General features: G+C 46.4%; 2 protein-coding genes across 9 annotated transcripts; one reads left to right on the top strand and one right to left on the bottom strand.

The window, feature by feature from the left end:
* Window positions 1-11,947: 11,947 nt before the first annotated feature.
* On the bottom strand, window positions 11,948-20,048 carry LOC148219975 (thioredoxin-like protein 1). Its single transcript, XM_088156958.1, has 9 exons — window positions 19,988-20,048; window positions 19,182-19,504; window positions 17,892-17,988; window positions 17,456-17,629; window positions 16,660-16,782; window positions 15,816-15,885; window positions 14,646-14,818; window positions 14,298-14,402; window positions 11,948-12,183 (listed from the first exon to the last, which is right to left on the bottom strand). The coding sequence occupies exons 2-9, from the start codon at window positions 19,277-19,279 to the stop codon at window positions 12,154-12,156; spliced, it is 870 nt and encodes a 289-aa protein (XP_088013084.1). The 5' UTR covers window positions 19,280-19,504; window positions 19,988-20,048; the 3' UTR covers window positions 11,948-12,153.
* Window positions 20,049-24,917: 4,869 nt separating this feature from the next.
* On the top strand, window positions 24,918-57,723 carry LOC106863660 (WD repeat-containing protein 7). 8 transcript variants are annotated; one of them, XM_088156950.1, is made up of 28 exons: window positions 24,918-25,088; window positions 25,762-25,868; window positions 26,556-26,634; window positions 26,762-26,936; window positions 27,452-27,528; window positions 28,261-28,380; window positions 28,691-28,836; window positions 29,219-29,321; window positions 29,432-29,573; window positions 30,622-30,861; window positions 31,151-31,371; window positions 31,852-32,047; window positions 32,937-33,151; window positions 34,245-35,002; window positions 35,124-35,212; window positions 36,260-36,340; window positions 36,878-36,996; window positions 37,965-38,088; window positions 39,305-39,418; window positions 43,001-43,261; window positions 46,520-46,706; window positions 49,357-49,474; window positions 49,691-49,840; window positions 50,566-50,648; window positions 52,406-52,547; window positions 55,132-55,236; window positions 56,126-56,329; window positions 56,497-57,723. In XM_088156950.1, exons 1-27 carry the CDS (start codon window positions 24,933-24,935, stop codon window positions 56,327-56,329), a joined length of 4,512 nt encoding a protein of 1,503 aa, XP_088013076.1. In that variant the 5' UTR covers window positions 24,918-24,932; the 3' UTR covers window positions 56,497-57,723. The 8 variants fall into 8 exon arrangements, with proteins under 8 accessions (XP_088013076.1, XP_088013078.1, XP_088013077.1 ...); XM_088156952.1 differs by having other exon boundaries at window positions 52,406-52,505; XM_088156951.1 differs by having other exon boundaries at window positions 43,040-43,261.
* Window positions 57,724-60,948: the final 3,225 nt, after the last annotated feature.

Genomic DNA, 60,948 nt, shown 5'->3' on the forward strand with positions numbered 1-60,948 from the left:
CGGGACAAGAGAAGCAGGGATAGAAGTAGGCAACATTCCTTCTCTTCTCCCTTCCACAGCCTTCCTCCTTTAGATTAATGCAGAGCAGAGTGCTGAGTGAGGTTCTTCTGAGAAACAGTTGCTGAGTGATGGGGGCGTGAGCTCCAAAAAGCTTTGAAAGTGCCTTTTTGAAATTTTGAATAGGGGGATGCGAGTAATGCCAGCACAAATCGAAAAGCAACAGACTGAAAGCAAAGTTGTGTCTTGTGACAGCTCAAAGACTTGTGTTAATGACACATCCAGGTGTGGAGCATCTCCTTTGGGAAATGTCCGGCGTTTTGCTTTGTATTTCAAATCAAACGCAGAGATAGTAATGCCAAAAAAAAAAATCTTGAAAAAGTTGTCGCCACTGTGGTTAGGTCTCCAAGTAAAGGTGCTGATAGCATGCTGACCTCGGTGGACAAAGAGTGCAGTGGCAATGACAGAATGAGGGAGGAGTGTGTGTCCTTGGGAGAGGCATTCGAATTTTGTACTCGTGGCTGAGCAAGCAGCACGTGGGTGTTAACGTGATCCGTGGGAGAGCTTTGTAGCAGGAGTTCCTGAGCCTCTCCCAAAGGAAGTGCAGCAGTTCTGAGTGCCTGAGGGCCTCCAGCATCCCTGCAGCTAAAGGGGAGAGGCTTGTTTTTCATTTTTATCAGCAAAATGGGGCGTTGGAGTTGGCTTTAGTTATATCGCAAATTCTTGTTACTTTTATTAAATACAATTCAAGAAGTGACTTCGTTCTTTTTTTCCTTTTTTTTTTTTTTTACTGCCCTGGCTCAGATGTCCCTGGCCCTGCCTCTGCTGAGAAGATGTGTTGAACAGGTTATTTCAGTTGTTTTCATGTCGGAAAATGAAACAATCCAGGTGCTGGAAAGCTAGGAAAATCATTATCCTTCTGTTTGCTGAATTGGATTTCCTTCAAATGCTCCTCTTAAGAGAAATTGCTGTGAGAACTTACGAGGCACTGCTTGTAGAACAGACGTTCCTAATTCTGGCAATGTAGTGCTTGGCTGCTGCATTAGCACAAGTTTTCTGTGGCAGAAGAATATCTTCCTGTGCTCTTGATGTGTAGAGTACTTACATGCCAGACTTGGCTTCATAGCTCTGTTTTCTCCTTTCATAGCCTTTTAAGAACTGCATAAATACAACGTTTTTTTAAACCAGGTGTGCCAGATTTTTCAGCACCGAGAATTAAGTGATGATTTCAGCTCAAGTATGAGAGCTAAAAGCATAAAGCTAATGAATAAGAAGGGAAATGGTTAATCCTGAAGAACTGCTAACTTAATTTAAAAATTCTATTGAATGAGCTATACGGATTCTTATTTTATGTCACACAGTAGATACTTAAAAGAACAGGTACTGAACTCTAGATGGCCCCCTAAAATTATAAGAGCAAGGAGCCAATTTCCAACATGGTCCTGTCTGTTTCTTCATAGTTTTGTTTTGCAAGTTTCCTTTGGTGTCTTTTGTTGATTCCTGCCCAGCCTTCAGAATTTTGCCTTGGCCGTTTTGTGTCTATTATTGGAGGCTCCTTCTTCTTGCTGTCAGATACCCTAAGGTGTCAAAGACTTATAAAAGCTCTTGAAAATAGCTTTTGTGTTGTGTTTGGGGAACTTTAAGATGAAAACATTTACAAATTAGCTACCTATTTTTTTCCTCTGTTGCTACCTACCTTCAAAGGCAAATGAAGTGTTGGTGCTAAATTGCACTGCAGCCTTTCAGGCATGATCTGGTGAATGGTTCATAGAAACTCAAGATTTGTGGGGTTCTTATGCATATATGCTGAAAACCAGGATGTGCCTTTTCAGAAATCTATTGACACTGGGGTTTCTTTGTTTGTGTTTGGTTTGTTTGGGTTTTTGCTCACGCGTCTTCGCCTGTTCCAGGTGCTGACAGAACAGCTGGAGGTATTAGGATTAGCTGAGAAGCCTCAGCGAGTTCCTCGCTTTCAGGAAGTTTTCTGATGCACGTGGTCTGTGAATGGTGATTCTGTCAGGAAAATTGATGCTGGAACTGGAGCCCTTGGAGGAAAAGCAAAGGTAAGGTACCTCTTCTGCAATGCTTTGGCAGTGTTCCATAAGGGTTTGATTGAATTCTGCCATGAATATAGCAACGATGAGATTTTCTTTAAAAACCTGCTCTTTGTAACCCTAAAACAATCCCAAACAAAACCCAGCCAACCAAAAAAATTAACTTAAAATGGTTGGTTGTGCTGCAAACCAGGTCACGTTCCGGTACATGCCTTCCTAGCCCTGCTTCTGCCTCCCACATAACACCACTGTGTATGCAAGGATAAGGCTCAAATCTTCCATTTCTTTAGAACATAGCTCAGAAGAATGAATATTCGAATCAGCTTTAGTTTCGTGGAGTATTTTTGCTTTTCTCCCTGTATGTTTTGAGTACTCTGAGTACGTCTTTTAAAATGTAGTTTTTAAGTTGCATTCTCATTTCTCAAATGAAAAGTTTGACGCCTGAAATGGTTCCATTTCTTATTTGTCAGTTTGATTCTTCAAAGCCCGAGAATACTTAGAAGTAAAAATACAGAAACTGTGCATAGGAGAAAATCGTTTTAACCTTGAGTGTGTTAATACCCATTTCTATACTGAAAACCAGTTCTTTTTCAAGTATTATAATACTGTTCCATCTAACTCCTTGGCTGCTCTTTCTTTTGCTCTCTCGGGGTTCCTTTCAGTGAATTGCCTGACGTGTGGATGGTGAGTGTGGTTTTTGGGATCATCAGCTGTAGCTTGTCTGCCAGGAAGGGAGTGCATCCTATCACAATCCCATTGCAATCAGGTGCTCCCTGCAGCTCATCCCCGTTGTCTGCCAAAGTCCCTTGGCCTTGCCTAAAGAGCACCTTCTGTCTCTGTGTCCAGTGCAGTTCACAGAGCTGAATCCTGGGCTGCTTTTGTTCAGCTTTTGCCTCCTTGCCACACGCATTTAAGGGCCTTTCGTGGACAATGCAAGCTGTGAACTCGGGAGTGTTTTTTAATAGCAGCACGATCCCTCGCAGCATCCCTGATGGATCACAGCCTGTATTTCCTGTACCTGCAGCAGTGTGTGTTCACAGACAGCTCACAGGCAAGGCCCACGCGGCAGCACGAGTGATCAGAGAGGTTTTGGTGTGCCCAGACGAGCAGAGCCAGGTTTGGGATGGAGCCCAGACTGCACTCTGTGGCAGTGGCATTGTCGCTGAGGTGTGTGTGGCCCTGGCTACATGTGCATCAGCAGCACATGTTCCTTGGCTCCTGTTCAGCCCAGCTGGCTGGGCACTGTTCCTGCAGACTGCAGCTCAGTCAGTGCCCAGTGTGCAGAGATTTCCTTGTTGATACGTGTGAAAGGTGATGGTTTCCTTTGAGAGTCACGGGTGAGATGAAAGAGCAGAAGATATTTATAAACCATGGATTTGTTTCCTTCATGTATGATTTCTCTGGGTATAGTTTTGAACGAATTGCTGCTGGTTTTCAGTCGGTGTCTTAGGCACACGGGTGCTGTGTCTCCAAGGCTGCTTTCCCCTGAGAGCTTAACTTGGGCTGTGCACGTCCATTGCAAAGATCTCACTGCCAAGTGCTCTGAAACGTTTGCTATCAAAGTCATCTCTTCTCCAATGTTTTTGCAGCATCTGTGAAAGTACTGAAGAGCACGTGTGAGAACTTGTAGAAGTCTGCAAAACCAAAACCAGTGCCGTGGAACGTCAGTGGGAGGAAGCAGTCTGGAAGTATTGCCTTCAGAAATCAAACCCTCACTGACTGGCTTCTGGATGCACCAAAGTCAGCCGGGATCCACGAATTCCATGATAGTAAGATTTGTGTTTTGTCATTACTTTTTCTTGAAAACTCTGGTTTTTCTAAGTAGATCACAAACATTGGAAAAGGTATCACAGAAGCGTAGAACTGTGTAGGAAGGGACTGTAAAGATCCAGTGCCACCCCCTGCCATGGCAGGGACCCCTTCCACTGTCCCAGGCTGCTCCAAACCCCAGTGTCCCACCTGGCCTTGGGCACTGCCAGGGATCCAGGGGCAGCCACAGCTGCTCTGGGCACCCTGTGCCAGCCCTGCCCACCCTCACAGGGAAGAATTTCTTTCTTAAAAGTAATAGATACGTATATATATATATATATATATATATATATATATATATATATATATATATGAGGTCTTGATTCTTAAGCGAATTAGCTTCTTCACTGTGTTCTTCAGTTCTTGTGTCTTGTATTGCTGGGAACAGCAAATCCTGTGGAAATCTTTCCAAAAGCATGTGTTGTTGGTGTGCTGTTATGTTACAGGCTGTGATCTGTGTAAAGGAAGGATTCCTTCCATGCTGTTAGTTTTCACTGCCACTGCATGTATTGCACAGATAGATTACTGTGGAGTTAGGATCTTTCACTCCTAGCAGACTGGGTTATGGAAATGTATTTTTCCCAGCGGTGGGTGATAGCAGAGATAAGTGTGTGTGCAGTCCTAGCACCACATTCCCAGTGTCCATTGTTTTCTCTGCCTGCTTTGCATGTTTGCTGGCGTTAGGGAAGGTTGAACTCGTTGGGGAAGAGCTCCTAAAGCCTATCGTGCTCCTAAAGCCTTTGTGCAGACTTTTGTCTTTTGGATAGCAAGTGTCAGCTTGTCATCCCCTAATTTCACCCTAGGTGTAGTTAATGGAGTTAACTAGAATGTATGTCAGTTGTCTCCATCAGTCAGAAATGATGGATATTTCACAGCTAAAAACCGAATTTGTGAACCTGGAAGGAGTACTTGTGTCGCTCTCTTGTTTTTAACTCCAGTGTGTGCTGCTGTTTGACAGGGAAGGATGCTCTTTTCCCATGACTTATTTTTTGGTGTGGGGACTTCAGTCATCGAATAGATTTGCCCAATGAAGAGGTGAAGGACCTACCACAACAACAGAACTGGGATGCCCTCATAGCAGGAGACCAGCTTATCAATCAAAACAGATGTGGACAGGTATGTTTAAACGTCACCATACTTGAGAATACTTGGAGTTTTTTACTGGTTTTAGCAGTTCTGGGATGTTCCTGTAAATCTGTATCCTCAGCCTGGAGTTTTCTAATTACAAGTTACTCTTGTTGTCAGATGTAACTATTTAAAAGGAATATTTGTAACGTTTGGTAATGGTACTCTGGAGTGAGACTGGAATAGTTCTAATGCTGTTACTGTGGGGAAAAGGAGTGGTCCAAACGGCAGCTTTTTTATTTGCAAGGAAAACGCCATATAACCAAGTCTGAAGAAAGGTCGATTTTTTTAGATTTGTAGGGTTTCTCGTTGTCTCTTGGCAGCTCTGTGGGAGAAGGCAGGTATGGTAAAAGGAGAGACAGTCTTCCATTGTTGGTTCTGCCAGCACTTGGATCACAGGCAGTGCCTTGTCTGATTTACAGTTCCCTTCCCTTCCCTTGCTGCTGCTATCTTGTGCACCAGAACAGCAGGCAAAACTCGGGATATTTTTAGTCTTTTTTTAACAGCTGCTTCCTAAAGAAAGCAAGCTGTACATTCACATGGGCAGCCAGCATTGCTTGTCTGTTCAGTGGATCAAAACACGATGTGTAGAGGTTTTGGAGCCACGTCCAGCAGTTGTAAAGCTGGAGAGCTGTGTGGGAACTGGCAGAATCTGGCAAGGACTCCTGGCTGGGGGAGCAGGGGTAGCACTGCACTGTTGGGGTGATATTCCATGGTTTAGGAGCTGTGGCTGGGTACCAGCCCTGCCCCTGGGGGAGCTCCACCTCTGTACCTGCTGCTCAGCAAAGGTGTTCACGCAGCAACTTGCTGCATGAAAGTGGGCTAGAAAATAATTCCTGAGGACAAGCAAATGGATTGGTAAGGTCCAAGTTAGATTTCTCTTTTATAGATGCCCATAGAAGGCTGAACTCCAGACTAGAGCTGAGTTAGCTAAAGGCTTTTATCTTGTGTCCAGCACAAAGAGCACACAGTGCAGCAGAGTCTTTAGGAAATCCATCCAAATAAGGGACTCTGCTTTTCCTGTACTTCTCCTTCCTGTTTCCACCTGGGCTGGAAGGATGGGCATGGCCTGTCTTTATCATACGAAAGAGATGTTACTAAAATTTGTCCAGAAGTTCTAATTATAATTATTACTTCTTTTCTGACAGAAGACACTCTCATTTTACCTTTCCCACGTTGTTTTCAGGTGCTGCCCGGGATGGACATCTGTGGTCTCAGACAGTGAGGAAGGGGAGCTTTTGCCTCACCTGCACAGTTCAGGTGGATGGGACAGAATTGGTGTGGCCTGACAAGGCAGGAACAGCTGTTTGTGTTCTGGAGTGCCTTGAAAGCTTTCTCCATCAGGTTTGGAAGGGGTTTCTCTTTGGGATTTCTTGTGATGCAGCACCACGGGTATCCCTTTGTGCCAAGTCCAGTGCTAAAGGATTGAAGAACTGACAAGTGGGGTCTGGGATGAAAAGGGTTCTGTTAAAAATAAGCAAAGAATGCAATAAGAAAAATGAGCAGCCTTTTAATGTCTGAAATTGCCAGCGTTTTTATTCCTAACTAAGGGCACTCTGAATTGGTGTCACCTGTCATGGATTAAAACCCCATAATGAGCAATCAGAGCTGAAGTGTGAAAGCTGAGATCCTTTGATTGCTGCAGTCGACTTAATTTTCTTTCCCTCCTCTCTTCCAGGACAGGAAGAATCACGACACTGCTGCCATCTTTGCCAAGAGCTGTGGTGTTTGATCAGCCAAAGCCCAGAGGCTTCAGCACCAGAGGTCTGAGCCTGGAGGGCTCCTGGTGCTGCCCGTGCTGTGGGGTGAGTCAGAGGATGCAGGGTTCCTCTTTGCCTCCCTGCTGGGGTTAACTGCCACGGGAATGTGGGATCTGGGTGAAACTCCAGCTCTCCTGGTGTTCAGGGGAGCAAGGTCTGAGGGGCTGCATTCCATTCACTGCAAAAACTTGCCAAGGCTGGAGGGACTGGGGTGCTGACTGCTCCGAGGAAAGGGTACTTATTAATACTGTGTCAGATTTCCCTCGGTGACCGTCAGGCCTGAACGGCTGTGAGTTTGTGCTCTTCTCCCTGGGGAATTGGAAATAATTTCAGTATGGAATTAGAAATTGTAGAAAAATCCAGCTAACTTTCTCACCTCTGTTATCCCAGTTATCCTAAGTTATCCCAGTTTTTCCCAGCTAGGAACTGCACAGAAGTCAGGCAGGGGAAGTGACATCAGGGAACAGCTATAAATTCAGAAGTCCCGGCAAGGGGCAGGAAAGGGGAAAGGTTTCAGGAAGCATTTTTGTGGTCTAATTAAAAATAATTTCTGATTGCCCAGTGAGAAGAACACAAACTCACAGCCATTCAGGCCTGACAGTCCCCTGCAGCAAGAGCTCAGCACACATCCACAGAGGCACGTCCAGCATCTGAAAGGAAAAAAAAAAAAACCACAGAAGAAAAAGGTGAATTTTTTTTTTTTTTTCTTCCAAGTTATTTCAAGTTCTTAAAGCTCCTGGCCTCCCCCTGCCCTGCATTCCCAGCCAGCTGAGACACACAGAAACACCAAGGAACGTTGCTGGCAGTGAGCAGGAGACACGGAGACCTCTGTGCACTCCGGGCCACAAAAGCAGCCTCAGCTTCAGCAGCTGCCATCATTTTGGTAATACTCATCTGCAGGAAACGTCCTATTTACTTCAGAGTCAGGTTTTAGGAATCCTCTCAACCCCAATGTATCCTGTAACCTGGAAGTAAAGAGGAAAACTCTCAGCTAAATTTTTTTTACCGCTGCACAGCTTTTTTGAGTTACAAAGCAAGGGGAGGGGGGAGCATCTCACCTGCGGCTGTTGGAGAAGCAGCCTGAGTGGAACTCAGTGCCTGGCCCCACCCACGGTGCTTCAGCCCCGCTCGTTCCACAGGGAGCCCCACGGTTGAGCCAGGCGCTGCTCTCCGCTGAAAGCTGCGGGGGCTTCGCACACCCGCGGCACGAGGGCACCGAGAGCGGCGAGATTTGGGGCTCTAGGGTCGGTACGGCGTTCCTGGTGCCCCGGGCGGTTCCAGCGGCGATCCAGCGGCTGCACGCGGAGATTCGGCCGCTGTTCTCCTGGGTACGGTTACCGACAGAGCCCCGGTCCCCTGCGGCCGCAGCGGGATCGCGCCCGGACCCCAAACGGAGCAGGAGCGGCAGCGCCGGGCTCGGCCCCAGCACCCGTTCAGGGGAGAGGCTCCCGCTGCCCGCGGCGACGCCGGTGCCGGCCCGGTCCCGCGAACCGCACCCGGGAGAGGCTCCCGCTGCCCGCGGCGACGCCGGTGCCGGCCCGGTCCCGCGAACCGCACCCGGGAGAGGCTCCCGCTGCCCGCGGCGACGCCGGTGCCGGCCCGGTCCCGCGAACCGCACCCGGGAGAGGCTCCCGCTGCCCGCGGCGACGCCGGTGCCGGCCCGGTCCCGCGAACCGCACCCGGGAGAGGCTCCCGCTGCCCGCGGCGACGCCGGTGCCGGCCCGGTCCCGCGAACCGCACCCGGGAGAGGCTCCCGCTGCCCGCGGCGACGCCGGTGCCGGCCCGGTCCCGCGAACCGCACCCGGGAGAGGCTCCCGCTGCCCGCGGCGACGCCGGTGCCGGCCCGGTCCCGCGAACCGCACCCGGGAGAGGCTCCCGCTGCCCGCGGCGACGCCGGTGCCGGCCCGGTCCCGCGAACCGCACCCGGCCGGCCCGGGGAGAGGCGGCACCGCTCGGAGCCCCCAGCGGACACCGACAAAGACCCAGAACTGAGCCCTGGACGTACCTGAGCTCCTGAGGCTCCGCGCAGCACTGGGAGCAGCCCCCGCGATGGTCCCGCCGCATCCCAAGAGAGACATCCAGGAACGGAGCGGGGCGCGAGGGGCCCGGCCGCACTTGAAGGCCGCGGGCGGGGCGGGGCTCTGGGGGCGGGGCCTGTGTGGCGGCAGAGCGCATGCGCGGGGCGGGGCCCGCACAGGTGTGCGTGGCGGTAGAGCGCATGCGCGGGGCGGGGCCCGCACAGGTGTGCGTGGCGGTAGAGCGCATGCGCGGGGCGGGGCCCGCACAGGTGTGCGTGGCGGCAGAGCGCATGCGCGGGGCGGGGCCTGCAGAGGCCGGTGGGGCCGCTGAGCGCATGCGCGGGTTAGGGGGGGGTGGGGGGGGATGGGGGGGTGTGGGGGGGGGGAAGCGGGGCCTGGGTGGGGGGGGGAAGGGGGGGGGGTAGGGGGGGGGATAAGGTTCCGAGATTCTTTATAAGGGGGGGAAGGGGAGGGGGGTAAGGGGGGGGATAGGGGGGGGGGTGTGGGGGGGGGGGAAGGGGGGGGAAGGGGGGGGGGAAGGGGGGCCTGGGTGGGGGGGGAAGGGGGGGGGGGTAGGGGGGGGGGGGTAGGGGGGGGATAAGGTTCCGAGATTCTTTATAAGGGGGGGAAGGGGAGGGGGGTAAGGGGGGGGATAGGGGGGGGGGGGTGTGGGGGGGGGGGAAGGGGGGGGAAAGGGGGGGGGGGAAGGGGGGCCTGGGTGGGGGGGGAAGGGGGGGGGGGTAGGGGGGGGGGGTAGGGGGGGGGATAAGGTTCCGAGATTCTTTATAAGGGGGGGAAGGGGAGGGGGGTAAGGGGGGGGATAGGGGGGGGGGGTGTGGGGGGGGGGGGAAGGGGGGGGAAAGGGGGGGGGGGAAGGGGGGGGTGGGTTCCGCGATTTTTTATAAAGGGTAGAAGGTCTGGCGCTTCTTTTGTGTGTTCACGCTGCAGAGTGACGCACTAACACTGATCTCCCCTGTGCTATTTTTTTTGCGGCTTTTCCCAGCGTATGGATACGGGCCGTGGGCTCGGCGGCGCCGCGGGCGTGAGGGAGCTGGCGGGCGCCGATCGGCAGCAGCATGTCCGCCTTTCTCTGCCGGGGGTCTCACCGTGCCGCTCTCTTGAGCGTTGCCGCAGTCCCACCAGGCAGGGTCCCGTCATGCGGTCCCTTCTGCCGTCCTGAGAGGGGCACCCTGCAGTACCGGTCTGTGTCCACAAGGTGGCAGCCCTGCCATGGCGTTGGCTCGGGGGGGGGCGGCTGCAGTTCCGCTCTGTCCCCACAAGGTGGCAGCCCTGCCATGGCGTTGGCTCGGGGGGGGGCGGCTGCAGTTCCGCTCTGTCCCCACAAGGTGGCAGCCCTGCCGCACAGCCCAGCCCGGGACTCGCCACCCTTCACAAAATCCTCCCAAGTGAATACCCCAAAACAACCCCGACCAAAACTAAAAAAGCCCTGCCTCCAACCAAATGAAAACAAAAAAACCCCTCTTTAGATATAAAAAAAATTTATTTTTTGAATATTTAATTTTTATTCATATTTGTAATCTATACATATATTTTAAACTTAACTTCTATTACACCATATATAATATTATTTTTGTTATTGTATACATATCTTTATATTAGCAATATTTATTTCTATTTGATGTATATCTATATGTGTATTTGTATATTTCTATTTTTTACTATTATTTATTTAAAAGCCCTGGCTCTAACCAAATAAAAACAAAAACTCCCTTTATTTTAAATAACGTTTAAATATATTTTTCTATTTATAGTTTTCATATTTATATCTGTAATTTATATTTATATATCTATTTTATGTATATAGTATATATATACTACATATACTATTTATATTAAAAACTACATCTATACTTAGATATGCATATATGTTAATAATTTTATGTCTGTATATATTTCTCTATTTTTTGTTTATATTATTTATAAAAAACCCCTTGCCTCCAACCAAATGAAAACCCGTAAAACATTCATTTTAAACTATACTAAAATATTTTTATATTTTTATTTTCATGTTTATAGTTTACATATATTCTTATATTTGCATTATTTATATTATATACTAGATATTTCTTATATTTGTTTATATTTTTATTTTTCTATTATATTATTAACCGGGGCTGGGCTCTGACCCCCCCCCCCCCCCCCCATGGGTGACACATATTATACTTTAAATAAAATCAAAATAATATAATAAAATAATTACGTCTTAAAATAATAAAAATAAATAGATACATTAAATATTTTTAAATGGTTTTTTATTAAAAATTATATTTAGAATATTAAAATATTCAGATGCAAAGGCAGAAGTGCCAGGGGGACGAGTGAAGCAAAGCAGCCCGGAGTTTGTATGACAAGTGATTTATTTCTGTGTCACTGCACGGGTGACAGCGCCCAGGACACAGCAGGGACCCTGAGCAGGGCAAGCTCTCGGCTCCTGCCCGCAGCAGCCTGGGAAAACAAAGCCCAGAAAAAAGGCATTCCTACACAATTCCCACTTTTGCTTGGAAAAAGATCTCAATTTTAGCAGGAAACTCACTTGGGATGAACATCCAAACGTGCCAAGGCAGATTGTGTGCAAGGGCAGCAATTAGGGCAGGATTGAAGTTTCAATGGGATTTATGTCATTAAATATGCAGTAAACTGAACTTTCCAAAGAGATTAATGATGGCAGTGAAACACTTAGCAGGTTTTCCTGGGAACTGACAGAATTCTGTGGATCGATGCCTGATTTACCAACATGAATTTGGTCAATTTCTTTGGAAATGGGCCCTAATAGTACAAAAATTCCAATTAGGATGGAAAATTAACATTTGTAATAAATATCCCCTTACTAAAATCAGAGAGAGGAAAGCCATCCAATAAAAGGAAGGAACAAATTCCAAATCCCAGCTTGCCTGGAAAACAAGGAATTTCTGACACACAACTTCTGGACTAGGCAGGAATTTGGAGGAAATTCATGGCATGAGGATTTCAAATCTGCCTCCTCTGCTCTGGTTTTAAGGGGAAGTGGGAATTAAACACGTGAGGTTACTCCTACCCAAGAAACTCCTGTATTTTGTGGGGATAACTCCAATCTTACTTGTATTTGACATCTGAAACTCTCAGCAGGCTTGGGAACTTTCAATGGAACAAAAGAGCCTCAATTCCTGCAATAACAAAATGCAACTTGGCAAAAGTCAGGAATTTTATTTACAAATCCATGGAGCAGGAGGAGGAGGAGACCAGGAACACACTCCAGCTGAAAGCAATGATTTATTGGAAATGGCAGGAAATCAAACGGAGAGTCTCTGCTTATGGTCAAGGATGTATCCAGGAATTGGAGAGAAAAGTGGGAATTTGGACTGGGATAAGGCCTTCCAGTAGCTTTGCTTCCTAGTGGCTCTCTCCTTTTTTGCCAACTACCTGGAAAAGGGAAAAAAAATCAAAGTTTCAAACCCGGGCAGGACATCCTTGGTTCAGGCAGATTCAAGTGCAGCTCCCAGGGATTGCCTGTGGGGTTAAAGGGCTGGAAAATCACACACAGCTGCTGGGTTTAGTGCTAGGCCTGGCCTAGTTAGAGCTGGGCCTGCAGAACACCCCAAGCCAGGTTTAATACCCAGAGAAACTCTGCTGGGAGAACCCCCGTGGCTGCTCCAGGTCCCTTCCCTTCCTCCCTCAGGACAAAAACCTCAGCATGCAGCTCCTAAGAAATGGGAGAACCCAGGAAACCACCCAGAAATCCATGGGGTTTTAACTCCCAGGAAATTGGAGAACCCAGGAAAATCCCCCAGAAATCCATGGGTTTCGCTTATTACCAAACAAACCCCCAGCCCTCCCAACCCTGAACCCCATGGAGCTGCAGAAATCACAGAATAACCATAAAAATGGAAACACTGTTCTGCTGCTTCCCTGTGCTGAGGAACTCTCCCTGTCCAGCTGAGTTCTGCACCCCACAATCATTAGGAGCTGCTAGGAAAAGCATTTTTAACTGCCAGAGTTAAACTTGGCATTCCTGTGAATTTGTTTATTCCTGGCGTGATTCCAAACTCCGTTCACACAGATTAGGTGAAGAAGCGAGGGGAAAAAAAGGAAAACCAGAGTTAAAGGATTAAGGATTAGGTGTTAGCAAGTATGGAATATCAACAGAAATATTCTATACCAGTCAGAAGCAGAGAGGGACAAGTGGCCCATGTGTATTATCTGGAAAACCCAGCACATGGATATGGATATTTCAGTATCCCATCCCACCCCACCTTCCCCCTTTTATTTTCTTTATTCCCCTCAGGTTGATCCAATCTCCTCCCTCCCACCAGGACATTCAGTCCAGGCTGGATCCTACAGCACTCCCTGGTGGCACCTCCCAGTGCCAAGGCCAGCACAGAAATGGGGCAGAATTTGGGAAAGAGCAGCACTGAAAGCAGGATGTGAGCAGGGAGAGCTGAGCTGGTGAGGCAGGGGTGGAATGCTGCAGGATTTGAGCACAGCGAGGGAGGAGAGCGAGGCCACACCAATGGCAGCATTACTTTGGATTTCTTCTGCCTGTTTAGTTCAGTGGGAATGGGGAGTTAAGCTGGAAAACAAACAGAAGGAGTGGTACAAGAAGCAAAGCAGCAGCAGAATGTGTCCAAAGCCTCCTGCAAAGGAGCAGGGCCGAGCAGAAAGCAGGGGATTATTCCAGAGGGACACCAGCACACCTGAGCCAGCCAGTATTGATCTCTGGCTCTGCCCACTGCTCTCTGAGCACACCAGCAGCACGTTCTCCCTCAAGGCAAAGAGCTCCCTTCTCCTCAAACTCCATGTGCAGGAAGGAAAACAGCAATATGATCATTCCACACTGTCCATGAGGCTGTGACTAAGGCAGCTCCCAATCCACTGCTGCTCCTTCCCAGTGCATTTTCCTTCCCAGCATCATTCCCTGGCTGCTGTATCCACCTTCTCCAGGCAGCTTAAACAGCCACAGAAATCCAAAGGAAAAAGATCAAAATTCAATTCATGTATTTCTAGTCTGGGGAGAATGAGGGAGGTCCAAAATCTGTATTTATTTTAGAGCAGTAAAACATTTTTTAATTGAGTGGCAGCGAAGGGCAGCAAAAGCTGTTAAACTCCTTTATTAACTTATTAGCAGCAGAGGAATTAAGTTTTAAGTTTACTTAAGATCAAGTTTTGCTGCTAAAAATTAAGTAGGTGCCATGTTGGTGTTAGTGCTTTTCACCTTCTGCAATTAGAGGGTGCTTGTACCATCAGTTCATTATTAAAGCACTGTATTTTGAAATAGGACTTTTTACAAGGAACGTGCCAATAAAGAGAATCCCAAAATCAAGATCTAAGTCTCACAGCTATTAAAAAAACAACCAAAAAAATCGGTGCGTGTAACTTGCCAGCCCCTCATGCTTTCAGTCCTTACCATTTCTTCTGACCCAGCTGATGGTTAAAAGCAGAAATGCAGGACAGAGCTGCAGCTTTTCCCCAAGCACCCCAGGTGTGAATTGTGTCCCCCTCCCCGGTGTTTGCTCCCCAGGGCTCAGCAAGGCACTCACTCGTTTGAAGTCGTTCATGTTGGTGGCCTGCACCGGAGTGCCAATGAACGTGAAATACGTGATTCGTGTCGTCTCCTCATCACCGTGATTGGACTGCACAAACAACTGCACAGGGGAAAAGGCAAAAACAACTCAAATGACAACTGCCAATGCTAATTGTATCTCTGTGCTCGTTTCAATGCTGTTTCCTGGCAGTGTGCTCAAGCCCCCCCAGCTGGGATTTCCCCATTCAGACCCAGCACCCAAGAAGTGCCAGCCTCAGTGGGATCTGGCAGGAAGTGAATGAACACGCGTCGATTGTGTTGACTGAGACAGATCCCTGTGCTGCCCCAGGACAGAGGCACTCACAGTGACACTGTTGACGTTCTGGAATTTGACATAGCGCAGCTGGATGATGCCATCCTCCCTGATGTCCTCGGGGCCCAGCTCCAGGGCCTGCGTGGGCTCGCTGCGCTCCGCCTCCTCAAAGTCCATGGAGCGTGGCAGGTTGATGAACATCTTGATGTACTTGGGGCCTTGTCCTGGAGAGAGAGGGGTGGGATTGTCTGTGGGCGTTATTCCACAATCCCTGTCCTTATGGAATGGAACGCAATGCTGCTGTGCCATGTAAACTGAGTTACTGCAAAAGGGAAAAGCTGAGTCTCACTTCAGCCTGGAATTACATCCCCGTGTCTCTTTGCAGGGGATGAAACTATCAGTAGTTATACTGGGCTATCAAACTACAATCAAGAATTGTATTTGTGTATCGATCTATTTTAAGTAGTTATACTTGTGCATCAAGCTATAACAAACACTTGATTTGTGTATCAATCTATTATGAGTAGTTATAATTGTGTATCAAACGACAATAAGTACTTTATTTGGGTACCATTCTATTTTAAAAATTTGTACTTGTCTATCAAATGACAAGAAGTACTTTTATTCATGTATCAATGTGTAATCAAGATTTTTTTGTGTATCAAACTATAATAAATACTTCTATTTGTGTATCAAACTACAATACTTCTATTTGTGTATCGAGGTATAATAAATACTTTATTTGTGTATCAATCTACAAGAAATACTTTTAAAATTGTTATACTTTATACTAAAATACTTTTTATAAATGCTCCTATTTGTGTATTGAGCTATAATAAATACTTCTATTTGTGTATCAAGGTAGAATAAACACCTTTATTTGTGTATCAACCCATAATCTTTGCCTATCAATCAATAATAAACAATAAATACTTCTGTTTGTGTATCAAGGCATCATAAATACTTTATTTGTGTATTAAGGTATATAAATACCTATATTTGCGTATATCAAATTATAATAAATACTATTGTATTTCAAGGTATGATAAATACTCCTCTTTGTGTATCAAGGTATAATACTTCTATTTGTGTATCAAACGACAATAAACACTTCTACTTGTGTATCAAGATCTAATAAACACTTTTATTTGTATATCAATCTATAATCTTAGCCTATAAATCAATCAATAAATAATAAATAATGCTGTGTGCAGCACTCACCGTTGTCTGGCCCCTGCAGTTTCATCGAGTACAGCTTGACAGGCTGGCTAAAAGCTACAGTGATAAGCAGCTGAGAAGGGAAAAACCACCATTATACATCAGTTTCTTCATTAGGAAAAAACTCAGCACAGGAAATTAGGATAAGGGATGTATTCCACACATTCTGGAATTCCCCTGACATGCCAGCAGAGAAAAGGGACTTGTCCCTTCGGAATTCTCAGTGTGGAAAGTACTGACACTACAAAATAGTAACCGAGCTTTTCTTACATTGTCCAAGCCTACCTCAGAGCTGCTACAGTGAAAACTCTCCATGAGCCCAAACAATCCCTGAGAGGAATTCCCTGTGATCCCAAACACTCCCTGCACCTGTGCTCCCTGTGATCCCAAACACTCCCTGAAAGGAGTTCCCTGTCATCCCAAACACTCCCTGCACTGGAGCTCCCTGTGATCCCAAACAATCCCTGAAAGGAGTTCCCTGTCATCCCAAACACTCCCTGCACCTGTGCTCCCTGTGATCCCAAACACTCCCTGAAAGGAGTTCCCTGTCATCCCAAACACTCCCTGCACCTGTGCTCCCTGTGATCCCAAACAATCCCTGAAAGGAGTTCCCTGTCATCCCAAACACTCCCTGCACCTGTGCTCCCTGTGATCCCAAACAATCCCTGAAAGGAGTTCCCTGTCATCCCAAACACTCCCTGCACCTGTGCTCCCTGTGACCCCAAACACTCCCTGAAAGGAGTTCCCTGTCATCCCAAACACTCCCTGCACCTGTGCTCCCTGTGACCCCAAGCAATCCCTGGAGTGGAGCTGTGTGTGATCCCAAGCAATCCCTGGAGTGGATCACCTGCTCATCGCAGTCTGACTCCAGGTAGGAGGAATCCTTGCGCAGGCAGTTCTCAAAGCCGTGCTCGTCGCTCTCGTTGAGGCACTCGCAGCCAGCCTTGTTAATGAACGGCAGCAGATCCATCTGGGGATAGAGAGCATTGGCTCAGGGCACTGCATATCCCATGGGATTGGGGAGCTTCCATGGGAGAGCATGGCCACGGGGAGCTGCACATCCCATGGGATCAGGGACACACACAAAGCCTCAGGTGGTACCAACACTGAACAGGTTCAGTGAACTATCAGGTGTACCTTCCCAGTTCTCCAAGGCATTTTGAAGAGGGATTATTAGCAATAATAATTATTGTATTCCTCTGTGTCACTCAGGCCAGGCACATCGCCTTTGCCAAGTATTCCTGAGCCACCATTTTTAGTTTTTGTTCTTTTAAAGGCACAAAGAAACACAAGGTGAATGCCTTTAGGATCACCCACCCCAGCAAATGTTCAGAAAAGAAAGAATGAGACTTTTTTCACTTCATGAAATGTTTGGGAACACATGCTGGGATGGCTGAGAAGGAAAAGGTTCATCAAGGGACACAAAAAAATTGTTTTCATGACTACGGAAATTTTTCATGCTTAAGAAATGTGTATATGTCAATATTTTAATTTTTTTCTGGACAAGAAAACCCAGATATGTGATTTCCTTGGGCAGCCTTGCCTAAAATCCAATGATTTGACTTCAGGTACATTTAAACACCAGGGTGTTTGACCACCTGAGCTACACAAGCATTCCAATCAAACTGTGGGGAGACACTCACGTATCCTTTGGGGATGTCTGTGTCTTCACTGTTGCCAGGATCATTCTCCAGGTGCTGTTTGATTTTGTCCTCCAAGCCCACAGCATCTGCTCCCTGGTACTGGTCAATCCTCACCTTGTTCCGGAAGAACAGGAACGTGGGGGTGGCTGAGATGTTGTTGGTGGCAGCTGTGCCCTGGCAGAACAAATGAGTCCCAGTCACTGCTTTGACTCAATCCAGTCCCACCAAGAAATCCATTCCGTTCATTTTTGTCTTTTTACTTCAAGAATTGCACCAATATTTGGTGTTGGAAAGGCTCTTTTAAATTCACCCAGCACAGATCTGAGCATTGGCATTCCAGCTCCCCACTCCTTGCTCCTTTCCCAGCCCCTCCCAGGACAGCAGCAGGATTTTGGAGCACAGACCCCAAACAGCAGCAGGATTTTGGAGCACAGACCTGGCACTGGTGCACATCCACCTCCAGGAACGTTGCCTGTGGGTATTTGTTACTCAGAGCGTTGAAGGCGGGAGCAATCCGCAAGCAAGGGCCACACCTGAGCAAAAAGTGACATTTTTTATTCCACTTTGCTTTTATTTCTCAATGCCTGCCCCAAACAGAACCAGAACATTCCCAATATCCTGCTGTAAAAATAGCCTCTCTACTTGGTTGCCAACTGGTGATACAATGAAAGATTACATTTAGGAATCTGCAATTTATTGTCTTTACTTCCAGCGTTTTTACCACGGTCCTACCCGATAAAGTGTTACAAAGAAGCACAAATCAGCAAAAAAACCCTATTAATAAAAATAACATTATTAGTTCATGTTGCCTCCTTCCTGGGAAAAAATTGTATTTACACATAACTTAAATATTTAATGGTCAACATGTACCAAAGCTTTAGGGATCATAAAATTTTTCCCGCAATAAATCTCATTTACACTTGTAACCAGTCATTCCCATATTTATTTGGGAGGACAGATCTGTTTTTTTTTTTTTTTTATTTAACTGCACTGCCTTGGCTGAAAATGTTGTGTTTTTTACTTATTCTGCGTCAGCAAAAGTGCAGGAAGTGCTCAACTGCACCGATTCCCATAAAGGGAGTTTCTCACTGAGAAAGAGAAACGAAAATCAAATAAAAAAACACGATGTAGAAAACTGGCAAAAAAATCCACACAACTAAGAGGCAGCAGCCAGACAACAACGAGGTGCCCTGTGAAGCCGCAAACTCCCGAGATCATCACTATTCTCCCTAATCTCACAGATTAATAGCAATAATTCACATGTTGAGGTTTCTTTGGTGACAAACTCATCCCGATTTCATCACAGTTGCACCTCCCTGCTGAGGAGGTGAAAGGGGATAATCCACTTGTCCTGGGCAAATGGGTGCGGATCCAGCCAAGTTTTACGGAAGCAAAAGATGTTTTGCCAAGTTTTTAGTGTTGTCCATGCCTTGTTCCCATCAGTTTCCTGCCCTTTGACGGGGTTCTAAAGCAGGGCAGCCCTTGCTCCATCAGAGCACCTGACGGCTGGCAGGTCCGCAGGGCAGTGGGATCGGCGGGAAAAATGGGAATTTATTCCAGGATCTGGGAACACGGTGTTGAAAATAATATAACTTAGATGTTGTGACTACAGCGACGCGCTGCAAACCGCGCCGAGGAACCGCGCTCGGCGCCTTCGCAGAAAGCACGAATAACAACACGGAAACAGCGGAGCCCTTCCCGGGAGCCGCATCCCGGCCTCACTCACCCCCTCATGGTGAACTTCACCACGGCCAGGCGGGAGCCGGCGGCGCTCAGCTCGGGCTGGAACTCGGTGTCGTTGGCGATCACCTTCACGCCCGCCATGGCCGCGGGCCCCGGTGGCGGTGCCGGGTGCGATGTGCAGCGTCACGGCGGGCAGGACGCCCGGCATGCACCGCTGGCACGGGCGCAGGCGCGACCGCCCCGCTCCGCTCCGCTCCCGCCCGGCCGCCGCCGCCATCTTGGGGCAGGGCAGTGATGCCGCAGTGACGCCGCCGGCGGCCATTTTGGGAACGGGCAAGCGCGGGAATTCCGTGAGGGGAGACGCGCCTTCAAATTTAAACATAAAAATTTAGTACTAACTTCGTCATGAATTCTTTTTTTAGTGACGTTATGGGGATGACCCTTCTGTCTTGAAGGCAAGATTGGTGTAAATTTTTGTCACCTTATTTAAATTATGTTTTTTAATGAAGTTAAACTGTCGCGATACTGAGAATTTCTACAAAATTAAAAATTAATTTTAAAATTAAAAACAAAAGCGGGGGAAATAAGAGATGAATAAATGCTTGTAATAACTACAAAATAAAACCGAAATTAAACCCAGGACTTTCATGACCCCATTTGCAGCGTCATTGCTGACAACTTCCCAACGTAGTTTATAACATAGCATAATAAATGTCACTTCAAGATATCTCATATTTCCGCTTTTCCGAATAAAAAGCAGGAATATCCCCAGCATTCTGCTCCTGGATTTTGTAATTTAAAAGCCTTACAGTAATGAGTAAATAATTAATTAAGAAAGCAAGTAATCACCAGCTCCCTGCGCGCCCTCAGCGGAACCTAGCCGTTTCCGCGGCGGCGGCGCCTGCCGTCAAGTGTGCCTGCCAGAGCTTTACGCCAGTGTCGCGAGAGGCGGTGTCATCCGGCCGCTGCCGCACCGAGCGCGGCGGGGCCGGTGCGCCCGGGGCTCGTGAGGGCCGGGACAGTGACCGGGACCGGCACCGAACAGGCACGACCGGGGAAGGAGGCGGGAGAACGGCTCGGTCCCGGCGGGAGGGGTGGGGTGAACGCCTGGTTCTCCGCAGGCCCCGGGAGTACTGAGGGGGCTGCGGCGCCGGGAGGTTCAGGGACACGGGATTCAGGGATCCTGGGACCCGGCTGGCCAGGAGCCCGAGGATTCAGGAGCCCAGGTATCCTGGGACACCGGGAGCGGCCCCACGGTGTTAAGGGAGAAGGATTGGGTTTAGAAATCCCTCAGGTTTCCCCTCAAGACGAGCGCCTGGTTATCCGTGGATGGAGGCTTCCATCTCTCCTAAGGAGAGGCTCCTCACCCTCCCCCTTTGGGGACTTAAATTAATTTTAATGCTAATTTTTTGGTACTTCGCAGCCTTCCCCATTTTATTTCCCTTTCCTGTGCCACATACGGTGCTTTTGGCGCCCAGGGGTGGGATTTGGATTTCTCCTGCTGCTTTGGATAACTGTCCTTTGTGATAGCTTCAAACAGGAAAAATTACACTGGGTTCAGCCTGTCATCAAATTAAGCACCAGGAAAACCTGCAAGTGGCTTCCAAAGGTGTTAATTAACTCAGATCTCATGTCCCAAATTAGTATTTCCTTCTCTGTCTTGGTTTGGAACCTCCTGCATACCTTGGGAAGGTGTTTTTGTTATATTTTCACTCCCTCAGTGGGCTCTTTTCTCCATCCTTAAATAATAAGTTGAAAGTCTAACTTGTAATTAAATTTAAAATAATTAGATTTTCCTGAAATGCATAAATAGCCTATTCGTAGCTATTTTGTACTATTTAACGCTATTTTGTGCTATTTAATAGTATTTTGAGGGCAGGTTATTGGAGTGTGCACACATCTCCTGCGATTAATTCCTTGCTTAATGAAAGTACAAGTGTGTGGGAAGAGTTACTCTGAGGTAACAAAGGTGGAGTTACTTTTGCTTTACCCCTTGCCTCATGGATTTATTCTGTTGGGGGGCTTTTCTGGCTGTAAAAATCCATCTTGTGGGTTTCTGGGTAGACAACTTGAAAGGGTGTTTAGTTGAGTCTTGGATTCAGTATTTAATACCTTGTACTTGAAAAATCAGTTCAGTGGCTTGACTGAAATAGGAATTGATCCGGGATTATTAAATGTGCCTAAATCCCACCTTTAAGCAGAGCAGTTCAAAGAGTCGTTGGATTATTCTGCCAGGTTAACACATTATTTAACATTCTTTTGGTCAATTTCTTCATTTAAATAATTGTTTTCTGTTTAAATATTATAAAAATCCTGGTTTTGGGAAAGTGTTTCTCCACATCCCTGCATTTGTTTTATTTATTGTACAATATTGTTATATGCATTCCCACATCCCTGGACTTACTGTATGTATAAGATTAGAATTATTTCTATATTATTTATTGTTATTTGAAAGGTTTTATGTTAGAAAATTTAAAGTGAAGGGAATAACTACAAGGATGATTAGATAGATAGATATGTACATGGAATAACAGAATAATCTGCTTTGTTGTGGCTTGGGAAGAAAACCAGGATTTTGGCACTTGTGGAAGTGATAGAGACAGAAATATTAACAGGGAGAACTTTACTCGTGGCACCTCCATTTTGCACTTCCAAGTTCCCTTTTTCTGCAGGAAATTGTGGGTTTTGGGGCAGTTCTGAGTGGCTGAAGTGTAAAAATTGGTGTGGAATGATTCCCTGTCTGTTTCTGGGCCTGTTTGGCACTGGGACAGTTTTGATTTGCTCCTGTACTTTGTCATCGCTGATGTCAAAAAATGGAATTATTGATTGTTTTCAGACAAAAAGGGATTTTCGTGCTGGCAGGGGCTGCAGTTGGGGTTTGCTGTGGCTAAGATCTAGAATCCCAATTCCTGGAGAATTAAAATGTGGCTTTTCCTGAAAAGGAAGTTTTTTCTGAAGACTTTGCGCTGCCATAGTCAAAAACTAGAAGGGAAGAGGTAGTTTTTCTTTTTCCTCTCTCTCCCAGAGCCTTGCTATGAAATATTCTGAGAACTGTGTTTGAAATGGGACTGTCAGGGGGTTGATAATGTGTTTTCTGCATGGAAAATGTGGAATCTCTTAGGTCAGTTATGTGCTAATGCTCTTGTATGTTGTAATATCCTCCTATATGTTCCTTTTGAAAATTCTCTTTATTGTGAGTGCAGTGGGTTTGGCAGTGTTCAGAAGTAGCTTTAAATGCAGAATCATTAAGTGCAGGATCTCGAGCAGTAATTCTGTGCCCCAGTAGGGGAGTTTCTGTATTTATTAAAAAATGCAGTTGTTTTTGACAGCCAGGGGACACAGGAACACTGACTTGTTCCTTGAACTGGGACCAGTAGGACAGCAGAGCAGTGGGAAGGGATTTTTGTGTTGCTTATTGGCGTTTTTCAGCTCTGGTTTAGTAATTTTTGGTTTGTTTCCTCACAAAAATTGGATGGGTATTTCTATTTGCTGTGGGTGGCTTTGTTCTTGTTGATATTTGCGTTTTGTTCTGTTGCATCTGGACACTTGATTCCTGCTTTTATTCCATTTTTATGATGATTTCCCTGCAAATCAAGCCTGGTTTAATTGTAGCTCTTTGTTTGTCACCCTGTTGTTTAAAATGCTGAAATAATTTCTCTTTCTGTGTTGTGATGGTCCAGACAGAGCAATTGATCCAGCATTGCATAACAGTTAACTCTGCAGGGCCAGGTGTGGTTTGCAGTGTGGATTTTTGTTCTTTATTGAACCTGATCATTAAATCTGAGCTCTTAATTAAATGGCTTTGAATGAAGATGGACCAGTGGGCTGCCAGAAGTGAGCTGCTTTAGTGGGAAGGGTCACTTGATGTGATATTGCTGATTTTGTGCTGTGGATTTTGTGGAAACCCCACAATTGATCCCTGAGTTGTCAGGAGCCTCTCAGGAGCCATGTGTAATCCTTAGCCATTCATTATCCTGCCCTTGCTCCCTCCCTTCCCCCTTTTTTCCAGGGACACAGTCCAGTTCTCTGGCTGCAGAGGGTGGCAGCACTCATGAATGGAATAACAGTTCCTGTGGTTTTTATGTGGATAAGAAATGACAGGAATTTCTCTTGGAATAGGTCAGGGCACTGGCACAGGTTGTGAGGGAAGCTGTGGATGTGGATCCTTGTATCCATCCTAGGGATACCCATGGTTATCCCAGCAGCAAGTGGAGTTGGGAACCTCACTCATATTCAGGCTGACCTTTATTTTTCTGTTGTAATTCAGATTTATTCCCTCTGAAGTGCTGTGAAACAGGTTTACAGACTGGTGAAAAATGCAGATATTGCTGGGTACCTCAAGATAGAAGAACGTGTGTATAGCTATAAAATACCCCACAAAAACACACATAATTTAAAATAATTCTTCCATAAATCCTGCCTGTTTTGGTGTGTTCATGCTCCTCTAAATCAGAGCTGTGGTTTGAGCTGGGGTGAGTTCAGAGCATAAACCTCCACAGGATAATCCACAAGGAGTGTTTGGTTATTTATTTAACACGACCTTTTCACCGATAAGAAAACCTCAGCTCTAAAATCGTGGAAGTGCTCAGCAAGCTGGGAATGTTGCTACCACAAACAGAGGGTTGTTGTGGGGTTTAAATATTGTGCAAATTCAAGTGGGTTTTATTGCCACAACTTAAGTTTCTATTCCCAGTCACTGAGACCATTTTGGCCTGGGGACAGTTGAAATTCTGCTGTGTTTTTTGTGTCAATATGTTTGGAAGATCGGAAATGTTGCTGTAAAGATAGTACTGGACTTATTTCCTGCTGGAGAGTGGCCAGGATCCAGTTTATCAGTGGATTATACAGGGTTGATTCACCTGAAGCAGGATATTCCGTATTCCACCATGAATGTCTGTGTAGCAGGGACATAATAACATCAGGGATATAAAAACTGCTTCGGCCTTGGGGCTTAAAGCATTTCTTACTTCTAAATTACTCCAAAAAGAGAGATTTGGGCAAAAATCCTTGTGTGCACAGGGATGTGCTGTTTGGCCTCCACCTTTTACTGCCTTCCCTCTTGCTTTGAAGGAGAATAATTTGGATTTTGGGAGACAACAGGAGCCCCCCACCATGTAAATGAATGGCACTGTTGCCTCATACCTGGGGGTCATGTCTGTCTGTCTGTCCATCTGCTGCATCCTGGGACCACCCAAATGTAGGGGGAAAATGGCAGGAAGGATGGGGGAAAAGAGTGGGAAAAACATGGGGGAAGAAAATGGCAGAGACAGGAGGGGACAAGGTGGTAGAAACATGGGGGGAAAAGATGGCAAAATATGAGGAAAAAAGGGCTGGAGACATGAGGGGAAAAGATGGGAAGAAGAGCAGTAATAATGAGGAGGGGGAAGAAGGTAGGAAATATGAGGGGAAAAAGGTAGCAAACACGAGGGGAAAAGATGGCAAAATATGAGGGGAAAAAGGTAGCAAACACGAGGGGAAAAGATGGCAAAATATGAGGGGAAAAAGGTAGCAAACACGAGGGGAAAAGATGGCAAAATATGAGGGGAAAAAGGTAGCAAACACGAGGGGAAAAGATGGCAAAAACATGAGGGGAAAAAGGGCAGGAAACCTGAGGGGAAGAGGGTGGAATCATGAGGGGAAAAGGGCGGGAAAAGTGAGCGGACAAAATGTCGGAGACAGGAGGGAACAAGAGACGTGAGGGGAGAAGATGACAAGCAGCTGATGGAAGGAGCAGCCCCGGCTGCTGCTGACGGTGCTGTGTTGCTGCAGTGGCAGGTGCTGCGTGGCCGTGGCCATGGCCGGGAACAGCCTGGTGCTGCCCATCGTGCTGTGGGGCCGGCGCGCCCCCACGCACTGCGTGTCCTCCCTGCTGCTCGTGGATGGCTCCGTCATCGTCACCGGCTGCCATGACGGGCAGATCTGCCTGTGGGACCTGGCTGCTGACCTGCAGGTAATGGATCCGCAGTTCACCTTCCCAGCACCGCCACGGCACCCTCGGCCTGACTCCTCTCCCAGTGACGGCTGCTCTCCCTTCCTACAGCGCTCTGCCAGCTTATCAAAGGGTGGTTTGGCTCTTGGGCTTCCTTGCTGCTCCTGCAGGAAGTTTTTTTAACTCATTCCAATTTCTTGGAGCTGCTCTTCTAGCTGAGCTGCTTAATATTGTGTCGTTGAAAAGGAATTGCTTCCCAGTATCCCATCTGGCAGTGGGAAGCCATTTTCCCTTTTCCTGGCACTCCTTGCCCTGTCCCAAGTCCCTCTCCAGCTTCTTGGAGCCCCTTTTGGCCCTGGAAGGGGCTCTGAGGTCTCCCCTTATTTATGAATATACAGGAACTCAACTTAATGTGCAACACAATCTTTTTCATTCAGCCAAACTCAGTTTAAATTTAACTGAGCCAAATCCAGCTCCTGGTTTGGAAATATTGAGAGGAGTTCACAAAATGCATTTTCCCCCCAAATTCTCATTCCTGTATGAAGCAGAAAGTCTTCCAAGATGATCCATTCACTGCTGTACCAATTAAATGTGGATGCACATATTAACAGATACATAACACATGAAGTAGAAGGGTGGGATATTCTGGTCATTTGGGTGATTTTCACTCCCTGTTTTCTTTCCTTGATCCCAGATCAATCCCAGAGCTCTGCTCTTTGGTCATACAGCCTCAGTTACTTGTTTATCCAAGGCCTCAGCTTCCAGTGAAAAGCAATATATAGTGAGTGCATCAGAGAGTGGGTGAGTTTCTAAGTGTTTATTGATGTGCAGAACTGCAATAATGGGAATTTGTCCCAAGTTTATCCATATATTCAACTCTGTGTTTGATTTTTATCCTCGAGAAAAAATTCCTCAGGAAATATATTTTATCTTCTGATTAGTTTTATTTATTAGTCACAGAGCAGCAGCTTAGAGGTAGAATCAGGAAGGATTTATTGTGCAATTGATATCCAAGTAGATTGAGATTTTTTTATCTAGAAAAAGTAGGGAATTACTTGCCTAAATAACCTTTTAGCATGCAATTTGAGGGGAGAATGTGTCAAAATTTAGAATTTCCACCTTGAGCCAATTTCAGGGCTAAGTAATCTCTTCCCATTGGATTTAAAACCAAAGTGTGTTTTAATTGGGAGTTTATCTGTCTGATGAAAAGGAGAAAGCACCTCACAGATTCTGTTCTGATTAAACTTGAATATGAAGTTTTAAATTAAAAACTGCTCTAAAGGGGGTAATAGCTGGTCATTTGAACTCCTGTAGGTTCTGTAGTTTATCCTCATAGGGAACAGGAGGTTGTGTGGATTTAGGAGGACTGGAAATTTTGAGTTTCTCTAAATTCAGTGGATATAACCCCAAATAAATAATTCGAGTGAAATTCCTCCCAATGTAAAGGGTTCTAAGTTCTGTTTTCCATGTGGGTTTCCTGTGTTTTAGGGAGATGTGCCTGTGGGATGTGAATGATGGCAGGTGCATCGAGTTCACCAAGCTGGCCTGTGCGCACACAGGCATCCAGGTGAGTTCTGGGAGGGATGGCAGAGTGGGAAGTGTACTCCTGGATTTGGGAAATACACTTTGGATCCAAAATGAAGGAACCTCTGTCCTGCATGGATTTCAGTTTGTGTTTGTTCACATCTGTGCAGTTCTACCAGTTCACAGTGGGCACACAGCGAGAAGGGAGGCTCCTGTGCCATGGACATTATCCTGAAATTCTGGTCGTGGATGCAACCAGCCTTGAAGTTCTTTATTCTTTGATATCCAAGATCTCTCCTGACTGGATCAGCTCCATGACCATCATCCGGTCCAACAGGACACAAGGTGATTATTTCTTGTGGCAGGGACACTTTCCACTGTCCCAGGGTGTTCCAAGGCCTTGGACACTGCCAGGGATCCATGGGCAGCCACAGCTGGATCAGCTGAAGTGTCCCCTGAGCACTGGTTTGCTCTGTTAATTGGTGTTAATTTGGGGGGCTTTAATTTCTGTTCCTGTTGTGGAGACTGGAATTCCTGAGAGGCTTGGGCGAAAATCCTGAATAAAGTACTTCTCTCTTGAGTTAAGGCTCAGCAACAGTTGTAAACTGGGCATTCCCAAAATCCTGGGGTGGGAAATCTCAGCTCTTATCCCCACAACAAATACATTGCTGGAACAACTGGAGATGAGCTCTGCTATGAAGCATTTCCTGTCAATACCTTTCATTTATTCCTTGTTCCATGACCATCTTCACAAATAACATTCCGTTTGGAAGCAAATGCTCCTGGAATGCTTGGTCAGGTTTTCATTTATGCTCAGATCTGCACAGGTGAGGAAGTCTTTGTGTTTTTGTGTTTCCCAGAGGACACTGTCGTGGCTGTGTCTGTGACTGGCATCCTCAAAGTCTGGATCATCACCTCAGAAGTCAGTCGGATGCAGGTAGGCAAAGATTGTTCAGTGACACTTCCTAGTAGGATGGAGGGTTCTGTTCCTAATACTCTGCTGCTGGTAGTCTTTTTCCTCTTTGCCAGTAGAAAATCAACTTACTGAATTTTCCTTTACTGATTTAAATTGCCATCAGAATCCCTAACTGATTTCCAAATTAAATGTAGGATTATGTCCAATTTTTCCAAATCTGTTTTTTATTTGTACCATGTAGTGATTTGGGTTAATATTTTGCTGAGCAGAGCATCCCATTTTTAGGAATATTTTATATATAGGATATATATATATATATATGTATATATCCAGCTCTCTGTTACTGGGCATTTCCTGAGTACTAATGAATAAAAGTCTTAAAGGAGATTTGCCCCTGGTCTCAGACCTGTGGTAAATCATCTCTTCACAGAAACCTCTTGCAAAAGATGTTTATCAACTAAGGAAAAGTCACCTTTGTTTAGGAGTGGAATCTGCTTCATTCCAGCTTCCAGGCTGGCTGCAAGGTCAGCACCACTGATTCCCTGCTGGGGAATCTGGGAGACTCAAGTGCCCAAAGAGGACACCACGTGCTGCTGCAGATGTGCTTAAGAGGAGTCATGGAATAAAAACTGCTCCAAGGCTTTGGGTTTTCCATGGAAATCTCCATCTGGCAGCTGCAGAAGTGCTGCAGTCTTTTTCTGTGGGCTCTGGTGTGGTGCTGGGTTGGTTGAGTGCTGGTTCTGTTTGGTTTAGGACACCAGCCCCGTGTTTGAGGAGGAATCCAAGCCCATCTACTGCGAGAACTGCCAGAGCATTTCCTTCTGCACCTTCACCCAGCGCTCGCTCCTGGTCGTGTGCTCCAAGTACTGGAGGGTAAGGCAGAGCCCCTGGCTCCTTCTCCCTCTGCAGTCTCAACTAAACTGCAGGAAAACACTGAGATGAAGATGCTCCAAGTCTCTTTAATGTACCTCTACTATATGTTTAATTTATTTCTAGATACTTAATCCAAATCTCTGCCTGCAGTGCAGATTTGGAACAAGATGATCCATAAGGTCTTTTCCAAACCAAACCAAACCATTCTGTGATTCTGTGATATTGAACCCAAAATCAGCTGCTGCCTAGGTATTTTAATGTGTAATTAATTGGTTAATAACAACAGACTTTGTATCCCATTTCCTCTCAGGTTTTTGATGCTGGAGATTATTCCCTCTTATGCTCAGTGCCCAGTGAAAATGAGCAGACCTGGACTGGTGGGGACTTTGTGGCAGCTGATAAAGTGATTGTATGGACAGAGGATGGGCAAAGTTTCATCTATAAATTACCAGCCAGGTACTCAGCAAAAAAAATATCCCTTTTATTTAATTTTTGATTAATTTGAATTGAACTGAATTAATTGAAGAACTACGAAAATATTGGTCCAGTAAGGGAAGACATGTAAATACGGAACTATAAAATAAATGAAAAATTCGGCATAAAAACAACAAGAGTAAAATCAAATACATTCTTTGTGACACCTTCATGGTGGGTAGGTGTGTTTGTTCTGGGTAGAGGTAGTGTTTTATCTGGAATATTCCCACATAAATCATACTGGAGCTCCTTCCTCGCTCTCACATGATCAGAGCATGAGGATGGGAGCACCACCCATATTCTACTGCAGGAATCACTCTTGAAATGCAAAGAATTTTATTCCTTTCTTTGTTTTTACACCCAGCTGCCTCCCAGCCAGTGATTCATTCCGTAGGGATGTGGGGAAAGCAGTGGAAAACTTGATTCCACCTTTATTGTACAGCGTGCTGGACAGAGCAGAGAAACAGGTATATCTCTCTTCTGATGGGCTGTGTTAGGTTTTGTCCTGCTGTAAAAGGAAGGGAACTTGGAGCTGAGCAGAGCACGTGGGCTGAGCTTGTTCCTTATTTTTTAACAGCTCCTAATATGTCCTCCAGTGACTCGGTTCTTCTGTGGCCAGAGAGAGTTTTCCTACAGGCTCTTAATCCAAGGAGACTCTTCAGGGAGATTGAGCATTTGGAGCGTGCCTGACACCCTTGACCAGCAGGAGGGTGCAAAAGGTACCTAATTAAAAGTCAGATCTTTGTGGTTTCTATGTGGTTTTGCTGGATAAAACCAATAAAATCCTCCATCTTGTCCCATACCTATCACTATATTAAACAAACCTCAAATTCCAAACCCTTCACCATGTTTGAAATCACACACTTCTGTTTAACTACACACCCGTGATTTTAACTCCATCACTCAAATTTGGAAGCCTTCTTCAAGGCCTCAGGTCAAAAGTAGTGTTCTCCAGGGGGCCAGTGCCAGAAAGCACAGAAAGCTGGAAAACCCCAGGTTTGTGGGCTCCAACATCAGATCTTTGTGGTTTCTGTGTGTTTTTGCTGGATAAAGCCGTGCTGCTTCTCCCACAGGTCATGCAGTTGGGATTTAATTGTTACCTCTTTGTAGGAGTTGTGGTATCTTCATCTTATCTGTAACAGGGTGGTGTTTTGCACCACTTAATTAGTGGCTTCTTTGAAGTCTCTTCTGTCTTCACTCAGAGCCAGGATTAAAAAATACACGAAGGAAATGAATTTTCTCGTGTTCAGGCTTGGGTGTTTATTAAACCTTATCAAAAGTACAAGAGAGTTTAGCAGCACTTCTAGCCAGTTAGTCAGGCAGTGTCACGCTGAAGATCATGAAAATCTAGTTATTAAAAGTATAAATAATATAAGTGCTAATACTTTAGTAGACTAATTAGCTTTAAAGGACCTCGTAACAGCTAGATCTTCCTCCATTTTCCTCACTTCTAGCAAGGAGGCAGAAGTGCTGTCAAATGCTCTGTACTTTCTAATAAGATTTGGTAAACAATCAAGCCCAAACACAGAAAAACCCATTTCCATCGTGTATTTGTTAATCCTAACTCTAAGTGAAAACAAAAAAAAAAAAACAAAAACAAACCGAAACCAAACCACTAATTAAGTAGTACAAAACTCCCAGCACTGTTACAGTAGCACACAACAAAAATTAGGTTCTGATCATGAGTCAGCGTCCCCGTATCGATACAAATCGATAAGGTGGGAACATTATCCCTTGCTGATATTTCCCCTCCTTTGCTCTCCCCAGGGCTGCAAGCGAGCACATCCATGTCCCTGCAGGAAGCCTTTGACCAGCTGAGCCCCCGTCCCGCGGGCATCATCGACCAGCTGAGCGCGGCGGGCGAGCCGCTGCGGGTCACGGCCAGCGTGTACATGCCAGCCCACGGGCGGCTGGCGTGCGGCCGCGAGGATGGCAGCATCGTCATCGTGCCGGCCACACAGACCGCCATCGTGCAGCTGCTGCAGGGAGAGCACACCCTGCGCCGAGGTACGGCCCTGGGGGGACAGGACGGACAGGTCACACACAGCTTGGAGTGTGGAGTTGTGTTGGTCTCCCGTTTTCTCTGGAATTGTTCCTGGTACTGATGTGCCAGCACAAATCTCCGGGAAAATCCTGCCAGTGTTTCTGCTGGGATCTGTGCGTTGTGCTTGGGCTGCTGTTGGATATTATTTTCATACCTTAGGGGTCTGAGTTGCAGAACAAACACTCAGGAGTGGGCTGTTCTATTAAATGTCTACTTTCCCCCTCTTTTCCTGTGTCATTGCCCCCCTCCCAGGCTGGCCCCCTCACCGGACTCTGCGAGGCCACCGGAACAAGGTGACGTGTTTGCTGTACCCTCACCAGGTGTCCTCCCGCTACGACCAGAGGTACCTGATCTCAGGTGGCGTGGATTTCTCTGTCATTGTCTGGGATATCTTCTCAGGAGAGATGAAACACATCTTCTGTGTGCATGGAGGAGAAATCACCCAGCTGCTCGTTCCACCAGAAAACTGCAGTGTGAGTTCTCTGGGATAACCTGGATAATGGGAATGATGGCATGTAGCACTGACCCAACTCTTACAACAGCTTCACCAAAAACATCTTGATTATTTTATTTATGATTTCTTCCATCATGTTTTAATTATAGAAAGAATTGAAAATAGGGGCTTTATCAAACCTATTAAAAATAAGAGTTTAGAGACAATTTTGCCTCTTGAAACTTAGCTGAATAAATAGAATTTAATGAGCAAAGTGACGTTGATTGAAAACTCTGGGGTTTGCTTAGCAGGATGGAGTTTAATACCCATTTTCTCATTACGATGTGCAAGGGATGGATTAAAGGAAATTTCTGGGCAGGGAATTCAGTGAGTTTGAACATTGATATAGGTGCCTGAGTTTTGTCCATTATTGGTCACCCTGCTTGGCTCAGTGGGGGAAAGGTTTTTAATACCAACTCTGCATGATGATTAAGTTTCTTCTCTTTTTTTCCTTTATCAGGCCAGAGTCCAGCACTGTGTTTGCTCTGTTGCCAGTGATCACTCTGTGGGTCTGCTGAGTCTGAGGGAGAAAAAATGCATCATGCTGGCCTCTCGCCACCTCTTCCCAATCCAGGTGATCAAGTGGAGGCCATCTGATGATTACCTGGTGGTGGGGTGCTCTGACGGCTCCGTGTACGTCTGGCAGATGGACACAGGTGAGCTCAGAGATGCTGATTTAATCTATTTTTCATAGAAATACAGATCTGCTCTTAGTGCTGTCAAGCTGCGGCTGAGGAGAGAATTCAAACACTTCTATTTGGAAGTTATCACTCCAGAATCACACTGGGGGATGTTTGAGCCTCATGGGAATTTAGGGAAAATTCCATCCTTTAGGAATGTTGGTTCATGTAACAGTGGTGGGAGTTTTGCACCACTTAATTAGTGGTTTGTCTTAGCTTTTTTTGCTTTCGCTTAGAGTGAGGATTAACAAAAACAGGATGGAAATGGATTTTTTTGTGTTTGGGCTTGGCTGTTTACTAAATTTTATCAGAAAGTACAGAGTGTTCAACAGCACTTCTAGCTACCGGCTAGAAGCCGGGAGAATGGAGGAAGATCTTGTTGTTACAAGGTTTCTTAAAGCTAAACAGTTTAATAGAGAATTAACACTTCTGTTAATTATTTTTTTAACTTGATAACTAGATTGCCATCACCTTCAGTGTGATACTGACTGATTAACTAGAAACTACTACTTGAAACCCATGGAGAAGGAAGATGAATATCAAACAAGACAACACTTACAATCTTTCATTTTGTTTCATTCATAACTGTGCTATAAAAACTTTACATTTAAAACATTTTACCATGTGAAAGCACACGTTCTTAATTAACTACACACTCATGATTTTATCACTCAAATTTAGGAGCTGTTTCTACGGCCTTAGGTTAAAAGCAGTGTTCTCCAGGGGGTCAGACAGCACAGAAAGCTCACAAACGTTAAGTTCCTGGGATCCAGCAGGTTCAGAGCCCAGCTGCTCCAGCACAGCAAGCTGTCCCAGCCAGGTTTGCCCTGTGCTGAGCTGCTGTCCATCCATGTGGCTGCTGCAGGGGCTCTGGACCGCTGTGTGATGGGGATCACAGCCGTGGAGATCCTCAGTGCCTGTGACGAGGCTGTCCCAGCTGCTGTGGACTCCCTGAGCCACCCTGCTGTCAACCTGAAGCAGGCCATGACCCGCCGCAGCCTGGCTGCCCTCAAGAACGTGGCTCACCAGAAGCTCCAGACCCTGGCCACCAACCTGCTGGCCTCTGAGGCCTCAGATAAGGTGAGTGTGCTTGCTGTTCTGCCAGAAAAATGAAATACAGGAGGTTTCCATCCTTGTAACCAGGTTTTCAGCCAGAGCTCTCCAAAACCTAACCGTGGTTCTTGCCCATGTTTATGTTGCCCATGATACCACTTGAATGTTATCCTGCTCTGTGGTTTTAGTCAGAATCTGGAATCATGGAATGGTTTAGGGTGGAAAAGCTCTCTAAAATCAAGTCCAAGCAATCCCCAGCACTATGCCATGTCCCCAAAGTGCCACATCCACAGGGCTTTAAATCCCCCCAGGGATGGGGACTCCACCCCAGGCCATTCCAGGAGGAATTGTTCCCAAGATCAGCCTAAAGCTCCCCTGGCTGAGCTTGTGGCCAGCAGAGTGCAGCAGAGCTCCGTTCCCAGCTTCTCTGTTTGGAGAGACATCTCCACAGTGAGAACATTCCTTAGAGCACCACCAGCAAAAAAATGTGTGCTCAGGGTTTCTGCTGCTGCTTCTGCTGGGAGAATTGAGATTGTTGTACTCGTACCTGCAGTGTTTTGTGTGTGGGCTCCTCATCCATCAAATGAAGGTGTTAGGGAGAATAAACTCCGAAACTTATAAACTTCAAATATAACTAGAATAAATAATACATAAATCAATAATAAGAATAAACTTCAAAACTTCTGTTAATGTTCTGGTTTTCCAGTCTCCTGTCTGACATTCTTCAGCTTTTATCCCAATGCGCCTTAATTTCTGCCTCCTCCCTTTTTTTCCCTGAGGGCTGGAGGAAGAAGGGAAATAACCAAGTGGTGCAGTAATTGCAGGCCTGGGTGAATTTGAGCAGCTTCTTTTCCAATGGTATATCCTGATTCCATAGTTCACCCTCCAAATATGAAATATTTAATGGGTTTTAAGCTTAGTAACAAAAGCAAAAGATTGTAATTTTGCTCTTCTTGGAATGTAATCTCATAGGATTCAGGAGAAGGAAACATGAACTTGTGTCTCAGTTTCTCTGTAAACATCTATAAATTGAATTTCTGTGGTTTGTGGGTGCATTTCAAACTTACCTCACCCACAGTTTCCCTAATGGAAATTCCAATTTGCTCTCTTGTTTTCGCAGGGGAATTTGCCAAAATACTCCCATAACTCCCTGATGGTTCAGGCCATCAAGACAAACCTAACAGATCCAGACATCCACGTGCTGTTCTTTGATGTGGAGGCCCTGATCATCCAGCTGCTGACTGAGGAGGCCTCTCGTCCCAACACTGCCCTGGTGTCCCCTGAGAATCTGCAGAAAGCTTCTGGTGCCTCTGACAAGGGAGGCTCCTTCCTCACGGGCAAGCGAGCGGCCGTGCTCTTCCAGCAGGTCAAGGAGACCATCAAGGAGAACATCAAGGAGCACCTCCTGGATGATGAGGATGAGGATGAAGAGGCCATGAGGCAGAGGAGGGAAGATGGAGACCCGGAATATCGCTCCAGCAAATCCAAACCTCTGACTTTGCTGGAATATAACCTCACCATGGATACAGCCAAGCTCTTCATGTCCTGCCTGCACGCCTGGGGCCTCAACTCCGTGCTGGACGAGCTGTGCCTGGATCGCCTGGGCATGCTGAAGCCACACTGCTCCGTGTCCTTCGGCCTCCTGTCCCGAGGTGGCCACATGTCCCTGATGCTGCCTGGCTACAACCAGCCCGTGGGGCAGCTGCAGGAGCTGGGCAGGAAGGTGGCAGTGCCAGAGGGTTTGGGCAAGGGCACGTACGGCGTGTCACGGGCCGTCACCACGCAGCACCTGCTGTCCGTCATCTCGCTGGCCAACACGCTGATGAGCATGACCAACGCCACCTTCATCGGGGACCACATGAAGAAGGGTCCCAGCAGGTATGGCTGGCCACTCCCCAGTCCCCAGGGCTTTCCTTTAACACTGGCTTGGGTGAATTGGATGGCTCCCAAAGCCTTTGGGCTGGAGCTGATGTGTCCCTCATGGGTGTTTCATGTTCAGGCCACCCAGGCCAGGCACCCCCGAGATGGCCAAGGTGAAGCCCCCGCCTCCAGTGTCCAGCCATGCAGCACAAGGGCAAATCAAACAAGGTAAGAACCACTTCCTTTGCAACCCTTGGAGCTGGTATTCCTGAATTAACACCTTGTTATCCTTGTTATCAAGAGAGAAAATGATTGCTTGGGAGGAAAAAGTAATGGAGTGTTAATCTCGATGAAATTATTGGGGATTATTGTTTAAGAATCAATACAAGATGCTGATTCTGCCATGGCATTATTCCCTGACAAGGAGTTTTTGCCTGTTTCAAGTGCTCCCAAACATCCTGGCTTTGAGGAGGGTTCATGCCTGGAGCTAAAGGCTCTACAGACTGATCCCAAAGTGTTTCTGTGGGAATGATCCCAGCTCGGTGCCAGCATCACTCCTTGGCTGGCTGGAACTGCTCACGTTGGAAGAGAGTGAGCAACTCCAGCAAAACTTTCAGTTCTAGTTTCAGTCTGGGGTGGCTTTGTGCAGCTATCATTTCTGTTTTCCCTAAATTAAGCATCTTTTTTGATGCCCTTTGTCCAAGTGGGGTGGGAACGGATTTACTCCAGCCACTCTGTGCTGGTGGTGTGGGAAGCCTGGAAAAAAGAAATGGATACAGATGCTCCCCAAAAACAAAAAGGTGGGGCAGCTCAGGCTGATTAAGGGTTATTTTGGGGCCTTTGATGTACAGTCCAAATCTATGGAAATATGGGAAAAGCATGAGAAGAACCCAAAATTCCTGGGTTTCTGATTTACAGTCAAATATGAAGTCGTACCAAACCCACCTGCCTAAAAACATATTTAAAATCTCTGGATTTAGGTGTTTGGTCTTTTCAAAACATCCCAGTTTCTCTTGCTGTCTCTATGTTCCTCTGCAGCTGCATGTCTGCCTCCTCCTTCTTGTAAAACCTGGAATTCTCATTAAGTTGAATCTTATTTTGAGTTGAACATTATTTTGAAGCCAAGTATTATTTTTGAGTATTTAAGTTGGAGATCATCGCAGCCTCCTCTTGTTTTCCATTCTCCAGTGATACTAACCTGTTTTTCTGCTGCTGCTCTCCTCACTTCCCTCTTTTTTTTTTCTCTCTTTTATTTCTTCTTCTTTCCTCTGCAAGTTGCTCCTGCTGCTGCTCCCAGCACGGAATCTGGGCACTCTGACACTTCTGCTTTCCATTCCTGTTTCTTAGTCAACGAAGGTATTCCTTCCTCACTTTTCTACTTGTCCTTTACTTCAGCTAAAATCCTTTCTCATTGTTATTTTTATTTTAATTCTTCTTTGAACACGGGGTACCTGGGGTAGGGTTCCAAAAAAATTTTAAAAAGGCAGTTTCACACCACTTAAATCTGAGTTTTGGTGTTGATGGAGATTTGAATAGAATATTGGATGTAATATTGGGCATATTTATTATAATGTGGGGTACTTCACAAGCATTTTTACACACTGTGTTATTTGAACTTTGTATTTCTCTCCTGGTTTTAGCTACACAGACATGTAGTAGGAATTCACCTGGATTAAGTGTGTTAAAATAAAAATTCAGGTGGAAAATACACACAGCAGGCAAAGTGTGCTTGCATATATTGACCTAACTTGAAACCAGGACAGAAAATCCTGTGTGATCCTGGAAGGGATGAGTCCCCTGAGCTTGCTGTGATTGCTGTGTGAAATATCACCACAAATGCCTGTCCCTGAGCTGGGCTGTGTTCATCCCTTGTGTCATGCTGTGTTTTGCCAGGCTGGAGCCAGCTGGCTGCCATGCACTGTGTGATGCTCCCAGACCTGCTGGGGCTGGAGAAATTCCGGCCCCCTCTGCTGGAGATGCTGGCACGGAGGTGGCAGGATCGGTGCCTGGAGGTGAGATCAACCTGAATATTTTGGGATTGCTCTTGGCCTTCAGTGATGAAATCTTCCCTTTGCATAAAGACCCCAGTTCATTCTTTTCCAGCACAGATGCTGCAGTTTTCATTCGTGATTCCAGAATATTTTCTAGTTAAATCCCAGTTTAACCCTGTCAAAAATGCCATGAAACATTTGTGTTGATGGCTGATGCCTTGAGACTAGACAGAGTTAAAGGAATAAAGCAGGGATTTATTAAAAGGATTCACCTTGGGCAGTACAAGAGCCTGGCCAAGATAATCCTGAGTTTTGGTCCATTCACATATTGGGGTTAATTGTCCAATTATGAACTCCAATTAATTGTCCAATTCCAGCTCCCGGTTGTGCAGTCCCATCCTCCCAGATTGCGCTCCTCATTTTTTTTCACTTTTTGGGGCTGAAGCTGCAGTGGTGTCGTTGGTTCTGGGCCTGGAAAAGGATTATTTTATTTAACTAAACTGTGAGGAGAACTTGCCAACACTTTATATGAGTTTCAGAGTTATATCCTAATGCTGGATAAATGAAAACTAAATAAATAAACTAAAAACTAAATAAAACTGGATAATATGAAAGCTAAAACTGAAAGCATCAGAGCTGTGTTTGTTGTTCCCTGGGTGCTCTGCAGGTGCGGGAATATTAACTGGGTAAAAGAAAATAAATATAAGTAATAATAAATTATAATAATAATATAAATATCTAAGCCCAGTTTAACCCTGTGAGAACTGGCATTAAATCATTGTCTCAGTGTGGTTTGTGACCCTCTGGAGCTGTGTTTGTTCTCCCTGGGTGCTCTGCAGGTTCGAGAGGCAGTACAGGTGCTGCTGCTGGAATATTAACTGGATAAAAGAACACAAATACAAACTGGGTAAAACCCCGGGTTAACCCTGTGAGGAATGGCATGAAAAGGTTATGTCTGTGTGCTTTGTGACCCTCTGGGTGCTCTGCAGGTTCGAGAGGCAGCACAGGCGCTGCTGCTGGCCGAGCTGCGCAGGATCGAGCAGGCGGGGCGCAAGGAAACCATCGACACCTGGGCTCCGTACCTGCCCCAGTACATGGACAGCGTCATCTCCCGTAAGGAGCAGCCCAGCAGCTGCCCCCTCACCAGGGAAATGGGGGGCAAAGGCCTTTGGCAGCCCCACTTTGCCAAGAATCCATCCAGTCCTCTGACCAGCTCCTGGACAGGCTGCCCCGGGCGTGCCAGGAATTCACACATTTTCCTCGCAATGAGAAATCTCCATCAACTCATCTTCCTCAGAATGAGCTTTTTTACCCTGAAATATTACTCACCAACTGAGTGTAGAGTGTCTAATCATGGTATTAAATCTTCACAGAATGCAGGAATTCTGTGGATGTGTTGTTTTGAGTTTCTCTGAGCTCAGGTAGACTGGAAACCTCACATCCAGATGTCAGGATGTGTTTTGAGTTTCTCTGAGCTCAGGTAGACTGGAAATCTTTCCAGTGGGTCAAAACTAGCAAATTGGGATTAAGTTTTTAATGGTAAGTGTTGAAACTCTTGGAATTAAGGATGCAGAATTGGAGGAGTTGAAGGGAATAAGAATTAATTGGGATGAGACTTGTGAAAAGTCTAATTTTCTGCTGGGAGGGGAATAGGAAAACAAAATACTCCTTTTCTCCTACATCCTCCACATTTTCTGCTAGAAGGAGAGGGAAGAGAATAGGAAAAGGAAATATTCCTTTTGTCCTACATCCTCCACTCCTCCCAATTCTGCCATTTGATATTGGGGCCTGAATTATTGATAATAAATTAATAACAATTCATAAGGGGACAAAAATCAGCCAATTCTTGGGTCTAGCAGATAGATTCAAATCAGTCTCAGATTCTGCACATGAAATTCTCCTTTGGAAGGGATTCCTCTGAGCAACAAATTCCTAAAATTCTCTTAGTTTGGATGAATTGTGGTTTGTTTAAAGTGAAAATCTGCAGTGTGGCAGCACAGAATTGAAGGATTTGATGGTTTTTGTCCAGAATGCTCTGGGCTGGAATGGGCAGGGACATCTCCCAGCAGTCCACGGTTGTTCCAGGCCACTTCCAGCCTGGCCTGGGACACTCCTAGGGATGGGGAATAATCCAATAGTCCTGGAAAGGCAAATAAGTATGACATTTTGCTATTTCTAGATGAGGTTGAGCATCTTGTGCGAGGTTGGAGTTGAAGGAGCCCAAAGCAAGGCAGGACGTGAAGGAATGAGATGAAGTTTAGCTGCTGCAGGAAACAGGGAATTCTTTCCCCAAATCCCTGATTTTGGGGTGTTGGGTTGTTCCCTCCAGCTGGAGTGACCACAGAAGCCCTTCAGGCTGCCACTGCCAGCCCAGATCCCTCAGGAACGGAAGCCAAAGTGCAGGAGGAGGAGCACGACCTGGCTGATGATGACATTGCAGCAGGTGAGCATTCACATCATTAATGTCACCAAGATAATTAATATGTCTCTATTTTAATCCATTTGGAGCTCTTAAATCTGCCCACATCCAGCAACAGTTCTTAAAAAATAAAGATTTTCTGTGATGCTTCATAATTCTTTATAATTGTTCCTTAAATAATTTATTCTGGTTAAGAATGCTGCATCCTGAATTTTGGTTTCACTGGGATACAGTGAGGTTTGTATTGGGAGAATAGAGGGAAAAATAAGAATTTTAAAATAATTTTTGATGGTCCCATTGAGACCAATATTTGTTGATGGTGTGTGATGCTCAGTAGGATCCCAACTTGGGATTCCCCAAAAGTGAGATCATTTCTTAAAAGGATCATTTACACCTCAGAAGTTAGGGAGAGGGAAACATTTTAGCTGAGCTGCTTAAAGATTTCCTTGGAAATCCTTCATACACCAGTGGCTTTTAAACATTTCAGGAGTTATTTAGAAAATTTGATCTGTCCTCGAATGTCCTTTTAATGCCTGAAAGGCTTTTTTGGGTAAGTGAAAATAGAACAAATGCTTTGTTGAAATAATTCACACATGTACAGCAGTGATTTTTCCCAGTTTGGCATAAATTCTCCTGGCTCAGACCCCTTGGGGGTTGGATTTTGGGGTTGATTCTTGGATTTTGGGGTTGATTCCCATGCCCCCATCTTACACCTGCTGCCAAATCCAGAGTTCACCTCTCTTAAAACCTCCTTAACCCAAATCCATCGATTCCTGTGCCAAGTTAAACCTGGAGAATTTACTGGGGCTTTAATCCTTTTATTGTAATCTGGGCTGAAATTAATTTTCCCCACAAGTGTGCAAAGCCAATTAACAGGAGCTGGGCCCCGTTAGCTGAGCTCTCCTTAACTGCAGCCCGACCCTGTGGCAGGATCAATACCCACAGCCTGGGAAACCATGGAAATTTGGGGATGTTCACCCACATTCCCAGCCCTTCCCCACTCTGCTTCAGCAATTCCAGGCCTTTGGTGTGCTTAAAAATGGGAATATTGAGGATTGTTTGTGTCTCGGGTGCCATCGGTTTGTCTTAACCTGGATTGAGGTTTTTCCAGCTCAGATCCCGATGGTTTCTGTCCTTGTGGCACCACAGCTTCTGCTTTCTACACAGACCTATTGCAGGTTATTAATTTTCTCCCTGTGATAGGGTGATCAAGAGTCCTGTCAGGAAAATGGATCTGCGTGTCAGCCCTCACTGTGATTAAAGGGAGACGCGGCACAGGCAGAAAATACCAAATTTTCATGGCCAAATAAATGAAAGGGCTCCTCATCCAGGTGTTATTCCAGCAGAAATTCTGCCTGGCAAAAGCATTCCTGTTAATTGAGGCTTCCCCTAGTAATTAGAAAAAAACCAGCAACAACAAACCAAAATCAAGTATTAAAGAGTTTGTATCCCCTTCTATTTAAGCAGGTTTTCCCCTCATCCAGAGTTTTCTAGAGGGAAGGTTGGGATTTTGATGTATTTGAGAATTTTGGTTGGCCAATTTTTAATTTCTTGGAGTTCTGGCAGGTTTGGGGGATTTTGTTGTTTTTGCTTTTTTTCTTCCCACTGTCACGTTCCACATTGTTAATGGAACACTGTGGGTCTTTCCCACTCTGTCCTGGTTGGAATTTCTTGTAGGATTAACAGGGTGATGTCTTGGCACAGGGGGAGCAGCAGGAAGGAGCTCAGCTGGATGAGGGTGGAGCTTGTGCATTCCCAGTAGGAATTTTTGGGTTTTTTGCTGTTCCAGGATGATACATGAAAATTCTCTTGATATTTGAGGATTCCCCATCCCTGCAAGTGTCCAAAGGCACGTTGGAGCAACCTGGGCTAATGGAAGAGCTAAAGGGGGCAGGATGGGAGGATCCTTGAGATCCCTTCACCCCAAATCGTTCTGTAATCTGAAGGGTGCTCCCTCTGGGGTGCAGCAAAGGGTTAACTCGGGGTGGCTGTAATCCCTGCATGGCAGAAGCTCACAGTGTTCCATTTCCTGCTGGAAGCAGCACGCGTGTTGGGTTTGCCTTTCTTCCCAGGAATCGATCCACATGTACAGCCCTGCTCCAGCATCTGCTCCTGGAGAGCAGGGCAGGGCTGGGATCCACAGGGATCCACAGAGATCCAGAGCCAGGGCTGGGATCCACAGGGATCCACAGGCAGGACTGGGATCCAGAGCCAGGACTGGGATCCCCAGCAGGGCTGTGCCCAGGGTTTGATGCCCTGCCCTGCCATCCCACATCCTGCAGTGCCAAGCTCAGGTGGCTCCTGGGCACTTGACATGGGCTGGGAGGCCACCATGGGGTGACATCCAGTGGACACATGTTCAGGACAAACAGCTGTTGGACAATTCCAGCTGTTCCTTCCTTGCTTTGTTCCAGCCTCTTTTCATCCTTTTTCTTCCAAAGGCAGTTGCTATTGATTTTTTTTTCCTTTTTTCTCCTCCCTTCCCATTGTTAAGCTTTCCCTTGTTTTTCTCTCCCTTTTTGGCTGACCACAGCTCCTAAAATTTGGTTCACTTCCTTATTTTTTAAGAACAAACAATGGGGCATTTCTCAGGATGCTGGAAATTAATCTAGGTAGGAGTGGATTTCATTTGTCAGAATAAGTGACTGCAATTTCATTCTAATAATTTCTTCTAAAATTTGGGGATTTTACTCCAAATAAAAAAAATTCTGTTTAGTGGAATTCAGAATCCCTGGACTATGTTAAACTAAGAACACATATTTCTCTTTCATGTAAAATCCATAATTTGAGTTTTGGGGAATTCATAAATGGGTTTTGTCCTATTAAAATTCCAATAGGTGACATTTTACTATATGAAATATTTGTTTTACTATATGAAAATATCAGTTTGGTTTAATGGTGTGTACTGTTATCCTAAAATTTAATAGGAAGCTGGATGTGCTGATGGATCCTACAGCAAAATGATGCTTTCATATCATAATAAAAAATATCTTTTCAAAACAATAAAATCCACCTCAAGCAAAAGATGTTTTTACCAAGCAAAAAGACTTTCACAGGCAAACAAAAATGCCATGTTGCAAGTAGAAAGCTCTCAAAATTTTCCACTGCAAGAAAACTGAAAAACAACTTTGAGCTTAAACTGGAACACACTAACTTTTAGCGATTGGAGAATAGTACCATGAATATGGTGATGGTAGTAGTTAGGATAGGATATAGGTAAAAGTATTGATTGGTTGTCATATAATATGATATTGTGTAAGAAAAGTATAGACTGCATTATAACCAAAACTAAAGTGATTTCAGGTGAACCTACAGCTGTAACTAAAAACCTGTGGGCTTAGCTCTTACTACCCACAACCCTTAAGTGAACGGATCATTTAAATACAATAACATTTTTAAAAGCCTGCTGTTTTCAACTCTTGCATTTTCTGGTGACTCTTTTTGTCCCTGGGAGTTCTTGGCAGGTGTTGAAGGGATATTTGGCCTTGTCTGGAGGTTTTTAGGAATTATCTCCGTGCCTGAAAACCCCGGTGGTCACAAAGACACAGCTGACGTTTTTTCCGTTGGAATTTTCTGGGGCAGACGACTCATTTTCTGCCTTTGCAGTATTCCAACCCGCTCGTGTGTTGGCTTTCCCGTGTCCAGGCTGCCTGCCCGGGCTCCCCCAGCCCAAGAAGATGTGCACGTCGTACGAGGAGAGGCGCAAGCAGGCCACGGCCATCGTGCTGCTGGGCGTCATCGGCGCCGAGTTCGGGGCCGAGATCGAGCCGCCCAAGCTGCTGAGCCGGCCCCGCAGCTCCAGCCAGGTCCCCGAGGGCTTCGGCCTCACCAGTGCGGGCTCCAACTACTCCCTGGCCAGGCACACCTGTGAGTACCCCAGCCTCTTCTGCCTTGGCACTGACCCCAGTTCTCATGGAAAAGAGCACGATGAGGGATTGGGATGTGCGGTGTAATGGCTTAGCTGCACTGCTTAATTCGTGGGTTGGGTATATTTGCTTTTGCTTGCAGTTAGAATTTAAACTGCAAAGTTTTCATTTGGACCTGGTTGTTTAGTAAACCTTATCTCAAGTACAGAGAGTTCTGCAACACTTCCAGCTACCAGCTAAAAGTGAGTAACATGGAGGTGAATTTAGCTAGGTACAAGGTCTTTTAAAGCTAAACAGTCCAATAGGGAATTAACACTTGTATTATTTATACTTTTGACTTAATAACCAAACACCTGTGACCTGCAGTGCAGCACTAACTATCCAACCAAAAATTACTACCTGAAATTAGGGAGAAGAAGGAAGAAGACAGAAAAAGACAACACCTAAGAACCTCTATTGTATCCCACACTTACTACTATGTTACAAAAACCTCAGATTCCAAACCCTTCACCATGTGAAATCACACACTTCTATTTAACTACACACCAGTGATTTTAACTCCATCACTCAAATTTGAGAGCTTTCTCCAAGGCCTCAGGTCCAAAGCAGTGTTCTCCAGTGTTCTCTTTCAGTGCCAGGAAGCACAGAATGTTTTTCAAAACTCCCGGGCTTCAGCTTTCCAGCAGTGCAGGAAGAGATTGCCAAAGCTTTGGTGCTGAGCTGCTGGAATTGTGACACACTTCATTCTCCTCCTAAGTGAAGCAGAGCATTTGTTTGATCTGTTTTTGGTTATTTGTCACCTTTCACTGTCCCAGGCACTCCAAGCCCAGCCCAACCTGGCCTTGGACACTTCCAGGGATGGGGAATCCAGAGGTTCTCTGGGCAAGCCATAAATCCATCAAATGCAGGGTATTTCTGTGTGACAGGGAACTGGGATTGTGTGCCTTTTGGAGAATTCTACAATTCTGGAATGCCTGGCACCTGTATCAGTCCCCTCACTACTCGTTCCCAGAGCTATTCCCTGATAAAATGGCACCCCAGGAATTGCTGGCTGCCCCAGTGTCCCCAAAAGTGCAGCTGATGCTGTGTTTGCAGAGTTAATGGGCTGAGAAATCAGGCTGCTGTGGCCAGGCTGTGGAAATGCAGCATTCCATGGATAATTCAGGGGCTTTTCCATCCATGCAGTTATTCATGAGCAGCTCTTTGCCCTTTAGCTCTGCCTAAAGGTGACACCTGAGTTATTGAGATCTCCTGGACACTGACTTGGGCCTCTTTCCAAAGGGAATGGCAGGAATTCCATGCTGCCAGTTTTGCTGGATTGTCCAACCTGGCCTGGAGCAATTCCAGATGGGAAGTGATTTTAACTGGGCGGGGGGGGGAAGTGATTTTTAATTTAGGCCTGAACATATCTTGGTTTGATACCTGAGAGAAGATTTGGAATAAAAATAAAAGACTAAAAATGCACTGGGCCAGGAGCAGAAAGAGATAAAGGGGTATGGAATTTTAACCCAGCTCTTCAAATTTCTGTCTCTCTGTGGACAATCAGGGAAAAAGTCATCCAGAAAGGGTCACAATCAAGTTAAATCCTATTCTTGGAGTCCATCATTTGGATTTAGTTGGATCTTGATCAGAGTTTGCAGTGTCTCATTCCTGCCTGAGCTATTGATTTTCCCAAGCAAATAATTTCATTTTTTAAAATCCATTGGCAAACTGGGGATAACAAGGCAGCCTGGAGCCGTGTGCTCAGAGAAATTCTGCAAGGAAAGGCAGTTTGGGAATGCAGGGGGCTTCTGTGCAGTGAAAAGAAATGATAAATCTCAGCATTTGGGCACATCTGGGCTAATAAAATGATACAAGGAGCAAATGTGCCAGTGCAGAATGGGAGAAAATTATATTTGAATCCCACTTGATGTAGGAATGGCATTCCCTGAGCTCTGTGAGTGCCTGAGGAATTGTCTCCAGTGAGCCACACGTGCATTTTTGTCTCAGGAATATTAATGGGAAGCAGCAAAGGCAGGTCCAGGATCATCCCAGGATATTCCAGCCCTGCTGTGCTGAGCTGTTCCAGGGCTAATTAGCTCATTGCTGTGCTGACTCTAATGTGACATGTTTATTGCCCTAACGAACAACTCATTAGCACTGGGATGTTTTTGTCAATATTCATTCCTTCTTTAAGCCCAGGCAAGGCTTTGAACGAAGATGGCCCAGCCAGGGACCCACTGGCACCAGGACTTTGGGTCAGTGCTGCTGCTGCTGCTGGCAGCATGCTGAGGGGAAAGAAAAGTGGGAATATTTTATTGGAGTAATGCTTGAGAGGCACTTTTTAATAAACTTTTGGTTTTGAGGTATAAAAACCTCGTGGTGTGACCAGAAGGAATTTTGGGATGGAGATTGGTTGGTGTGAATCAACTGGGAAAACTCTGTTGGCTTTTCCCAATCCTAAAAACAACAGGAGGTTTGTTGAATAAACAAAACAAGCAACATGTTAAGGGCAGTTCAGGAAAAAGCTGATAAAATCAGTAATTATCTTTACCACAAGAAACATCATTGAGGGGTAATAAATAATGATGGGGAGATAATGATAAATTATCTCTCTCCAAGCCTTGCTTGCTTTAGCCCTCCTCCATTTATGTGTACGTAATTCCTTTAATTGAAAAGTTTTTAAATATTTATTTATATTTGTATTTATTATTTTATTTATAAATTATTTATTTAAATATCAGTATTTAAATGAAATATTAAGAACTGTTTCCAAAATGTGCAGGGCCAGGATTGGCGAAGTTGTTTGGGATGTTTCTCTCCCCTTCCCTCTTAACTCTGTTGCTCAGAAATACTTAAGCACATCCACTTCTCCTATTTTATCCCCCCAAATCTATTTATTGTTGTTTATTCTGTAGAGAAGATTTTGTGTTTGACAGCAGCCGTGGCACAGAGGGTGCCAAGGGCAGGTTGGAGATTAGAGCAGTGACTGCTGGAGGAGATGTCCCTGCACGTGGCAGGGGGTGGCACTGGGTGACTTTGGGGTCCTTCCCAGCCCTGCTGTAGGTTCAGCTCTAGGCTCAGCCCTAGGCCCAGCTCCAGCCCCATCTCTCTCCCCAGTTAAGGCCCTGACATTCCTGCTGCTCTAGGCTCAGTTCAGCTCCAGGCTCAGCCCTAGGCTCAGCTCCAGGCCCATCTCTGTCCCCAGATAAAGCTGATGTTCCTGCTGCCCTAGGTTCAGCTCAGCCCTAGGCTCAGCTCCAGGCCCATCTCTCCCCAGGTAAGGCCCTGACGTTCCTGCTGCTGCAGCCGCCCAGCCCGCGGCTCCCGGCGCACAGCACCATCCGCAGGACCGCCATCGACCTCATCGGCCGCGGCTTCACCGTGTGGGAGCCCTACATGGACGTGTCTGCCGTGCTCATGGGGCTGCTGGAGCTCTGCGCCGACGCCGAGAAGCAGCTGGCCAAGTGGGTACCCCAGCTAGCCCAGCCCAGCCCAGCCCTGGGCAAGCTGGATCAAATCCTGTGGCCCTGCAGCATGGCAGGGCGAGGAGCGGCCTGAAGGTGGAGGGCAGGGTTAACTGGGGATTGCCAAGGGGTTCTTGGCTCTGAATTCCCATAAAAGCTCCCCTGCATCTCTGCAAGTGTCCAAGGTCAGGTTGGACAGAGCTTGGACCAACCTGGGCTAGTGGAAGGTGTCCCCAAACCATTCCATGAAATATTTGTTAACAAACGCAGAATTGAAGTGGCACCTGCAATAAGGAGGTGCCCAGGCCTGGTTTAATCCCAGGAATGTGTTTCCACCCTGTGTTAAGGGTTCTGATGTTATTCTAAGGTATATCACCCATTTTATGTAAGTTTTCATTTCCTCAACATACAAAGAATGAATCCTTGCCATGTGTTGGAAGGAGAAGTATAGACAAATTGGATTAGCATTGTTTTTTGTCTGAATTCCAGTTATTCCTTGTCGTGTGACAGGAGGCAGCAGCACCTTTTCCCTTCTAAGCCCTGTTTTATGTAAAGCCCAACTTGCAGCATCCAAGTGAGCCCAGTTCTGCAGCTAGTCCTTGGTGCTGGTGTGATTCCACCCTTAGCTGTCAGGAAGATTAGTCTGGCTCTCCCTGCCAAGAGCAGGCAATAAATGAAGGGATCAGCGTGGAGCCTTGAGGAGCCCGGCGCAATTTTCCTCATGATAAATTGTATAATGAGCGCAAAAGCGTTCACTTATTAATCCATAACGAGATTTAGATTGAAAATGGCCTGCTACATTGCTGCCACATCCAGCATGGAGGGAGATGGAGAGAAATGGAGCAGCAGCGTGTGCAGGGGTTAAGTGTGGCTGTCACCCCCCGGAGCCCCGCTGAGCTCCCGCTTTGTGCCGTGTTTGCCGCGTGCACAATAACGGCACACAGCTGCCGGCGCCTCTCCCGAGCTTTTATTAAAGAGCTTTTATGTCAAGCTTCTGCTTTGAGATAGGAAAGAAGAAATCACATTTATTGACCAGGAAAACGAGGGGGTTTCTTTTTTCCCTGCTGAATCAAGGGAATAGCAGAGCTGTTAGGCAAAACTCAGGTGCTTGGAACTCCTCTGCTTGTCCAGCTCCTCCTGGCTCCTGAAGGTTGCACTGTACCAAGGGCAGCTGCTCATTTCTGAGGATAAAATGTGGTTGCCCAGCTTTTTTAGGCTGTGATGGCTTGGCTTGGATGATGATAGGAATCATTTTTGGCTGTACTGTTGCTTTTTGAATTAAGCTACGTTTCATACAGATTTTCATGGACTGGTTGGAGGGTATTTTAAGGATCATCCCAGTCCATGCGCAGTAACACCTTCCACTACTCCAGGCTGCTCTGAGTCCCATCCAGCCTGGCCTGGAACAATTCCAGGGATGGGGCAGCCACAACTTCTCTGGGCACTGTGATGATGTGAAACACCCAAATTAGCAAATCACCTTCCAATCAATCCATTAATCTGTGCATTGGAGCAGTCTGACTTCGTGGAAGGTAGAACAGGAAGGTCTGGATGCTTTTGTCTTTTTTGTCCAGCTCTCCCCACATCCTCCCAAGCAAAGGAACTCACTAAAAAGCAAATTCCTGTTGCTTTCCAGGCAAATGCACACTTTGCCAAACACCCTGTAAGGAAAAACACTGCTGGAGCCTTTGAAAACTTGGGGTTTGCTTGCTTTGGGGTCCCTTTCCAAAAGTGAACTGGGATAACTCCTTCCCTGGCTTGTCTCTTTTTCATGGAACAGGAGTTCTGAAGTTACATTTAGATGTGGTTTCCCAAGGAAAGGCCTATGGGGACATCACCTTATTTAATTTCACATTTGGGAGTTTTAATTTGTACAGTGATGGTGAGGAATGGGAAAGGGAAATAAACTGGTTGGGATTATAAACTCCTGCTATTCTCTTCCCCAAAAAAAATCAGTCAAAAAGCACAGGGAAGAAGGAGGAACCCCTTCCACAGGTTATCCAGAAAAATATGTGGCTGCCCCATCCCTGGAAGGGTTCAAGGCCAGCTTGGACAGGGCTTAGAGCATCAAGAGAGAGAGGAAGGTGTGGAATAGATGATCCTCAAAACTCCTTCCAACCCAAACCAGCCTGCCATTCCACTTTTCTACATTTTGGAGAATTTTTGGATAATGTGCAGGGCATGTAGAAATTTTATTTTTGCAGTTACTGGGTACTTAGGACCTTATTGCTTTTTGCTTTTATCTAGTCACAGCAAGTAAAAGCCTTGAAGTAAAGAGAATTACTCTGGCCAGGAGATTCTTCAGGCTGTGTTTAAAATCCTGTAAAAGACCAAACCAGAAATCCTTGGCAAGACGCTCTGGGCTCCGTGGGGTGATATGTATTCAGCACATACAGATAATTTGTTAACAAGGCCTTTTGGCCACTTTGGACAGATGCACTTACTGTTTTCAATCTTCATGGTTAATTATTCGATTTGGGGTTGATGCTGGAACACCCTGACTCCTAATCACTGCTCTTTGTTGGGAGTCCATTATATTGGAACTGCCGGAGTGCTCCCGCTGACCTTGAGCTGACATTATAAGCTGGTTCTAATCTTTTCACTCTATATTTCTTTCCTTTGTGCCTGCCTTTGTGCTGCTGCCGTTTAGCATCACAATGGGGCTGCCCCTGAGCCCTGCAGCCGACTCGGCTCGCTCGGCTCGCCACGCGCTGTCCCTGATCGCCACGGCCCGCCCGCCCGCCTTCATCACCACCATCGCCAAGGAGGTGAGCAGGGGGGGCTGGGGGGTCAGGGAGACCTTTCTGGGGGTTTGGAAGTCTTGGAGGGTGGGCAGTGGTGTGCACCAAGCACGGATCCTCTGAGGCACCCCAGCCTCAGCTGAGCCGAAGGGTTGAACTTAGCTTAGTGACCATGGAGCTGCTGCATTCTGGCTGATCGTGGAGCGTTGCCTGGTGCTCACCCCGTGTCCCTGGTGCCCACAGGTGCACAGGCACACAGCCCTGGCAGCCAACACCCAGTCCCAGCAGAACATCCACACCAGCACGCTGGCCCGTGCCAAGGGCGAGATCCTGCGCGTCATCGAGATCCTCATTGACAAGATGCCCACGGACGTCGTGGACCTGCTGGTGGAGGTGAGGCCCCCTCTGTCCTGGGCTCCACCCAAGGACTTCCTTTCCATGTTGTCATGACAATGAAGCCACAAACACCAGGGGTTCATGTCCAAAATGGAGCCAGAGGAGTCCTTTTGCTTTATCGAACAAAGGGAGAGGCCACGGGCCATTCCCCTGGGGTCTCTCCAATTTTTGGAGGACACAGCCTCCTTTTTATCCTAATTTCCCCATGGGCTGAGGTACTTGAGAGGCACAGACTTCCCAGAACACCTGATACCTGAGATTACCCTCTAATGTATAACCCTCCTTTTAATTTTTAATTCTTATGGTTTTTCTCCCATTGTTTCTTTCATCTTTCAATATCCAATTCCATTTCTCAGCAAACCTGCAGTTTCTTTGTAAAGGTAAATATCTTTTTTCCCATTCATCAATCAGTGGAATCCATTCCATTGTTTCTTTTATCTCTTAAGTGCTGGTTTTACCTACCAGCAGAGCCACTGCTGGTTTGTAAAGACAAATCCAACATTCTTCTCACATGTGGACTTCAGGTGTGGAGAGGATTTGTACCAAGTTCATTTCTTCAATTTTAAATTGCATGTTGTTGGGGAAAATATCCTCAGCAAAACTGGGCTGGACACAGCTTGGAACAACCTGGTCTACTGCAAAGTGTCCCAGGAATGGGATGACCTTCAGAACTTGAATTATAGAACATAAAGCACAGATTGATGGTAATTTTTGTTTCCAAGGTGATGGATATCATCATGTACTGCCTGGAAGGATCTTTGGTTAAGAAAAAGGGTCTTCAGGAATGTTTTCCAGCCATCTGCAGGTGAGCTCTTCCTCTGGGAATACTGGGAAGGAAATGATAGGATCACCAGCAGGATAGATTTCCTAATGAAGAGTGAAACAGTCTTTTAGGTGACACAACAAAGAGTAAAAGGTGATTTATAAAATGGGAACATTTCTAGTATCTTTAAACATGGATAAATATCCCAGTCATCCTCTTAAACTGGTCCAACCAATAAATTCTAATAATCACCTGTCAGCCATTACATTTTAATTTAATAACCTATTAAAATATTGCATAGTTTCAAGGAAAGAACAATTATTCTGTTGCCAGGTTGGATACTGATGGAGATGATCTTCCTCCTTCCTGATGCTTTAAGTGGCTTTCCTTAAAACATAAAGGGAAGGATAAATGGGAATTAGTGCCCAGTCTCCCTATTCCTGTATATCTTTATGGCAATCCAGTATTTTAAAATTCTCTGCAATTACTGCTAATATTTCCTGGTTATAGCCAGTGTAAAAATGATCCAGCAGCCAGCAATGGCAGCGTGGAGCCCAAAGGAAATTGCCATAGCTTGTAGCAAATGGGGAGATCTCTGGAGACATTCCAAGTGGAAGCACTTGTACACATCCCACTGTTAATCCCTTTAACATCCCACTGTTCCTTCTGCTGAGCTGTAACTTGTGTGGCAAAACCCTTGGATCAAAGGAATGGCAACAGCAGGATGAAGGGAAGGACAGCCAGCACCTCAGGGAGGGACACAGCAGGATGCAAAGCTGCATCTGAGCTGCGTTTCCCTTTTTCCCTGCACAAAAACCGGGGATTTTCTTCCTTCTCTTGTATTCCTCATTGTCTTTCCCCATGTTTCATCCTGCTTTTCTTGCCAGCTGCCATCCTGCAGTGCAGGACGTGTCTCGTACCTGCCTGGGAGCAGTTGCTATGGCACTGGGATTCCCCAGGAACCAGGAGAGGAGTCTGAAAGATGGGTTCTTTGAAACCCTAAATATGCTCAGCAATATTTTTTGAGACTGATTCTAGAGATTCCTGGCAGATTTTGGTAGAGGAAAATTTAACTTGGCAAAATTCCAGTGTAATTCAGCACTTGCACAGGTCTGCTGTCCCTGTGATATCCCCAAGGATTTGAATTTGCAATAAGGATTTGAATTTGCAATAGGGATTTTGTGTCTCCTGGGTTTCAAGGTGTTGAAATTCCTTGAATTTTGCAGCTCTTGGAATTCCAATAAATGCCACATGGCCACACGGGGTGCTAAGGACTACTATTGCAGGCTTTACCCCAGGGGTGTTATTGGAGCAGAGAGTGTCTGATGGTGAATTTCCCTCTTCCTTTTTCTTTATCAAAACTTGATGAGTTTGCTTATTTCTCCTCCCACTTCCCTTCCTTTCATGGGAAATGCCCTGAAGTCACTCAGGGTGTTGGATGGTCACTTAACCATTTGAATTCCAGCTTCACTGAGGTGTTCCAGCACAAAGAAAGTGCTTGGGACTTGGTGGTTATCCCATATTCCCAAATAAATAAATAAATCAGTAAATCTGATAGATCAGTCTGATCAGATTCCATCCAGGCATTTGGTGGTTATCCCACATTCCATGATGGGTCTGATAGATCAGTCTGATCAGATTCCATGGCACCACATCAACCATCAGTCGTTTTCGTGGAACACCGAGTGTTCAACTGGCAGCGAGCAGAATTTTGAATCAAACCTCAGTTCCAGCCCTTAATTAATGATGTTAATTAATGATCTGGAATGCCAGCCTCACCTTTCCCCTGCTCCCCTCAGGTTCTACATGGTGAGTTACTACGAGCGCAGTCACCGCATCGCTGTGGGCGCACGCCAGGGCTCCGTGGCCCTGTACGACATCCGCACGGGCAAGTGCCAGGTGAGGGGTTCTGGGGATAAATCCTGCCCACAAAAGTGCCAGGTGAGGGATCCTTACAGCTCTGGATTCCTTAAGTCTCTAGCTAAACTTTATTACAATTTTGGAAAGAAACAGCTGGAATATTTGCAGTTGAATCCATGCAGTGCTTTCCACAGCTGGAAAAAATAATCTGGAAAAGATTATTAGAACTCCTTAAATGCAGGGAATTCCTGACTGGATAGATTTTAGGGCTCTGTGTGAGGATTTCCTGGTGGAGCAGCCCCAGGACATGGTGACCTGGCCAGGATTCAAGTGTCCCACAAAATTCCCCTATGATTTGATCCTATTTTATCTCATCCCACTTTTATCTGGATCCCAGCCTGTAAATCCCAAATGCTGGCTGATTTTTGCCTCCCTTTACGCTGTTGAGAATCCAGGGGAATTTTCATGGCTCTGTGCCTCATCCCCATGGGACGGCTCCAGCATTTGGAGCACTCTTGTGTGCACAGGTGAGACAAAGGTGAAACTTCCCAAAAAAGCAGGAGGAGCTTCCCTGAGCAGCACAACCAGTGTGATGATGAGTATTGATTCCTTCCTGCAGCTCTCCCTGGCTCCCTGCTCACAGGAGGCTCCATCTTGATCAGATGAGATCCTGGATTTGATAAAGAGAATTGATGCTTCCCAGGGAATTGGAAAACACTTCCAGAGCAGCAGCTCCACCTGGAAATGTGCCCTTTGTTTTCCCAGCTTTCAGCCCCTCTGAGCCAAACACACAGGATTAAACACAAATGGCAATTCTTATCCCCAAATAAACCACTTGGATTAATAATTACAGCTGCAATTAACTTCTAACAATATTAAAAGGATTAGGCAACAGGATTAAGGTATCGTTGAGCACAAGGTCTGTTTGCTCAATTCAACGTTGAAATGATATTAAATTCCAAGCAAATTATTAATGTTTTATGTAAGATTCACAATTATTAGCACACAGTTACAAATCCTGCACTTCAAGGTGCAGTAACATAGGAAAATACTGATGCTATAAAATGGCATTTTATATCAAATGAAACACTAAAGTCAGACTGGAGAGAGAGAGAGATTGCAGGTAACTGACTTTTAGGACACCTGATAGTTGATTTTGGGATGGTGGGAAAATATTAATATTTTCCCAGGTAAATCCTTGCTGAGTACCAGAGTCTGGCCCAAAATCCCCCAATTAATTCCTCAGTACAGGTCATTTAATTATCTTCTTTTCCTTTAGGAACATATTTGGCTCTGTAAGGAGAGAATCTGAAATATTCCATTTTTATTGATTAAATCTTGGGATTCATCATAAATATTTAGAGCTGCATTTCAGAAATACATGTAATCTTTGTACCTAAAACCTGGGTCATTTGCACTGGAAGATTAAAGAGAAACATAAGTTATTTTGGGTTTATTTCAAAGCAAAAACCACTTTTAAGCCTGGGCTGGAATCAATAATGTTTGGTCCTGGGTCCTTCCAGAATTAAAATCCCAGCAATCTGAGCATTAATTGGATTGTGCTGGGCTGATTTCATTTCAGTGCTGGATGCCATGGCAAAGTTTGATTTATGTGGAAGGCAGGGAAGGATTTAATATTCCATTTGGAATGAATCGTGGCTTGGCTTAATTAATTACAGAATAAAAGATGCTGTTCTTTCAAGCAGTGCTTTAAAGGTGTTCATCCTGCATCTACACCTGTATTTCCAGGAAAACCTGGGAAGCACATCCCTAAATTCCAGAGAAGGAGCTCATTACTGACTAGAACCTTAATTGGATAGACCTTTTCTAAACATGCCTAATAACAGATGAAGGGATTTTCCTGAATTTATTTAATAAATTAAACTATTAAAGGTGCTGCAAAGGTGGGTGTTAATAGAGATTTTCAAAAGTAGCAGAGCTTGGTAAGAACATTTTTACTTTCTCTTATCTCTCATTTACTTTCCATCCATTGTGACATTTCCAAACTGATATCACACATTTCCCCAAATTTCCATTCTGTGTCCCTTCAGCTGCACGGGGGAATATTGGAATATTTGGAATGAAATTGCTCTGGCTTTTCATGGAAAACAGGAGCTAACAGCACAGAAATCCTGGCTGCAAAGGATTAGCATCAATTAGAGCAGCACTGCCTTTAAATAACAAAGCAGCTGCATTCCCTAAAGGATTTGTGCTTATTCCAGGAGTAAAAAGAGCAACAAGTGTGCTGCCCCTATTGATTTTACTTTTGTCTCACCAAAAGATATTTAATTGACAAGTATTCCATGCTTGTTGAGTGGGATGGGGCTAAATGGGGGATCAGCTAATGAGCAGTGGGGAATCCCATTAAAGAGGGAGATTTGGGGTGCACTCGCCTTTTCCACGAGGAATAAATGAATATATTAATGAGTTCTTAATATATCAGGCTCATTTGCATACTCTGAGCTTTTAATAACCAGGGATGGGCACGGAAACACTGCTAATGCTGATCCAGTAGGGAATGGGATTTTCCAGCATCCTGGATTTAATACAGCCCTGTGCTTTTTGATCATTTTGGGGGTAGTGCCGTGGGAGAGGAGCACATTCCTGTGGGGTGCTGTTGTTTTTTGGGCTTCCAGGTCACACATCTCTGCATTTCTGTTCCCAGACTATCCATGGCCACAAAGGACCCATCACTGCCGTGGCTTTTGCCCCTGATGGTCGGTACCTGGCCACCTACTCCAACTCTGACAGCCACCTGTGCTTCTGGCAGGTAAGGATTCCACACTGCCAGCCCTCTCTGTGTGCCCAAACTCGGGACTGGGATTTTATCCCTTTGCTCCAGGCATTACATTGCCTCAGCAGGGAAAAAATCCCAAGGGAGAGGAGGGGTTTTAATCCAGCTGGGCTTGGAGCAGCCTGGACTAGTGGAAGGTGGAATGAGATGATCCTTAAGGTCCCTTCAGGCCAAGCATGAAGGGTTAAATATCCTTTAGTGTAATTCTCAGATGTGACCTCAAGTGTGCTCTGGTGATTTTTCCCTTCCGTGTCGTGTTTGGCACGATTATTAATGCAGGAAAATCAGGAGCATTAGTCATCCTAAAAGGGTGATTACTCAAGATGATTTAAATTGTGGAAATGTCAGCAGGGCTGGCTCGGGATGCTGTGATTTACACCCCTGACACCCAGGAGAGCTCAGAATTCAGGACATGGCCACAGCAGCAACACAGCCTGGGCTTCGCCAAGGATTCGTAGAGACAGGAGTCCTGGGGTGGCCTTGCCTGGGGGGTGGAGAGTGATGTCCCCATGGGCAATCTCACTTTTCCCAAGAGTGGGACCCAGCAGATCCCTGGAAGTGTCCAAAGGGTTAAACAGGGCTTGGAGAAGCCAATGGGAAGTCGGGATGGATGAGCTCCAGTGTGCCTTCCCACCCAAACCATTCCCTGATCCTCCAGGGTGGCTCTTGCTTGGCTACATTTGGGAGTTTCTGAGCCATGCTTCTGGTGGGATGTGGGAGTTCAGGAGGAGCTCTGGGATATGGGAATTGGGGAGGAGCTCTGTACCTCTGGGATGTGGGAATTCAGGAGGAGTTCAAGACTCTGCAATGTGGGAGTGTGTTGTGAGCCCCTCCAAGAGCGCAGGCTGAGCAGTGTGCCCCGCAGATGAACACGTCCCTGCTGGGCAGCATTGGCATGCTGAACTCGGCGCCGCAGCTGCGCTGTGTGAAGACGTTCCAGGTGCCCCCGGTGCCGCCGGCGTCGCCCGGCTCGCACGGCGCGCTGCGCCTGGCACGGCTCATCTGGACCTCCAACCGCAACATCATCCTCATGGCCCACGACGGCAGGGAGCACCGCTTCATGGTCTAGGTGGGCATGCTGGGGGCATCCTGGGGCATCCCCTGGGGGCAGTGCCGTGGGCTCCTCCTGGATCTGAGGGGCTCAGTGGGATCTCAGGGAATCCTGCCAGGATCTCAGGGCTCCATGCCATCCTTGCTGGCTCACTGGTAGCACTCACAGCTTTTCCTTGCACCCAGGATGAAGAAGGCCCAGGGGCAGCTCCGTGCATGGCCTGGCAGAGCGGGAGCAGGAGCAGGAGCAGGATCATCCCTTCCCAAGCCCATCCCAACCCTATCCTCACCCCATCCCATCTGCAGCAGGAGCCTGCCTGAGCCCAGCCCCTCGCACCCCTGTCCCTGCAGAGCCTCCCAGAATGTCAGTGTTTACCAAAACCACTGTTTGTTTACATGGACCATGGAATGCTGCTGGTGCTGTCCCCGGAGCCAGGTACCTGCCTGGGAGTGGGGGGCTGGAATTCTGGGGGTGTGCTGATCCCAAGGGGGTGAAATCCCCATTTCTGAGGGGATTGGAAGTGCTGCTGTGCCCAGGCTGGAAGGAAAAATGCTAGTCCACGTGTAAATAAGTAATTTAAAAATCCTGTTAATGGCAGGCTTGGAGAAAAGCAGTATTTATATAGAAAGGTGGTTTTTGCCACCAGTGCAGGTATTTATTTAAATAAAGGACAAAGGGGGCCATTTTGAATGGAAAAAGGATCAAAATTATGGAAAAAATGAATTATTGACTGGATGTACTGAAATATTTCCTTCAGTAGGAATATTCCTGTGTGACACTCGCTGTTACTGTGTTTCCTTCTTACATATCTGATTTTGTGGAATATTTTGTGTGCAATTTGCTGGTTTCTGCTCATGGGAAAGAGAAAAAAGTCTTTCAAATCCTCTTTTATTTCAATATCTCTGTTTGTGCAGCTTTTCCTTGGCTGCAGAGCTCCGACCTGAGGCTGGTACTACCTGCTAAGCTAAAACTGGTACCTGGAAAAATTAAGGAATTAATTTTTCACATGGCTCCGAAAGAGAAAGGAATGTATTTTATTCTGATCTGATGATGTGTGTATTTTATTCTGATCTGGTGATGTGTGTAGTGCCCAGGTGAGATTTGCAGCCCAGGAGCTCCATATGTGTGTGCTGGTACAGTTCAGCTCCAAAGCAGGAAGCGCAGAGCATTGGGAATGTTGAACACAAGCTCTGGGGAGTTGTTGTGTCCCAGCTCCTGATCCTGCTGTGAGCTTTCCGTGTGTGTCCTTGGTGTCCTGGCTTCCATGGCAGCTTCCAGTGTCACCCTGGGACACCTGGAGTCACCATGTGCTGCCTCCAGTGGCTGCTTCTCCACAAATCCACTCCCTGCCCTCTCTGGATGAAAATTCCTGGTGTAAATATGCTTGTGGAATAAAACTGGACTGAAGTGTGTTGGTTTTCATGGGTGTCAGTGATTTCCTGCTGATGATTCTCTGCCCAGCCATCAAGAACCTGTCACTCTTTAACAAATTTCTCCCCTTTCCTTTGGAATGAGAGCAGAATCCTGGAATGGTTTGAGTTGGAAGGACATTAAGGATCATCTTGTTCCCTGCCTTGTCCCCAGTGCCTCCCCAGCTCTCCTGGAGCCCCTTTGGGCACTGGCAGGGGCTCTGAGGTGTCCATGGATCCCTCCCTTCTCCAGGTGAACATTCCCAGTTTTGCCAGCCTGGCTCCAGAGCAGAGGTGAATTCCCCCAAAGGAATTAAGTACAGTATTTAAATTGACTGGGCTGGAATCTGGGATAAATTGATTTTAGGGAATGGCAGCCATGGGCCTGCAGAGGAAGCCCCTGTGCCATGGGATGCTCTGGAGCAGGTCAGGAATTACCTGATCAGTCCCCAGACACACATCCCACAGGAATTGTGAGACTTTTTCAGGGTGTGTAGGTGTGCTCAGCCTCTGGTTCCCTGGAGGTTGGGTGGGCAATGCCAGGGGGGATCCAGGGCAGAGCTGAGCCTTGGCAAATCCATAGCTGGGAGCCAGGAGGGAAACACTTCCAGGCTCTGAGTGTTGTGACAAGGCTGGGATGGCACAGGAGAGGGAGGGAAGCAGAGTCATTCTGAACACCTGACACCTCAGGGTGGGGCTGGGCAGAGGAACTAAGCCCCAAAGGTCCTGGAGCAGAGCAGAGAATTCCCAGCCTGGGATGTGCTGCTGCTGTCCCACAGCACCAGGGGTGGGGCAGGCACACAGGGAAGCCCAGGGCTGGCTGCCACCTCCTTGAAAGGTATGAGAGCCCAGGGTGGCCCTGGAGCCATCCCCTCTGCTCTCTGGGGGTGTTTCCATGCACAGCCATTGTTTGGTTCCACTGCTGCAGCCTCAGCTCAAGATAATGAAATTCCTTCCACCTGGGAGCTCACCGTGCTCTCAGGGAGCTCAGGAGGCAGGAAAAGAGGCTTTGCTTCTGTCCAGGCTGTTCCCAGCTTTTACAAAACTTCACCAGCGTTAATACTTTTGTCTGAACAACAAAAAAAAAACAAATCAGGAAAAATCTGGATGGGAGCCTCCGGTGTGATAAATTGACACTCGATCCACTGCTGCCTGGAGCGTGCTTTGAAGCAGGAGAGGCTCCTGGGGAACTTCCCTCTCTCTCTGATGTCTGAAAATTAAAAATTAATCTGCTATGAAAAATTAAAAGGTGAAACTTTCTGCTCTTTCAGCAGCAGAGCTTTTGGAATGCTGATGTGGGGCTTGGAATGGAGGCTGAGTGACATCTTCGGGAACATCACCGTGGGCTGGTGCATTCTAATATCAGATTTTAATTGATTTTTGTAAATTGGAAACCTGTTTGCAAAGGACTCGAGATGCTTAAAAAGGGGTAAATATTTATTTATTGATGTAAATAACCTTAAACAGGCATTTACTCACTCCTGCAGAGCTACTCACAGTTTACAACGCAGCGAAAGGAAAGCGATGGATGCTTCCAGCTTGGAATGAGGCTGGAATGTGCACACCTTGCAAGGTTTAATTTGGTTTTTTTTATAAACTGGTGGGTTCAGGCAGAAAATGGGTAAAAATGCAGTTTATTCCAGGAAGAAACAGCAAAGGTGCTGCTGGTGCCTGGTGGGAGGAGGATCCCAGGGTGCCAGGGGGGTTTCCTTGCCCCTCCTGGGCTGTTTTCCACAGGGAGATTGAGGGGAATTCCTATGGGGGAGTGGCAAACACCCCAAACCTTTCCTGAGAGCAGCAGGAATATGGGGTCTGTCTGCCCCAGCTCTTCCATCCCAACAGTTCTGTCACTGCTCCATGGATGCTCCCACTGCCCAGGTGGGAGCACAGCCTGATGGATTTGTACTGAACAGGAAAAAGGGGAACAAACACCTCAGAAATCCGAGTTCAGGCATTGATCCCAGAGCTGTTCCCCAGATGGGTTTTGTTTTCCAGGAAACACTTCCCTGTTTTCCTGAGGAGAACAGAATGTGTATTCCATAGGTGGGGATGGCTGCTGAGCTGGAAGCAGTGGCAGCAAACCAGAGCACAGCCCCAGTGCAATCTGGGCAGGGCATTTCAGGGATTCAGCCGAGCTGAAAGCAGCCCTGTCCCACCCCGGCATCCACGGGGAGCCCTGGGGATGCAGAGATCAGTTCCCATCAAGTGCACTGGCGTGGAAAATGGGGAAGGGTTGGGGTCAGGCACACACAGTCCCGGGGGAAGGTTTGCCAGGGGAAATGGGAAGAGCTGCAGCCACTGCTGCTGTGATTGCTCCTTTCAGTGGCAATTTTCTGCACTTCTGTTTTCCAGAGCCATCCACCTGCTCCTGGGGCACTGGCTGGGGGGGGGATCAGAATCCTGGAGTGGTTTGGGCTGGAAGGGACCTTAAAGCCATGGGCAGGGACACAGCACGGGACAGCAGCTCCCTAATGGAATTCTGTCAGACACGTGATGGGGGCATTGGGAAGGAGGATAAACGGGACTTGTGGGCTCAAAACCACTGGCAGCAAAGCTAACCTGGGCAGCACTTCTGGGATAGAGGGAAGGGCTGGGTGCAACCAGCAGCCCTCTGTACCATCCTGTCCCTGGGGATGAGGGACGTGGTGGATTCCAGGTCAGAGGTCCCAGTCCTGAGGGATTAAAGGAGATTAAATATCTTTTTCTCCCAAACTGGAGGTTTGGGTAATTAATTGCTCCCTGAACATGAAAGCTGGAAATGGTCGCCCTCCATCCACACCAGATTCCTTCTGCTACTCTTATTGGTTGTCTCTTCAGGGGAAAACACACATGGAGGGTAACAAATATTCCCTTTTTTTGGTAAAACACCATCATTCAGAACAGGGGACAAATCTGTTCCTAATGGTGCTTACCTGGTTTTCCAAATCAACATTTAAAGTTAAGAATTCCTGCAAATTCCACCCAAATTGCTTGGAGCAGCCAAAGGGGGAGCCTGAGGGGAAAAAGGGCAGGCAGCCCCTGCTGGGGGAGCCTTGGGATGCAGAGCACGGCGGGTTTGGAGTGCCGTGCCCTGCTGGGAAGGGCAGGGAGGTGGATCCAGGCAGGATCAGGGAGCCCCCCCCCAGCTTCTCCTCGGAGCATCTTGTCCAACTCCACTAAGGATTTAAACACCCGTTGAAATTAATCTGCTGGATAAAACCTTTTCTTCATAGTCTTCATTAATCACCC

Source organism: Sturnus vulgaris, chromosome Z (assembly GCF_052056855.1).
Source record: "Sturnus vulgaris isolate bStuVul1 chromosome Z, bStuVul1.hap1, whole genome shotgun sequence".
Classification (NCBI taxonomy): domain Eukaryota; kingdom Metazoa; phylum Chordata; class Aves; order Passeriformes; family Sturnidae; genus Sturnus; species Sturnus vulgaris.

Excerpts from the sequence above, each read along its gene's own strand:
- LOC148219975 (XM_088156958.1), bottom strand. The coding sequence starts at position 19,279 with ATGGCGGGCGTGAAGGTGATCGCCAACGACACCGAGTTCCAGCCCGAG. Across the intron at positions 17,630-17,891 it reads TGGATGTGCACCAGTGCCAG|GGCACAGCTGCCACCAACAA; the intron begins GTCTGTGCTCCA and ends TTGTTCTGCCAG. Across the intron at positions 12,184-14,297 it reads ACATGAACGACTTCAAACGA|GTAGTTGGCAAAAAAGGAGA; the intron begins GTGAGTGCCTTG and ends TCCCTTTTCCAG.
- LOC106863660 (XM_088156950.1), top strand. The coding sequence starts at position 24,933 with ATGGCCGGGAACAGCCTGGTGCTGCCCATCGTGCTGTGGGGCCGGCGC. Across the intron at positions 26,635-26,761 it reads GTGCGCACACAGGCATCCAG|TTCTACCAGTTCACAGTGGG; the intron begins GTGAGTTCTGGG and ends ACATCTGTGCAG. Across the intron at positions 46,707-49,356 it reads GCCGAGAAGCAGCTGGCCAA|CATCACAATGGGGCTGCCCC; the intron begins GTGGGTACCCCA and ends GCTGCCGTTTAG.